The 72,089-nt window shown below is 38.2% G+C and overlaps 2 protein-coding genes across 2 annotated transcripts; one reads left to right on the forward strand and one right to left on the reverse strand.

Annotated features, from left to right (window-relative positions):
* Positions 1–24,808: 24,808 nt before the first annotated feature.
* Positions 24,809–26,323, forward strand: LOC145102368 (putative GPI-anchored protein At4g28100). The gene is made up of 2 exons (XM_079039755.1): positions 24,809–25,545; positions 25,757–26,323. The coding sequence occupies exons 1-2, from the start codon at positions 24,922–24,924 to the stop codon at positions 26,090–26,092; spliced, it is 960 nt and encodes a 319-aa protein (XP_078895881.1). The 5' UTR covers positions 24,809–24,921; the 3' UTR covers positions 26,093–26,323.
* Positions 26,324–43,214: 16,891 nt separating this feature from the next.
* Positions 43,215–50,306, reverse strand: LOC145100313 (equilibrative nucleotide transporter 3-like). The gene is made up of 9 exons (XM_079037631.1): positions 50,251–50,306; positions 50,044–50,148; positions 49,782–49,937; positions 49,562–49,705; positions 49,348–49,453; positions 47,510–47,682; positions 46,932–47,092; positions 44,498–44,756; positions 43,215–43,558 (listed from the first exon to the last, which is right to left on the reverse strand). The coding sequence occupies exons 2-9, from the start codon at positions 50,131–50,133 to the stop codon at positions 43,451–43,453; spliced, it is 1,197 nt and encodes a 398-aa protein (XP_078893757.1). The 5' UTR covers positions 50,134–50,148; positions 50,251–50,306; the 3' UTR covers positions 43,215–43,450.
* Positions 50,307–72,089: the final 21,783 nt, after the last annotated feature.

Genomic DNA, 72,089 nt, shown 5'->3' on the forward strand with positions numbered 1-72,089 from the left:
TCTTAGGCATCATCAGTTTCTCCACCAATTTACACATAACTGTCAGCTGAAGACATAAATTAGTGATCCATTGAGAAGTTACACAAATCCTGCTTTTGTTTCATTGTTATAGATAAACTTAATTGTGTTCTAATGTGCAATCAATCTACTCTCGTATGGAATGGATGTAGTGCATTAAAAAAACGATATAAATAAGAAAACGTAACAGAAATATGTAGCAATTAAAAGCAATACCAAAAGTGACGACAATGAAGGAACCGACTGGCAACACAGAAGAAGCAATCTCCTTCACCGGAAAGGAGGTTGAAGGCACTGCTTCAGATTGCGACTCCGTATAAACTTTCCCAGCTCTTCCCGACCGCCCAGACTACGCCGAAGCGGTTTTTATTCCAAGTGTTTGGAATTTCAAACGTCGCCGCCCTAAACTCACATACTGCAACGACGGAGAAAAAAACAGCCGTTTGTGAAGCAACACATAGCCACCTGTGTTTGCGGTTGGTTTTGGATGAGAGCAGATGGAGAGAGAGAGTTGAAGCACAATCCATGAGAGAGTCGATCCCAAATCTGACTTGCAACCTTCGATTTCGGATGGTTCTAGGGTTTTTATACAAATAGTGGTGTTATTAACCAACGATGTTGGTGTGAAAGAGGGGTGGTGATCTTGCGGTATGTTGTGTGGGTGGTATATTGGGGCTTTATTGGAAACGGTGGTGAACTAGAGAGAAGACGAAGGGTGGTGGCTGGTTGTCGAGCAGTAAGGGGTAGAGAGAGAGTAAATCAGGAGAAGTTAAGCTTAAAATAAAATAAAACCCTAGCACGTCCTAGATAGAAGGAAGATGGCGATGGCTTAGGGTTTGCACAGAGAATAGAGGGAGAGAATAGAAGGAGATCAAGAGGATGGAGAAGCGGGTACTTAAAATTTTTAGATTGTTAGAGATTTTTCATTTTCCCCCCTTAAAAACGCGCGTCTAATTAAAAAATTATAAAGCGACATTTCTAGATGACACACATTTAACATAAGCGCCATCCATGTTTGTAATTTTTTTTGTTGGACATTAATTTTAGGGCACGCACAAATGCGTGCCCTCTATCCTTCAAATTTTGCAAATCTGATATTATTTTTTAGGGCATGCACGAATGCGCGTCCTCTATGAGTGTGTGTCATTGTTTGTGCGTCATTAAAGGATTGTTTTCTAGTCGTGAACATAGTCATTATTATTGTCCAGCAATCTGTTTCTCGATCTCTGATTCGTTTGACATAGATTTAATTGAACACATCAATTTAGTCCTGACCGGGCCCAACATATAAGTCAAACCAAATAATCGAGGGGCCCTGATATCGCTTTTACCCTCTTAGGATAAAAGTAATAGATAAACTTCGACTTATATGCATTTATTATTCACTAACCAAATCATACACAACAATGCGTTTTATAAAATCAAGTTACTGATATGTTTTCTGTGACATCCCCATTTTCACGGCCAGAAAAGACCGATTTTGTTTATGCTTTATAAAAATCATAGTACTTCATTTTATAAAAATGTTGCGGAATTTGTTCCAAGAAAAACATGGTAAATACGTTATTAAAACATTTTCAAAGAAACGTATTTATTTCATTTTAAAACGTTTGGGATGCCATCGTTAATACAGAAACATAAGCATAAACAGAACTTACAATTATTTACACTAGTGATCTACATCTCTTTAAATCTCTCAGTGTAATGTCACTTCATATCAACACCTGTGATATAAATAAACTGAGTGGGTCAGGTTGGGAAACCTGGTGAGCACATAGGGTTTTCAACCCACAATATATAGTTATTATTTTTAAACATCAAGAAATCAACCCAATTACCCATTCCCGTTATCCTCACATTACGTCCCTAAAACATCTAACACAAGGGACTTAGTCAAAGGACTATCATTGGGATGGAGTGTACCTACACAGTTCACACGGTTCGAATGAACACACAGTTCGAATAAACACACAGTTCGAATAAACACCTACAGGTTGCAAGCCTGCTAGTGTTCCACTGGACTGTCTAGAATAGTCCGTGGTCGTCATCTATACTCCGCTAGATGACTAGATCATCAAGAACAGCTATAACGAGGCCTCTCATTATTTTATTTTGTCACACAGCAACTATTACATCTACCCATGTTTTACCCAACACATTTTGTAGATATAAAATACATATATAGTTTAAATCATTGAAAACATATATAAAACGTTCATCCAGCATAGATAGCAAGTATTCAGATAATATGCACACATAACACGTAATTTATATAAAATACTTCATATCTATGTGTAAGCTGAAAGTAACTATGCACTCACCTGAGAAGGTGGTGACTCGGTACTCGGACAACGCTTCGTTTACTTTAAAATAATTTCCTTTGACGAAACCTAGTATTATCACCACTAGATTTTAGTCTAATATTACCGTGACTAATTATTAGTCTTATTATTATTATTATTATTATTATTATTATTATTATTATTATTATTATTATTATTATTATTATTATTATTATTATATAAGCGTTTAAACAATACTTTCCAACTACTATGTACAGACAGGGGCCAGACATAAAACACCAGAGGGCAGGACCATTTTGGCGTATAGCACTTCTGAAATCCAACAACCATATGCGGCCCTTTAAACCAGATTCCCCGTACCGCGAGTAGTTAAAAAGATATTATAACGACACTTATATAAGTCATAATAATAGCTCAAATATTTATTATAAATTAATAATAATAATACTAGTTTTAAATATAAACTATATTTAAAATAGGGTAAGCATAACTTACTTTCAAGGGGATTTTAGCTAGGAGTCGGGCTCTGCAGGGACAGAACTTCGTCGCTGAATCTTTCTAAGAAAGATTCGTGCAGCGCTTCAGCACTCACCTTACTATACTAAAACTACAGAAAGAGAAGTCGAATCACGAGGGACCGAAATGCTCAGGGGATAAGGAGAGAAAGACTCTTGAATCAAGAGAATGGTGCAAGAAATATGAGAGTCCAAGCCTCTTATTTATAGTAATTGAATTTACAAAAACTACCCTCCATAATTACTTAATGACCTTATAGTTATATAAACAACTAAACACCCCTTTATAATACTGTTTTAAATAGATTTAACGATATTTGCACTAAACTAATATCGAAAGAACTCAACATTAGTCTTATAATGACCGCCTCGTCGATACCTTTCTAATGATATATACATATGTATATATATGTGTATGTATATATGATTTATACTTTATTTTAATATGTAAATATGCTATTATAATTTGTAACTCGTTCATACGAACTCCGTTTTTGACGTTATTTATATCCACGCGTAGGTGGAGACGTACTCTACAACTTTCGTTTAGACTCCGTCGACTTATTTTGACTTTATTTTTAAAGTTATATTTTTAACAGGCCGGGACAAGATTGGTCCGTTAAAATCCTCATAACTTCTTCATCCGACATCTGTTTTCGCCCATCTTTTTCTCGTTACGCTACTCTCAACGAGATATTCGATTCTCGTTTAGGTCATGTCGGCTAAAAATCACTCGATCTAATATTCGAATTTCGGGCTGTACAGTGTTAACTCGAAACTTCGAAAAATCATAACTTCTTCATACGAAGTCAGATTTGGGCGTTCTTTTTATCGATGTTCTTAGTTTAACATATTATACGACTTTTGTTTAGATCGCTAAGGCTAAATCTCACTCTATCGTAAATTCACTATTTACGCTTCCCGGTACCGTGCCGGTTCTGACGCGAAACTTCGACGGGTCATAACTTCTTCGTTATAACTCGGATTTCGGCATTCTTTATATGTACGGAAACCTTGTGACATATTCTACAACTTGGTTAAGATTATTTACTCTAAATAATCGTTTTGTTGAAAAGTCGTTTTCGACCCTATTGCCTCTAAATTGACTAGCCCGGATCTGCGGGCGTTACATTTTCACATTATCAATGCATAACTAATTACCAAACAATAAACCATATATCTAGGTTTTAAGACCATATGATATTATCGTGTTGCAATCACTCGAGATAAATTCCATGAAGTGATTCTAGCAAGAGAGGGTTTATTCCAATGCTCAAATCAAACTCATAAGCACTCATGAACGTTGTAGCAAACTTTTTCTATGTCTAATACATTTTAGACAATCTACACACCAATTCATGACAGTCTTTATTCATACCTACTTCCAACATATGAACGACTGTGGACGGTTCGAATAATTCTTATTATTCCAGAAGTCAAAACATGCAAAAATGAAACAATAGGTAAACAATTAACATAGGACAGTAACATTACTAATAAATAATACTCTTTTATTTAATAATCAAATGTTAATTACAGTTTATCTATTACATGTTTCTAAACTATCTAATCTAAACTAATATCATCCTTCAGCCTGATGCTCCTAGCGTACTGCAAATGCTTAACCCTGATCAATCCCTTCGTAAGTGGATCTGCTGAGTTATTCTCTGAAGATACCCTCTTTACTACGAGGAGTACTTCTTCCACCTGATGTCAAATAAAATGGTGTCTTCTGTCGATATGTCGAGATATACCGTGATCCCTCGGTTCCTTGGTCAAGGCAACCACTCCTTCATTATCACTGAAAATTTCCATGGGCTCCTTTATGACTGGCACAACTCCAAGGTCTCCAATGAAGTTCTTCAACAATATTACCTCATTTTACGCTTCGCTCACTGCAATGTACTCTGATTCGCACGTTGAATCAGCTACTGTCTCTTGCTTGGAACTTTTCCAAGTCACTACTCCTCCATTAAGGGTAAAGACCCAGCCCGACTGCGAACGGTAGTTGTCCCTATCGGTTTGAAAAATGGCATTACTGTACCCTCGCACCTTTAAGTCATCACTCCCACCGAGGACTAGAAAACATTCCTTGGTCCTTCGAAGGCACTTAAGAATATTCTTGATTGGGGTCCAATGCGCTTTGCAAGGGTTCCCTTGATATCTGCTAACCATGCTCAAAGCGAAGGCCACATCAGGGCGAGTACAATTCATAGCATACATAATCGAGCCAACTGCGGAAGCGTATGGTACTCGACTCATTTCTGCAATCTCGACTGCGGTACTCGGGCATTGAGTCTTACTTAACTTGGCATTACTTTGGATTGGTAACTCCCCCTTCCTTGAATTCTCCATCCTAAAACGTTTTAGTACCTTATCTAAGTAAGTATTCTGACTAATTCCTATTAGTCTCTTACTTCTGTCTCTCACTATCCTTATTCCCAAAATATAGGAAGCCTCTCCGAGGTCCTTCATAGCGAAGCACTTCTTGAGCCAGGACTTAACCTCCTACAGTGTCGGGATGTCGTTTCCTATGAGTAGTATATCATCGACATACAATACAAGGAAGCTGACTATACTCCCATTGTCTTTGACATATACACATGATTCATCCTTGCTTCGTAGAAACCCAAACTCTTTGACTTTCTCATCGAAGGAAAGATTCCATCTGCGAGACGCTTGCTTAAGTCCATAAATGGACTTCTCAAGCTTGCACACCCTATTGGGATGCTTCGCATTGACAAAACCCTCTAGCTGAGCCATGTAAACATCCTCAGCCAACTTCCCATTAAGGAAAGTGGTTTTGACATCCATTTGCGATATTTCATAATCATGAAATGCAGCAATGCCCAGCATCACCCTAATAGATTTTATCTTGGAAACCGGCGAGAAGGTTTCATCATAGTCAACTCCGAGAGTTTGAGTGAAACCCTTCGTGACCAATCGTGCCTTATATGTGTGCACATTCCCATCCATGTCGGTCTTCTTCATGAAGATCCACTTGCACCCGAACGTCTTATGTCCGGGCATATGGTCAACCAAATTCCAAACTTGGTTATCGTACATGGACTGAATCTCGCTGTCCATCGCCTCTTTCCATTTGGCAGACTCCGGGCCTGCCATGGCTTCCTTATAGCTATTAGATTCGTCCAAATTTATTAGTGTACTATCACTAATATACGTGTCCCCTTCTGTAGTAATATGAAAACCATATAACTGGGGTTGAACTCTAACTCTTTCGGAACGTCTAAGAGGTAATAACTCGTCAATCGGTTTGACCAAGAATGTAATAATTTCGGGAAAGAACTAACTACTAGTGTAAAGTAGCCAAGAATGTAATAATTTCGGGACGAAATTCCCTTAACGGGGAGGTAATGTGACATTCCGGAATTTAGGGCATAGATTTCAAACGACTAAACTACGACAAATCTATTTGTAATTAATTCATTCAGCTTTAACTGCATCTAATGAAATATAAATGAGTTAATTTCAATTATTATATAATATTTGATGATATTTTTATGCCCAAACGTGTAAACTGGTAACCCAATCAAACCGCTCAACTGCAGCGCTGACTAATGCGTCTGAAAATTGAAATTTAACATTAATCATTTTTGAGCAAAATAAACACAAAAATATGATAGTACATGTTCCCCCATTTCCAAAAATATAAAGAACGTCCAAAACGGAGTTTGTATGCAAAAGATACAACCGCTTTAAGAAAAACGGACAGTAAAACACTTTTATTCTTTAATCGCGTAAACAAAAACGTTCCGTTGAGGCACTTACGCTTTGCCGACGGGATTTTTGAGAGCATTTTTGGACTCAGGATATAGTATATTATTTAATTTCACACTCGAAATAATTTTTACGAAAATATTTATGAAAGTCGCGAAAACGGACACCGCCAACCGTTAAGACGCAAAACTTCAAACGCAATTTCCCGGAGATCCGTAACTCCAAAAATTAATCCGTTTGATGTTCTGGAATCCTTGAATTATACTCTATCTAAAAGTCCTTTCGAAAAAAATATTCGATGCACGAATCCCGAGGCACCCGGTTTTCGCATGTTTTGGACATGAAATGGAGGTATAACTCCATGTGGGGCCCCCATGGTGTGAAGGACTCAAAAAAATCTGATCATCTTCCACCTGGTATAAACCCACGTGGGTTTCCTTCTCCCTCTCTCCCTTCTTCTTGAGTGCAAGCTTTGCCAAAGAAGTACATGCATGGGTGGAAGCATGGCCTAACAAGGCTTGTGAGTGAGCTCATTTGACTATAAAAAGAATGCATGAGCCTCCTTCCTTCCACACAAACAATTGCAGATTTCTCTCCTCTCTATCTCTTCTTCTTCTCACGGGTACAACATTACCACCACACAAACCACCTTATTCCACCACTACTAGCCACCTTCCTTGATCAAGATCACCACCAAACACCCCCTTGATCACCCCCAGCAGCTGCCCTCTCTCCCTTCCGTCGACCAGTTGCCAAACCAAGCTAGGAAACGACAACAGGAGGCTGCCGGCCATCACCCACCACCACTGTGACGCTGCTATTGTCACCTCAAGCCACCGCCAGCCACCATCTCCTCCACCCAGTAAGCTATCTTCACCGCCTGTATTATATTTTTTTTTCTTGCATCGAGTATCAAAATAATAATAATAATAATAATAATAATAATAATAAAGAATTGCTACAAACTTTTGTTTCTTTCTTTCTTCATTTAAGTATTGCGACAAGAAGAAGAAGAACTGGAGGGCGTATGCCTCCTGTTATACAAGAATGGTAATTGTTTAAACATCATTTCAAAACAAATACATATAGTCCCTAAACTTTGAAATTATCCAGCTTTAGTCCCTCACTAATTGAAATTATTCCAAAATAAGTTTTAAATAATAAAAGTTTAATTAAAAATGTTTAAAACTTACTTTAAGATGGAAAAATCATTTCAAAACAAATCAAACTTTAAATACAAAAATTAAATGATAAATGTCTATACGTATATTTTAGAAATTTTAAAGTTGATTTCAAATAAATTAATTTTGGTTATTTAAATACTTGCGGAATTATAATAAATTAAATTTTAAAATTTAATTAAAATAATTATAAATTTTAAATTGGCAAGACTTAGAGAATTATTCAAGAAATTGTTATAATACTTAATCACGTCCAAATATTAATATATATCGAATTTCTAGGAAATCGAACTAATCCCGGAGATCACGACCTCACGGCAATACATTCTGGTCTTCAGAACTGCTCGTTTACCACTCGATAAGGTGAGAATTACGGCCCCTTTTCAATATTTTATTTATTCTTGGGGGAGAATACATGTGGTAAATAGTATTTATTATGCAAATACATATGCCTTATATGATATACATGGTACAATTTTAAAAGTTATAAAGACTTCCATATCTGAATACTAGGCATTACACACTTGTACAATACCATTATGTTAAATACGTCAACCATACTCGACTTTTACAAATACTATACTACGAAATTCATTATGCCCGGTACTTATCTATAATTAAGTTAGGGCTGAGAGTTATTCACAAACTTTTCGTTAATGGTTTTTGAGTGAGACGCTACTATTCATTAGCTGAGTTTAATCACTTAGCCTGCCCCATACTGCTATAATCGTTAATCTTCGGAGCGAGATACATATATATAGATCTATATGGGGTCGACAACCCCACCTGCGGTTGCTAGCTACAACCATCGACTGATCAATCGAAGCAGGTGATATGTGTCTACGATCGTTACTACGACGTCCAATGAAGCGTCGTAGGGAGGGGTACTTTTCGTCTATAGCTCGATTATAGAACTCACTAAAAACATTAACACGAATCTCTCTCACTTTTTCACTACAACCATAGGTTTGGTTGCCTTCAGAACTGTTTTTTTTAAGTATAGTGGTTACTTATACAATGAATATATTTAAACTTTCATGAAGTTATATCAAACATGTTTTCTTTAAAAGCATAGATTTATTTATAAAATTACTTATTGGCTTTTAAAGACTCATGACAAGCATTGTTTCAACTATTGTTATACAAGAAAAATATACTTTTGGACTTTTGAAAGTATTATTACTGCGGCTAGCAGAAAACCTGTGACTCTCACCAACCTCGTGTTGACTTTTAAAATACATGTATTCTCAGGAAATCAGTGAAATTACGGGCACACTCAGATGATGGAAAACATGGCTCGCAAGTACTTTAATTTTCTACTTTTGAACTGTTATGCCTAACTGTTAAGGCAAACTCGTATTATTATCTTATTACTATCTGTAAGAACTTTGTATGAAAACATAAATATGTAATGAAATGTTGTTTTGTTTATTGTTGTACTTGTGCTGTATATTCAATTTATCTATGATCCATGAACTTAGTCGCACAGCCCGGCATGTTCCGCCGCCTCGGTCGGGGGTGTGACAGATTGGTATCAGAGCTAAATTGGCTATAGAGAACTCGTATCCTCGAAAGAGGAATACAACTATAGCAACTAGCTTCTTATAAAAGTATTATCATCGAAAGAGGAATACAACTATAGCAACTAGCTTCTTATAAAAGTATTATCAATAATAAAACTACTTCCCGACTACTTACGGTATGGTAGTTGGGAAGTACAAAACAAAGATTAATAATACTACAAACCCCACCAACCTTAATATGTAAGAGTTGATATATATACCCTAACCCACGATGAGAACACTTAATAAAAATTCTAAACATCCCTTCAACTAAAACTACCAACTCAACCCTTTAGGTCAAACGCCTCAATTAAAGGTTAGTATCGTACATAAGCCATACCACAAATAAACCTGGAACGCGCGCCTATGTTATTTATGGTCGGGCCGGTGCACAACCAACCTTGAGCAAGGAGTTTGACAAGCTACAACGGTTGAGAGTTTTAGAAGTTGAAGAATATCCATCAGATTCGTTGCTGAAGCTTAATACCTTAGAATCCTTTTATCAACCTTAAAACTCTTATAAAAAAAAATATATACAAATTTACTAACCCGCTTGAAACCCTTTTATGTAGATGGCTGGACTACCGGATAACCCTGATGACTGGTTTCGACTTGAGGATCCTGATGAGCCATTTGGAGTTCCTTTGCATCCACATCCACTACACTTAGCAGGGGATCCGTACTTTCCCCATGACGGTCTTGAGGAGGAGGATCCCGAAGAGGATCCTGAGGAGGATCCCGATGAGGAGGAGCTCGAGAATGAGGGCATATTTCAGGATGCCCAAGAGACTGATGATGATGGTCCTGCAGAGGATGAGGGAGACCTCTCCGAAGAGGAACCTACTCCCCTTACCCCACCAGACTCACCACCGAGACCCTACTACCAGCCGTACCTTCTGCGCGGCAAGGGCCCTTGTATGATGAGGACCCCAGGAACTACTATATCTCCTATTTACCACTTGGACCCAGCTGCTCAGGTTTCCCGACCCACTAGTGGTCTATTAGGGAAACGTAATCGACCCAGTGAGCCATCTTGGCTCACAGAACTCCTTAGCAGGAGGGATGCTACTGATCTACCACCACGGTTTGAGGTTGGTGAATCTTCACGAGCACCACTCAGGTTTAATCCTGAGGATGATCCGATACCTCGCTTGATGACTCAGATTGATCAGACCGAGGATAGGATTAGATCCTTGGAGCAGTTTGTGAGAGGTCCAGGCTCTACTTCCCTCGACCATCGAGTTGAGACACTCGAGGAAGAGGAGAATGAGAATTCTGATGCGATCCAGATATTATATCATCTCTCGGGTGCTGATCACGATGCAGTGAATGCCTTGAGTGCTCAGGTAAGAGCACAGAACTACCGGATTCAGATCATGGAGAGCGAGCTTGCTGCGCAGCGAAATCAGTTGGTTATCTCTGCGCAGGAACGACGCTACATCTTGGACCAGTTCGAGAACTTTGTCCTCTATGTGATGACTCGATTTGGGAGGTAGATATCTAGGACAGCTTGTGTCCTAGGATAAGGTTAGAACTTTTGAGGAATAGCTTTTGTATTGCAAGTGTTTATCACTGCCTGGTTTGTAATAGCTCTTTTGAAAAGCTTTTCTATTTCTAACCTTATATGGTTAAAACTTTGTAACCAAAACAAGCAGTTCTGATGACAATGTTTCAGTGTTTTATTAAATGGTTGTATTTATTATGTATTGCTTGCAAAACTCTATATATCAGGAAAAGCTTTCATTTTCTGGTTTCGCAAGAAAAACAAATTGAACAAATACAAAATACACACACATTATAACTATATGGTTTCAAAAAAAATTAACTTACTTATCTAACGTATTAGGATAATGCCTCGACGAAAAGAACCGCGAGTTCGTCCACCACCGACTCCCCGAACTAACAGGAGAAGTGCCCCAGAGATAACTCCAACAACAGAAGAAACTCCAGACCCTGAAGAAGCCCCAAGTGCTACAAATAACCACCAAAATTTCCAGATGGATCCCACCATGATGCAGAACATGCTTGCACAAGGGATTGCTACGGCCTTGGCGACTTATGATGCAGCTCGAAACGGGAATACTGGAAATAGCGGAAGTGGTACTCCTGTAGTTGCCCAAAGAAATCCCAAACACTGCTCATACAAAGAATTCATGGGTTGTAAACCCCGATCCTTCTACGGAACTGAAGGAGCTGTTGGCCTATCCCGATGGATAGAAAAGATTGAAGCTGTCTTCCACATCAGCTCTTGCCCGGATGACTGCAGGGTTAAGTACGCTACCTGCACACTGATGGATGCTGCCTTAACTTGGTGGAACAACCATGCCAAGACCGTGGGAATTGAGGAAGCCTATGCCATGGGATGGGAACAGCTGAAACTAATGATGACTAAAGTGTATTGCCCACGGCAGGAGATTCAGGCATTAGAACAAGAACTCTGGAACCTAACCATGCAAGGATCAGAGGTAGCTGCTTATACCTCCCGATTCGAAGACCTTGCAACTCTTTGTCCCGGAATGGTACCTTCAGAAGACAAGAAGACGGAGAGATACATTTGGGGATTAGCATCGCCAGTCCAAGGTCTGGTTACTGCATCCAGACCCTCAACTTTTGATAGTGCCAAGCAACTGGCCTATGAGTTGACTGAACAATGTATCCGACAAGGCACCATGGCCCCCGCAAAAGAAAAGAACCAAACTGGGAATTCTAAGAGAAAGTTCCAGGGAAAGCCAAAAGGGAACTTCAAACACCGTAAGCGAAACCCAGAGCCTGTAACGGTGTATGCTGCAGTCACAACCACTGCCACTCCAGTAAAACCCTACGCTGGAACTCTACCTCGCTGCCCTAAGTGCAATTATCATCATGTTGGAGACTGCAGGATATGTAGCAACTGCAAATTAAGCGGTCATACCACCAAATTTTGCAAAAAGAACCCAAGCAACACAGCCTCAACTACTACCGCAAGAGAAAGTCGAACCTGCTTCGAGTGCAACCAACATGGACATTTCAGGAAAGATTGTCCTAAGCTGAAGAGACAGGGTGGTCAAGGAAGGGCGTTTGTGATAGGTGCGGGAGATGCACGCCAGGAACCAACTGTGGTTACTGGTACGTTTCCTATCAACAATATTTATGCCTCTGTATTATTTGACACTGGTGCTGATAAGAGTTTTATTTCCCACAAATTTAGAAAAATGATTAATCATGAATCATGCAAACTCAATAATGCTTACACGGTAGAAGTAGCCAATGGTCAAATAGAAAGCACCTTAGAAATACTCACCAACTGCCTTCTCACCCTGAATAATCACGTGTTCCCTGTCGACTTAATGCCCATAACCATTGGAAGTTTCGATGTAATCATCGGAATGGATTGGTTATCAGCCCATCGAGCGGAGATTTTATGTTACGAAAAAGCAGTACGATTACCCTTACCAAACGATGAAGTCCTTGTGATTTATGGAGACAAGGCGGGGAGGAACCTACGAGTCATTACTTGCATGAAGGCAAGGAAGTATTTGCAGAAGAGATGCTATGCTTTCTTGGCCCACGTGGTGGATACGCAAGGCAAGGGTAAGGAAATCAAAGACATACCACAAGTGTGTGACTACCCAGACGTATTTCCAGAAGACCTACCTGGAGTACCTCCTATCAGACAGGTTGAATTTCGAATCGACCTTATCCCGGGTGCAGCACCAGTGGCACGGTCTCCTTATCGCCTGGCTCCATCGGAAATGCAAGAATTATCCAGTCAACTTCAAGAACTTCTCGACAAAGGCTTTATCCGGCCAAGATTCTCTCCATGGGGAGCCCCGGTATTGTTTGTCAAAAAGAAGGATGGTTCGTTTAGGATGTGCATCGACTATTGAGAGTTGAACAAGCTCACTATCAAAAACCGGTATCCACTCCCGAGGATCGATGACCTGTTCGACCAACTACAAGGATCCTGTTACTACTCAAAGATCGACCTACGATCCTGTTACTACTCAAAAATGTATTGAAAACTCCTAGATTCTTTTGAGATTCATTGAACCTTTCAATGGAAAGTTTAAATCTCGATATGCCCCTCTAGTTTGTGATTGGGATGCCAAGGATCACAAATCGGGTGTGAATAACCATGCAAATGTACATGGCGCCCTCATTAATACAGTCACCTATTTGATGTGCCGGTTAACCACACTCACTCCATCGAACTATGACAAACAATGAGTCACCCTTTGCCACCTTTGCCACCTTTGCTTAAAAACCAATTAGTGTGCCGGTTAACCACACACGCTCCACTAACTTCTTAGCAAGGGTACAAAGTGTAATTACATTGGATTACATCAATTCACTTTGCCTAAAGTAACTAAGATTGGTAATTTTGTAAAAATGTTTAGTTACTTTAATAATTCATTCTATTTATTAATTAGAAACGATTGCCCTATCCTACCCGTTTGGCTAACGACCCTCCACCAATCAAGGAAGCGGTGGGTGAGAGTGGACACCCATTAAACGACCATTTTATAGGCCATAACCTTATACCCCCCTTATAGATCGACTTTGTGAATAAGACCTATTAACGGTAAGACTAGCATTTTAAGTTATATATATATATATATATATATATATATATATATATATATATATATATATATATATATATATATATATATATATATATATATATAGGGTTAAGTTCAAATGAGAACACTATTTAATCTGAGAACGTGAGAACACTATTTTATGTTACTACTCTACTATGAATTTTGTATATACAACAATATGATATTATTCATCAACAAATATACGAACAATCACACATTAATATTCACATTAAAATTTTGTAAGTACAACTTTATGACATTATTCATCAACGATATATGAACAATCACATATTTAACACTCACATTAGAATTTACTAAATTAATACATATATATAAATTTTATAGTAGAATAGTAATATAAAATTGAATATATTCATATTATAATTACTACAATACTATACATATTAAATTCATAATAGAATAGTAACATAATGTAGTGTTCTCACGTTCTCACATTAAATAGTATTCTCATTTGAACTTAACCCTATATATATATATATATATATATATATATATATATATATATATATATATATATATATATTAATCTTATAATATTATAAAGTATAAGGTCGAATTTTAAACTTGTAAAATTCTAGGGTTTTGAAATTTAAATAGTTCAAATTAAACATTTTAATCACAAAATTTAAATTTCAAAACTTGAGGACAAGTTTTGTACTTTTCAAAACTTGAGGACAAGTTTTGAACTTTTCAAAACTTGAGGACAAGATTTGAACTTTTCAAAACTTGAGGACAAGTTTTGAACTTTTCAAAACACAAGGATCAAAAAACAAATAATTTTAAATTAAACAATTAATTCTATGATTATCTAAATTTGACCTAATCAAGATTAAGATAACTCACCAAATAAATTCAAATAATCAAATATTATCAAATAAGGAATTTGTCATTTAAATAATTGGTAATTATCTTTTGTTTTGTTAAGGATATTGACAAAAAGGTAATAAAATTCAGATTTTATTAAACAAAAATGATTTAGGTAAGTATCCTTAAGCAAAACAGCAAGAAATCCCGAAATTCCCTCTGTCTGACGCTCCGACTCGCCGAGTCCTCTTATGGACTCGTCGAGTTCATCCTACTCGTCGAGCCCACAATGGGACTCGCCGAGTTCATCAGGCAGAGAGCAAAAAAACGAATTTTTCAAGAATGAATCAAACACAAAGCATCAAATTCAAGAGAAGCCAATCAAGGCTCTGATACCACTAATGAGTTTGAGCCATAAGAACATTCCTATATGCACATGCAAACCCTAATGCTTGGATATAGGTTTCTCTAATGAACATGCTTTTCATCCAAGACTTGCAAACCCTAGATCTAGAATAAACAATTCAAAAATTAACATAACAAAATAGATCTAGATGATTACCTCTTCTTGAAAGCTTGAATCTTGTTATCCTTGGAGCTTAGAGTCACAAATGTCACTCATCTAATGGCTTACAAACACCAAGAAGCAAGAGGATGATTTGGAGAGAGGTTATAGGAACAAAATCGGCTCTAGAACTTCTTAGGGTTTCTGGTAGCTAATTTCTGTAACCCATGGGGTCTTTAAATGCTTGAGCTGCTAGGGTTACAACTTGAAACCCTAATTGAATAACTTAGGCCTTAAGCAGTCCAAGGATCCTTCTAGAATAAGGCTTGGACGAATTTAAGGAGACCATACACCTTAATTTCGTCCACCCTATGATCCATAAGGATCCAGAACCTAATAACCAACTATCACACAATTGACAGTTCCAGTCCCCTTTATTTAATTAATCTCTTTTTAGCCACAAAATTAATTCTTAATTAATTCTTGTCTAATATTAATTAAACTATATGATTTCTCCTTTAATATATTAATCATATAATATATTAATAAATCATAATAACCTCTTTATTTATAAATCATCCTATCATGTTGCTTTGGTGAAGGCAACCCAAAAGGACCATGCACAACCGGGTCAAGTACTTACCAAATATAGTTACGGGCTTAGACACTAATCCAACATTAAGAGGTTAGGATCTTTGGTGTTGGGCACTTAATCGCCATGCAAGAGCATAAATTTGAAAACTTTATGGTCAAGGACATCATTTTGGACTTGGTTATGGAAAATCGACTTAAGGGCTTTAGGATTAAGCTCTTAATGAGTTGTGTTGGTAGCCAACTGCATACGATGGGCGTACATGGCGTAGCGTAAGCTGTGCACACGTGGTCAACAGGCCCGTACCTAGTCAACCAATGCGTACGATGGGCATACTCAGTTGGGTTGACTCAGTTAACTTTTTGGGAATTTTGACTTTCACCTAATTTTGACCAAGTTTTACCTAGGGGGATTTTGGATTATGTTTGAGAATTGATCATTTGGATGGATATGTGACGGTTAGAACTGATATTCACAGTCGGTACCTCATCAACTATTGTTTAGATTGAGAGGTGAGTTTCCTCATTGCACTTATGGGTCGAAGGCACCAAGGCCGGCCTAATTGGATAGTTATCATGTGATGTATTGATTGATGATATGCTAAGTTTGGGGTAGATCTATATGATTATAGGATAGTTATTGATATGCATAGACCAATAGATCTGTAGGACTACATGTGATATCTGTCAGCATGATTATCTATCTGTTGAATATGTTTGTTATCTATTATATGTCAACATATTATGTTGGGTTGAGACTTTACTGCTTTGTGCGTGAGTCAACAGACTGGGTGTATTCCAGTCTGATGACCGAGTGGACCTGATGGTATTCTAATTCGATAACTGAGTGGGCCCGCTGCATATTGGTATTCCAGTCCAATGACTAAGTGGACCTGTTGTACATTGGCATTCAAGTATGATGACTAATTAGGCCAGGGGTAATCCAACCCGATGGCTGTGGACCCGAGGGTATTCCAGTCCGATTATTGAGGGGACCCGTGATACATTGGCATTCAAGTCCGATGACTGATTGGGCTGGGGGTAATCCAGACTGATGACTATGGACCCATGGGTATTCCAGTCTGATGACTAATTGGACCCAACATGCTTGTTTGTATACGATATGTGTATCATGTGCTGGTACTTTGAAGGAACTTATTAAGCATTAGCTTATAATTTTAGTTTTTTTTTCAGGTACTTTAGAGGACCGTGGCAAGGCGAAGACGTGACCGTACACATCCTTGGTTTTATGACTGGTTAGATCTTAGGAGACTCCGATTTTGAATAATGTTTTGGAAACAATGGTTTGTAAACACTTCTTTTAGTAAATGGGTTGTTTTGAAAACTTTAAATTTGTAGTGATTTTTGGGATGTTACACACCTAAGTCAGGTGAGTGCATAGTTACTTTCAGCTTACACATATATATCAAGTAATTAATATGCTTAAATGTAATATGTGCTTATTATCTATATTCCTGATAATTGTGCTAAATGAGATCATGATTTTTACTCGCAATAAATTATATATGTATTTTTACTATACTTATATTGTATCGGGTAAAGATAAAATAATGGTGAGAAACCATACGAGAGATAATATAAATGGTGAGAGATCATGCCAGAGATAAAATAATGGTGAGAGACCATACCAGAGATAATATAATGGTGAATGACCATGCCCAACTGAGAGCAGTCATCTAGCAAAGGATTGATGATAGCCATAAACTCTTTTAAACAGTCTAGTGGAACACTAACAGACTCACAATTTGTAGGTGTTAATGAATCATACTATCTGGGAGTATGGATTGTGTGTTCATTCGAGTACTCTATTCCTCCTTATGGTTGCCTTACAGACATGCATTGCTAAGGAATCTCCGAAGCAGTGTCGTCTACTCCTTGTTACATAGATCCTTTAGGATACGACCCTTGAGATTATATTTTTAGGATCAAAGAGTGTGAACAACGAGAATGTGTAATTGGGATTAAATCTATTTGGTGTGTTAAAATATACTTAAAACAATATAATAATAATATTATGGGTTGAAAATCTGATATGGGCATATTTAGTCATATAATTCATGCATTATCTTAATACTTTATGTTGATTTTATCTCATTTAATGAAAAAAGGTGCTTAATTAGTTTATAATTTCATTTTTCAGCAACAATTACATGCTCGGATGGAAAAGGAAGCGAAACTAGCGATTGGAAGCTTGGATCTTGGATTTTGAAGAAAGAAGGATGTTGCTGGACAGCTTGACCCCTCGTTAGTGTTTTGGCCATATCTCATGAACCGTAACTCCGATTGACGAGATTCAAAATGTTCTGAAAAGTAGACACAATTTCGGATGACTTTCGTGTTTTGAGAAAATGCGGATTCGAAACGTACTCGGCGAGTAGGGTCGATTACTCGGCGAGTTGTATCGAACTTTCGCGATTCTAGACGCGCTGACTTGCCGCGCACGGGTTTTAAGTGACGGACTCGTCGATTAGGTCATTGTACTCGCCGAGTAGCCTCTGTTTTGTGAAAATCTATATAAAGGGACTTTCAGATCGATACCCTAGCATGGAGAGAAACCCTTGGAGGCCAATTGTCGACTAAAGGTGTTGTTGGAGCGTGGGAAGCAAGGGAATCAACCCTACATTAAATTTTAAGGAGAATCAAGTCAAAATCAAGTTTACTCTTACCTAATCTCTTGTTTGAACTATGTTTTACCAATTGATTTCGTTTTTGTGCTTGTTTCTGCTGTAATCATGAGCTAAAAACTTATAACTTCTGTTTAGGTAGATGAATTTGTGAACATGGATTGATTATTTGATTAGGATTAATTTTAATTGGTGATTATGTTTTATTAAGCTTGTTAAAGAACCTTATATGTTAACAATAACTATTCTTCTGTTAATAAATCAGTAATTAAGTTGTATGAACATCTCTTAGTTGCTAATTTCATATGATTTACGTGACCACATAGTTGTATGTCTAGGAATAACGAATGTGAAACTAGAATTAACTTGAAGATATGTAAGTTAATGTGTGAGCTTGTGTGATACACCATCAACAAGAGGTTAATTGAATCACCAATTTGATTAGCTAATTACAAGTCTTTCTAAACCCGAATCAACAAACTAGAAAATTCATTAATTTAGACAACTGACCATTGCTTGAATTAATATGTTTTCTAAGGATTAGCTATAGCGAATGTGAATCTAATCACTTTAGTCGGTAACCAATGAAGAATTAATCTGATATATTTACCATAAAATCATCCATGGGAACAAATGATTCGAACCTAAACAGAAGGTATTTTTAATCATTGAATTTAGTTGATCTTTGTTTTCTTAGCTATTAGTTGCTTAGTTTGCGTGTTAGTAAAGTATTTAAGTTTCTAGTCTTGCAAAACTAGAGAAAACTCTTTTTTTTTACTTGTTTTGTTTAGATAATATTAGCATTTATTTTAATTGTTTACCGTTCCCTGTGTTCGATACCCTACTTGCTTGAACTATATTACTAATCGATAGGTACACTGCCTTTCGTATGTTTATTTTGTGTTTAAGTTAGTAGGATTAAAACTAGTTTGTTTTACACACATCAAAATCCTATGTGCTCACCAGGCTCCCAAGCCTGACCCACTCAATTTCTTTGTATTACAAGTAGCGGTACGAAGGTACAATCCACTGAGCGATTCAAGGAGTTTAGACCATTAGTACAATAAGTTAATGTAAGACATGTAATGATTACATTTATGCTTATCTTTTGTATCAGTTATGACATCTCAAATTTTAATAATCAACAAAAAAACATTTTCTTCGAACATACTTTGTATGGGACAAATTCCGCATTTATAAACAAACTCTATTCTTAAAATGAGCATAAATAAAACCGTCTTTTCTGGCCGAGAAAAATGGGGATGTCATAATTTTCAGGACCGAAGGTTTTTGCGTTGTAACAATGTTATGTATTGATTATGACATCTTTAAAGTTTTTGTAATTTCAAACATCTTACTAAAAGATATTTTTAATAAAACGAAACAGTTTCCATAAATTGTTTTATTATACTGGGATTTTCCGCAAACAAAAGTACTATGATTTCGAAGCATAAAGAATTTTTTTTTTCTTGAGAAATAGGGATGTCACAGTTTATTAAACTTTACAACTAAAAGTTTCCGAACAAACATAATTGTAGAATTGGAAACAAACCCGGGATCTCTATGTGAGTTTCATATTCATCAAAATAAGAACACAAACTTAGTAAAACCTCTAGAATAACCGTTAATCTTTGAGATCAGAGAACGTTGTGTATAGATCTATACTGGTTGCCATCCCCGCATGTGGTTGCTAGCTACGATCTTCTTCTGAAGAGACAAAACGAGCGATAACTTTTTATTCTTTTTCCTATTTACGGCGTTGATAATGTGTCGATGAGACTACATCACAAAACTTTTTGAAGTGCTTTTCAATGGTGGATTCAAGTTATATAGCTCGGTTATAAACTCGACATAGCCCGAAAAAGGCGATTGTATAAGATTGAAATAATATTTATATAATATAAAATACTAATACATGTTGAAATAAGACTGTATGTAGTATTAGGTTACACTTTGAACTATGGTTAAATGTTAGTGTTTTATTTAAGAAAAATAAACACTTAGCAATATAATATGAATTTATGTTGATTTTCAACTTATGAATCATAAGTAAATCAACATCCTTATTTGTAATGTGATTACAAGTACAATCACACTTAAGTCAGGTTGACATTTTCGTTGTATACTCTGAGTTATAAAAATAATATTTTTATATAATCTGATAGTTGTTCACTTTTAACTAAATACACAAAGTCAAAACCTGTGAAACTTACAAACAATTTTTGTTGATGTATTTTAAACATGTGTATTCTCAGGAAATTAGAAGCTTAAGATATGACATCTAGTTTTTTGGAAATATCTAATATTTCCTCGTATTTGTGTTGATCTTTATATTCAGACCTTTTGTTTATTTGAATTTTGTTTAACGGAACCTGATCTGACAATATCGTAATTTCGCAATCCCGAATGATGTAATCTTTTGCACTAAGAATTATGGAAGATTGTAATATATTATTTTAAATCTTGTAATGTTCAATATATGTTTGCTGACTGTGATCCAATATTGTCGTCGCAGCCCCGACGTTTCTGCCGTCGGTCGGGATGTGACAGTTATGTACAGAAATCAACATATGTTTAATATACAATTTAGACAACTTAAAACGATCAATAAACTATCAAAAGTTGTTGTATATATATTTTATAATGTTATTTCTTATTCATTAAAGATAGGGATGAGCAAAAGGACCGAACTGGCCGGAACCGGGAACCGGCTTCGGCCAAAATCAAGAACCGAACCAGCCCGGCGGTTCTACCGGTTCCCGGTTCCTACCGGTTATTGTCATGTCTTCAGATGTTGGAACCGATCCTCGAAAAATAGCATCATACGGTTCCGGTTTTTGCTGGTTCTACCGGTTACGGTTCCAAAAATCCACAAAAATAACGTCCCGGTCCCGGCCCGACCGATTCTGGCCGGTTCCCCGGTCCATATGCTCATCCTTAATTAAATATAAGAATCAACATACGTTTTATATACAATTTATACAACTTAAAACATCTATTAGATCATCAATTAATGGTCAACATAACTAATTATTTAAAATTATTACAGTTAATAAAAATATAGGTTAAGTATATGTGACATCCCCAAAATCACGGCCAGAAAAGACCGGTTTGTTTATGCTTTGTTTAAAAATCAGAGTTACATTTTAAATGAAAGTGTTGCGGAATTTGTCCCAAAACAAATATATGATAAAGATTTATCAAAAGCATTTCCATAGAAATGTATTTCATTAAAAGACTTGGGATGTCATGTTCGTACAGATCAAAAGCATAAACAGTACAATATAAGCCTTACTACATTATTTCATATCTACAGGCCTATATCCGTAATCCCTCGTCCAAAACATCACACCTATGCTCATGCGCCACTACCTGTAATACATAAAACTGAGTGGGTCAGGCTTGGGAGCCTGGTGAGCACATAGGGTTTTCAACCCACAATAAATAAGTTTATTAATTTCATCAATCAACAATAACCCAATTACCTGTTCCCGTTATCCTCACTTTACGTCCCTAAACACCTATCATAAGGGACCTAGCCTAAGGATCATCATCGAGACGGACACTACTGCTAAGGGGATTCCTCAGCAATAAATGTCCTAAAGGCAACCATGTGGGGGATGGAGTACACCGGTGAACACGTCGTTCACAAACACCTACAGGTTGCGAGCCTGCTAGTGTTCCACTGGACTGTCTAGAAGAGTCCGTGGTCGTCATCCATACTCCGCTAGATGACAGAAACAACAACATCAACATCGAGGCCTCTCATCATTTTATCACACATCACCTATTACATCTACCCATGTTTTACCCCAACATTTTCGTAGATATAAAATACATATACAGTTTAAATCATTGAAAACATGTATAACAACGTTCATCCAGCATAGATAGCAAGTAATCAGATAATATGCACACATAGCACGTAATTTATAAAATACTTCATATCTATGTGTAAGCTGAAAGTAACTATGCACTCACCTGAAAGGTGGTGACTCAGCACTCGGACAGCGCTTCGATACTCTCAAAACGATATTCCTTCGATAAAACCTAGTACCAACACCACTAGGGTTTAGTCTAACGATAACCGCGATTAATTAATAGTCTAGCTATTATTATTATTATATAAGCGTTAAACGATACTTATATAACCCATAATAATAGCCCAAGTACTTATTATAAGGTCCTAATAACATTACTATATTAAAACGTAAGTTAAACTAAAGATAGGTTAGGCGTAGCTCACTTACAGCGAGTTTTCTCGAAAACCGGGCTTCGCTGGAGCAGCGTTCCCGGCTCTTTTCTCGGGACTCCGGGAGCCTCGGGGCTTCCTTCGGGTGCTAGGGGGTTTACCTAGGCTTTAGGGGGCTTAAGGAGGCTTAGAGAGAGAGTGTAGAGAGAGAAAGAAGTGGGGAAAGGTGTGAGAAATGAGAGAACCCGGCACTTCTATTTATAGGGTGAAATCCTGACGGACTCGCCGAGTCGGTTCACTGACTCGCCGAGTCAGTGCCACGTGTCATCATCTGATGGCTTTCCTTGGGGAGAAAGCCTTGGCCCATATTCAGCCACGTCACCCCTTTTGCAGCAGCACTCTGCCAACTTCTAAACCCCGTAACTTTCGCATACGAGCTCCGTTTTCGACGTTCTTTTTTTCCACGCGTAGGTAAAAACAAGATCTACAACTTTCATTTAGACTCCGTCGGCTAATTCTCGACCGATCTCAAATTTAACAGTAAGAGGCGTTTAGACTGTTAAATGACCGCGAAGAATTCATAACTCCTTCATACGAACTCCGTTTTCGTCCATCTTTTTACCGTTGAGTTCCTATTAATGAGATCTTCAACTCTCATTTAGGTCGCGTAAGCCAAAAACCGCTCGAACAAAAATTCGAGTTTCGGGCCGTGCACTGCTAAGCCGAATCTTAGAAAAATCATAACTTCCTCATACGAAGTCAGATTTGGGCGTTCTTTTTATCGACGTTCTTAGTTTAACATATTCTACAACTTTCGTTTAGATTGATAAGGCTAAATCTCACTCTATCGTAAATTCACTATTTACGCTTCCCGGTGTCGTGCCGGTTTTGCCGTAAAACTTCGACGGGCCATAACTTCTTCGTTATAACTCGGATTTCGGCGTTCTTTATATGTACAGAAACCTTGAGACATATTCTAAAACTTTATGTAGAGACATCGGGCTTATCTCATACTTTAATTTTGACGCTTATTTTTATTCTTTATTAATTATACACTTATAATTAAATAATAAACACATAAACACACATAATTCACATAATACTCAAATATTTCATCTTTATTTCTTCAAAAAGAGTTACAAGAGTTGACCTAGACTATTACATTGACAAAAATGCTTAGCCCTGAAACCCGGGCGTTACAGTATATGTTTGCATTGTTACTAACATTGGTTTTCCATATATAAATATTAACTCATAAGTTGTTAAAAATTATTATTTTAACTATATAATTATATTCTCGTCTGAGGATTTGCCTAGTATGATATGTTTAAGGATTAACAATTATTAAAAAACGAAAGAATTGTTTTAATTTGCCAACAAATATAATTTATTATATAGAAATATAATAAACTTTTAGTTTTTGATTTTTATAATTATATTAAATATAACTGTTTATTTTTTTATTTAACACTTTTAGGTCAACTTTTAATTTTTTTTTACGAATTTGATTCATACATCTTTATAGTTCGTTACAGATATGGTCTGAACTTTAAGTTTTTGTTACGAATTTGATCTATAATTTCTTTATACATATTTGTCCGGATTGTTTTTTATAATTTTTCTAAACTTTTAAAGCTATTTAAAAAAAAAAACTTTTTTATATACTTTTTTTAATAACTTTCATCTTTTAAACTTATATTATAACTTTATTAAGCCTTTTTTTACAGCTTTTATACAAATCTTTTTATATTTTTTTAAAACTAGTATTTGTATATTTTAGAACTTATAGTATATTTTTTTCTATATATTTTGAAATAAAAAGCATATTAAACGTAAAATATCATAAATAAAAATATAAAAAATTATAAAAGAAAGTTGTATAAAAATGTAAAATAAAATCAACTTTAAAACAATTACAAAAGAAATATTAAAATAATCTCACAACGATTGGTATCTATTATATTAGGTAAAATTAAAAAAAAATTATTATATTATTTCTGTTAAATAAACTGAGAGTTCGTTTAGTATTTGAAGACAATAACAATAGTTGGTTTCTTTTAAAAATGATAGTAAGCCTATGTTTAATATTTATTTATAATTTTGTTATTGGGAAGAATGATATGATATACTATATAAATAACACCTCCACCCACAAACATCCAAACTCTTTTCAGTTCCCTTTACCTTTTGTTTCTTCAAACTCATTCATATCATCACACCTTTCCCATGAATCTCTACTGAATCTTCTTCCTCAAACCCTACCATGCAACCCCTCAAACTCTCCTTTCCATTCATTCTAATCGTCTTCTTCACGTGTTGTCACTTTCATCCATGCCGATCAGGCCTACTCTCTGAGCCTGCTCAACCGCTAAAACCACCGGATTTGTCCACTCCAAATACCATCCCTTCGTTTCCGGTTCAAACCGCTGCACGGACTTGTCAGCTCGATCTATCCGCTGAGCTCTTCGGCGGAGTAAACGCCGCGTGTGGCCATAACCTCGACCGGAGTCGTTGCTGTCCCGTTCTCGCAGCGTGGCTCTTTGCAGCTCACGCTCGGTCGGCGCTCCAAGTGAATTCTTCCACGTCGTCTCCGGCGTCCTCCGCAGGGATGCCGATAATGCCTGATGATTCTCAGAAATGCGTCAACTCGTTGCAAAGCTCGTTGCAGAAACAGAACATTCACATTCCTCAACCAAACGCGTCGTGCGACGCCGTATTATGCTTCTGCGGCATCCGCCTCCACCAAATCACTTCCCTTACCTGTAACACCGCCTTCAATCTCACTGCTCGGAATGCGACGCCTAAGGCCGTCGTCAGAAACTTAGAAAAGAATTGCCGGAACTCCACCTACGCCGGATGCACAAAATGCCTCGGAGCTCTGCAAAAGGTGTGGTGACCCCTTATTCAAAATGACGATAATACCCTTCATATATATATATATATATATATATATATATATATATATATATTTTTTTTTTCACTTTTGGTTTTACTACTTACGAAAAGGAAATCGCCGTAGGAAAGGACATTTGTCGATAAAATCGACAGATAATGACTAAAATGCCATTGATAACTGATGAATGAAACTGTTGTTGCAGCTAAACGGTGAGGGCAAAAATGGAACAACAAAAGGTGACCGGACGAGTAAGATGCTGAATCGAGATTGTCAGCTGATGGGACTGACATGGCTGCTAGCGAAGAACAAGACGGCGTACATACCGACGGTTTCTGCTGTATTGCGCGCCATCATGTACACTGCGCACCCACCCCATGACTCTATGTGTAGCCCCGATCAGGAGAACATGCCGTTGGCCGTTGATTCGTTGCAGTTCGATAAATCGGAGTCCTCTTCTTCCTCTTCGTCGTCATCATTATCTTGGCCAAGTGCTGTTTTTCTTGTAATGACGATATTGCCCCTACTGATTTTTGTGTAGTTTGTCTTGTCTTTTGGGTTCATGCGGATTTTGCTGATGCTATCTGTGCATGTTACTTGCTACGGAGTCACGTGATAGCAGTTGACGCTTGACAGGGTGGCTAGTGGGGAGGGGGTGTTTTTGTCTTTTGATTTCCACTTTTCCACTGTGTATATTATTTAGGAGTCGTTATCTTCTTTTGGATTTGGATTCTATTTAGATTTTTGGAAGTAAAAAAATTAGTTTTATTTACCTAGCTTTTTAAATTTATTAAACATGTTATCTTAATGAAGCTTATAATCATGTTTGACGAAAAAAAAAATCATGTTTCGGGTTATAGAAAAAGTATAGTAACAAAATAAAACGTTTTAACATCAATAAATATTAAACAAGTTACATGTTTATATTGGTATATATTTTGGTTATCGATTAATAATTTGTTCTAAAAGAAAAAAAAATCATTGTTACATAAATTAGTTATAATGTTGGATACTTAGGTTCTAGATTGAAACATTGTTATCTACTTCATTTAAAAAACTTTAGCTACATAAATTTGGAAAAATGTTAAAAGCCGTTGTATAAAAAAAGTACTTAATTCCTTAATTAGATTGAAATTAGTCGGGTCACATGAGAATATCATATACGTGGGTAATTTGTATGGATCAAAAAACGAGGAAGATCGACAGATTTGTAGTAATATAGGGTGAGTATGTTGGTCTCGGTTGTTATTTTTTATGTATACAATTTTAAATTGATTCTTTCCATAACATTATTATAAGTCAATAATTTCATAATAATATCATATAAAATAAGATTAAATTAATAAAAAAATTGTGGTTTGTAGAGGGCACATGTTTAAAGGAGAGAATCGCGGTTGAATGCTTGTCGTTTTGCTCATCCCCATACTCTCCCTAAAAACATGATAAAGTTTATTTTCTCAATCAAAAAATATAATATAGATTCATATTTTGATAAAATTGTGAGATTATTAATAAGATAACGAAACCTAATCTTAATCACGACAATGTATGACAATTGCGTTGACTCAATGCTGAACGAATATTGTATAATTGAAGTATGGAACACATGTAAACATTTACGAATGTATTTTGTATTGTGGGAATTAATCATCAAATTAGAACGTATGTAACTATATGAAATTATTTATATAAAGATAATAGTGAGATCAATATCAAACGTTGGTGTTAAATGCTTTGGAGAAATACCGAGTTTTACTAGAGTAATCATGGTGTGGTCCGGTGCAGTTTTTGGTTGAAACTGAACTGAAAACCACAACTTCGATTTTTGAAGTTTAGAAACTGTGAGGTTCGTTCTTTTTGTAGTTCGAATTTTTTGCATTTTTTATTTGGCTTTAGTACGAAATTAGTCACTTGGAAACAACTTTACTTATACACATAAATAGTCCCCGTACAATTTTTTTGATCTATTTACATAAATGGTTCATGTATAACATCTTTTCCTTATTTATATAAATGGTCCCCGTAGCTACATATATACATATAAACGGTGCGGTGTGGTTTTTCATTGAAAACCGCATCGCATCGAAAAGTTGCGGTTTTGAAAATTTTAAACTGCACTATCGATTTTATGTTTAGTTTTGATTTTTTGGTTTTCAAGTTGCAGTTTAGTTTTTGTTCACCCTTAAGTTTTACATAGAATATTTAAGGTATAAATATTACAAAATCAAATGTGATATTTTGCAATATTCTAGCATTTTAATAAAGGGTTATATTTTGTTGTGTAAGTCACTAATCCTTTAATTGTACATGATAAAACATTTATTTTTTATTACAAAAATATCCCAACTTGTAAATTTATTAGGTCTTTGAGTAAAATACAAGAATAATGCTTCAAAAAAATTACAAAATTTGATCATTTTTTGAAATTTCCTGAAGGTTTCTTTAATTTTAACAACGTTTTTTAGGATCAAACTTTATGATCTGATGAATGTCAAAGTTTCATTAGCCACATTTTTTTCTTATGACAAGTTAACCCAATGTAGGTCAAAGCTTATTAAGTCAACACGTGAGTATCTTTTTATAATAGACAACTTGTTGTAAAGACCCGTCTAAATGTAACAATCTCCAAAAGACTTGAAGATAAGGAAGAATGGGAGTGTTCGAAGTTCAAATTGAAGACAAGCATAAGTTTTACAAAGTACAGAAGACTCATGATATAATAATGGGATTAAACTGACGGTTGGATTAGTATATATATTATGATAGCAATTATGTTATTTTTTACTTCTATTACTCGACTAATAGATTCTTATGTAAAAGCTATTTTTATTAGATCTAAGAGTTCATTGATTAACTTCAGGCACGTCTCGGATTAATATCTTGTTTGGTGATTTGTACCGTTGATATTATTTAAATGTAACTGATTAATTTATTGATCAATACAATCTTGATAAACATTGAACAAGTAAGGATAGTGTGGAGTGGATAATTGTTTGAGTTTATTAAAGATTACATGTACACTGTCACTTAGGGGCAAAACCCCTAAACTAACAGGGGTCTAGGGTCAGCGTCCCTGGTAGCCGGGTCCAAGGGTCGACAACCCCTGGTGGGGTCCAAGGGGTAGAGCCCCTAGCCGGGGTCGAGCTAGTTCTAGACCCAGTTTTAAGGTAGTTTAGTGACAATTTTATGTCGGGTTTCAGACAGGTCGTTATTTCCTATAACTACTGATTTGACAATTTTCAAACATGAGGTTATTTCCTTATTAATTGGTAAATCTCATGTTTACATTGGTACTCACAAGATCATGATTTCATCTTCATTCTCTATTCTTGAAACACATACTGAGTATTTGTAGCATCTGGTTCTTGGTATGTATTCTGTTATTAAATCTTTATTTATTTTTGCATTTTATCCTTTGTCTCGGTGAGTCGAAGGACTGACTCGCCGAGTAAAAGCGGGATGAGGCGCGGGGTTTGAGCTGCGGACTCAGCGAGTCGGGTCCCGAACTCGGCGAGTAGCCGCTGTTTGGACAAAAACCCTAATCTAGAGGTTTGCACCCTATTTAAACGACCTTATGCAACCTCCTTTCCCCCTTTATGCTCCCAAACACTCCTCATAGCAAACCCTAGCCGTTTTTGAGTAGATCTAAGGCTTTTTGAGTGATTCTTGTGAGTTTTGATCTCAAGGAAGAAGGAAGAGCATAGAAGGATCAAGAGGGGACTGAAGGATTCGAGTTTGGTTCATCATTTGCAGTCTTTGGAAGGTATAAAGTCTGAACCTTGCTCATTCATTTGTTAGATCCCTCTTTGAGGTGATTTAGGGATTTTATAAGCCATTTTTGGTGGCCAACCATGTTTGCAAACATGGTTGGGGGTTTGGGCTACTATATCATGTCATTTTATGAGCCACAAGTCAGATCTAGGTTGCTTTTTGCACCAAGGAAGGCCACATGCAACAAAAGAACCATTTTAGAGCCTTTTAAGCTCTTATGTCCCATGCATGCACGTAAAGTTTGTAACTTTACGTGCTAGATCGAGTTTAGGGGTCTGGATCTAAAATTTGGTTCGAGCTGCGGACTCGGCGAGTTGGGTCTCGGACTCGGCGAGTAGCCGCTGTTTGGGCAAAAACCCTAATCCAGGGGTTTGCACCCTATTTAAACGACCTTATGCAGTCTCTTTTCCCCCTTTATGCTCCCAAACACTCCTCATAGCAAACCCTAGCCGTTTTTGAGTAAATCTAAGGCTTTTTAAGTGATTCTTGTGAGTTTTGATCTCAAGGAAGAAGGAAGAGCATAGAAGGATCAAGAGGGGACTGAAGGATTCGAGTTTGGTTCATCATTTGCAGTCTTTGGAAGGTATAAAGTCTAAACCTTGCTCATTCATTTGTTAGATCCCTCTTTGAGGTGATTTAGGGCTTTTATAAGCCATTTTTGGTGGCCAACCATGTTTGCAAACATGGTTGGGGGTTTGGGCTACTGTATCATGTCATTTTATGAGCCACAAGTCAGATCTAGGTTGTTTTTTGCACCAAGGAAGGCCCCATGCAACAAAAGAACCATTTTAGAGCCTTTTAAGCTCTTATGTCCCATGCATGCACGTAAAGTTTGTAACTTTACGTGCTAGATCGAGTTTAGGGGCCTGGATCTATCATTTGGTTAAGTGTTATACAGCAGAAATCGAAGTTCTTAGTAAGGAATGTGATAGAATCGGCGAGTCCAGGGGTTTTGGTCCCATATCAGTGAGGGTTATAAGGACCAGTTGAGTGTGGAAGGGTTTTTTAGGAGTCCCGAGGAGTGACCCAACGTTCTGGACTAAGCAAAGTGTTCTGGGAGTTCTTGGTACTCGACGAGTGCATGAACGGACTCGGCGAGTCCAAGACAATCTTCATGGTACTCGGCGAGTTGTTTATACAACTCGGCGAGTCAAGGACAGAACGTGTTCATAGGATGAAGAATAAATCAACGAGTTGTTCATACAACTCGGCGAGTCAGGGCATGACATGAGTATCGGTTGATGATGAACTCGACGAGTTGTTCATACAACTCGGCGAGTTGGATGTGGATTCAGTCGGTGTTCTTTTAGAAGGAAAACTCGTCGAGTCTTCGCCTAACTCGACGAGTAGAGACGGGTATGAGGTCTGATGGAAGGATAGGAACTCAGCGAGTTGGCGAGCCAACTCGGCGAGTCAGGTCAACTGGAAGTTGACTTTGACTTTGACTTGGTCAAGAAGTAAAATGGTCATTTTACCCTAAGGGTAGATGTCAGTGTCTGACTAAGTGTTTTGTGGGAATTATAGCCGGAGGATTTCCGGAGCAGCAACAACATCAATCAGAGGATTCCCGCATAGTTCGGCAGCTACTACGAAGTGAGTTACCTTCCAGTAGCGGTGGGTCTACGACCACAATGTCGGCCCACCAGTAGGAGTTGTATGTTAGATGATTGTCTATGTGATATCATCTAGGTTTTCTACTACCTGACATGTTATATGCTAGCATGATATGTTGTATGTGATAGTAGTAGAGTTCGGTTGTTAGGACCGAAGGGTAGTCAGACACCCTAGATACGTCTGACGGTATGTGATGATATGTTTGCATGCTGGCTTGTATGTTATATGCGATAGAGGTAGTAGGAGGGGACCAGTCCCCGAGGTTCGGTTGTTAGGACCGATGGGTAGTCAGCACCCCATAATGGCTCGACACGGGTAGGTCAGCGCCCTAGAATGGCTTGACACGGGTAGGAAGGCACCCCAGAATGGCAATATGGGTAGGTCGGCACCCCAGAATGGCCGTACGGGTAGGTCGGCACCCCGGAATGGCCGTACCGGGTAGGTCGGCACCCCAGAAATGCCTGGCAGTATGTATGTGATATGATTGTATGGTATGTGGTACGATGGGGGAACTCCCTAAGCTTCGTGCTTACAGTTTTCAGTTTTGTTTTCAGGTACCTCTTCAGCGAAGGGGAAGGAGCTGGCGCGGTAGCGGCACATCATACACACACTTTGGTTTTCCGCATTATGAGATGTTCTGGGATTGTACTCTGACATTATTATTATTTTCATGTTTTGGGTTTTCAGACACGAGATATGTTTTATGAAATGATATGATCGGATGATGTTTTTCTACAAATGTTTTACAAACTACTTAATTTAAATGAAATTTTTGGGCGTGAAAATTGCGTCGTTACAAGTTGGTATCAGAGCCCTGATTTGAGCGATTCGGACACACCTTCGGGGGCGTCTGGACTCAAACCGAGGGATTAAAAGATTTTATAAGAAAATAGTTTTCTAAAGAATAAAATAGAAGAGATTTTGTTTCAGAAAGAACAAGTGTGTGATGTGCGCAACTGGCCGAGCTCAAGTAAGTACTCCTCAAAGTACCCATACAAGTTTATGTTACGTTATCAGTTTCAGTAGAACAGCATGCTAGAATAGGACTAAGGATCTAGGAGTGATGCCTTATGTGTCTGCTTTATATGCTTCAGCTTATGAGAGTTGCATGCTAGATTTGAGTAGACAGCAGTAGGATAGCATGTTTAGGTTATGTCTAATAGTATGAGCTTAGCATTGTATGCTAGTGCAGTTCCTATTATGAGGATAGAGTTGCTTGAGATTGTTTCCTTTTGTCCGCATGCTGTTTGCTTTGTGCTTTGTGGGCCTAAAGTGATGGGAGTTAGCTGTTAGGTGAATACGTTAAAGTCACATGTGATCAGGGTTGAATAATCTCATAGTGTTAGATTTGACCCTATGGCGTAGCTCTTGTTTGAGTCCTAACCGTTGTGGGGATGAGTCCCTTACTCGAAGGATTATCCGAGCCCCATTGCATGTGATTGTATGTAGGTAATGGCTAATTGGCATTACAAAGAGAGCTTCAGCAGCTGAGGATCGGTTTGGGTGGAGTCAGAGGTTTCCTAGGGTAAGCCTAGGATAAGAGTAGCAGAGATCAGCAGTGGTAAAAGGGATCTGGTGGAGTCAAGGCAATCCTTGAGGAAGGTACGAATAGATGTGGAAGGTAGTATGGGCCCGTACTACTGAAAGTAGAGGATCCGTACCCGACTTGAGGAAGGCTAAGGCAAGACCGGGGAACTTGTAATCGACGTGATCCCTTTAAAGATATCAGTATCGCTAATAGTTGCATGTATGTATTGCAGAATGGTGGTACTACGTCAGAGGCCAACAGTTAGCAGTTCTGGAGAGGGATCGGGTTCGGGATCAGGTTCCGAGCCAGCAGATGAGAGGCTACGCGAGCTCATCGCATCAGAGATCACCAGAGGAATCCTTGAGTCGACCCCCATCATTTTCGGGTCAATCAAGGAAGGGATAGTTGAGCTGATGGAGGACCGCCTCAGGGCGTTCAGGAGTGACATGGCATCTGGCCAGTCAGGATCTCGCACACTGTCCTTTAAGGACTTCAGGGGAAGTGGTGCGTCGGATTTCCATGGGGTGAAGGACCCCATAGCTGCCAGGCGATGGATTACAGACATCGAGTCTGCACAGTTGACTAGCTTCTGCCCCGAGGGGTCGAAGGTGAGATATGCAGCAGGATGTTTACGAGACCGAGCTAAAGATTGGTAGGAGTCCGTCAGTGACTCATTGGGAGCCTCGGCTGTTGAGGCTATGACCTGGTCGGACTTTATGACCAGGTTTAGGGCAGAGTTTGCGCCGGCTGTCGAGCTTCAGCAGCTGGCCAGGGAGTTTTTGGATATGAGGCAGACGACGGAGACTATGGCGGAGATCACCGCCAAGTTCCGGGAGAGGGCATTGCTGGTGCCCCAGTATGCGGGAGACGAGGATATGAGGAGGACCCGCTATCATGACATGCTGCGAGCCGACATACGGGAGCATGTTAGTTTTTTTTGGCTTGCCCTACCCTGGAGTCTATGATTGCCAGGGCGAGGGAGAGGGAGATTGATCTGGAGCATGTCCGGAAGAGGAAAGTAGAGGAGGGGCAGTCGATAGGGACTTCGGGGAAGAAGCCCAAGGGACCGGATGGTAGGCCGAAAGGCTAGTCAGGACCGGGCTGCTGCAGGAAATGCGACAAGCCACATGAGGGGGCATATAGACTGGGATCGTCAGGCTGATACAAGTGCGGCAAGACGGGGCATTTCAGTAGGGATTGTACTGCCCCTGCATCGGTATTTAAACGTATGAGTTGTTGTGTTTCCATTGCAACTAGAGGGGCCACAAGAAGGCCAATTGACCCCAGTTGACAGCAACATCAGCGCCGGTGAAGGCGCCAGCTCCAGCGACCCTGCGGATCACTGATGGCCGGCAGGGCAAGGCAGAGGCTCCAGTGGTGAGGAGTCGGGCATTCCAGTTGACTACCGAGGAGGCACGCGCTGCACCCGATGTGGTGACGGGTATGACTTCTTATTTATGATATTATGATATGCTGTTGTGATTTTGATATATATATATATATATATATATATATATATATATGTGTGTGTGTGTGTGTGTGTGTGCTTTGCTTAGGATCGTTCCATGTGAACGGTATTCTAGTTCAGGTATTGTTTGATTCGGGCGCTACCCGATCGTTTGTTTCTCTTGCGCTCAACAAGAGATTTTCCGAGTCTTCAGGCATGCTGGATTGCCCTCTAGACGTAGAGATTGCGGATGACCGTTCGGTGCGAGCATCGACAGTGTTCCGGGATTGTGTGCTGAGGTTATTTGAGGAGCGCTATCTAGTGGATCTGGTTCCCATACCTTTGCGGGGGAACAATGTTATTATCGGTATGGATTGGTTGAGCCCCAATGGGGCAGTGATCGACTGCACGCAACAGTTGGTGTGGATCAGGACCCCAAGTGGGTGAGAGCTGGTGGTTCAGGGCGAGAAGCCATAGCGAGGACCAGCCCTATGTTCAGCAGCGAGAGCTAGGCGTTACCTCCAGCAGGGTTGCGGCAGGTTATGTCACGTATGTTATGGATACCCGGGAGGCGGGTAGAGCGACAGTGGGCGAGGTGCCCGTAGTACGAGAGTTTGCGGACGTATTCCCCGAGGAGTTGCCTGGGATACCTCCGAAGCGCCAGGTGGAGTTCAGGATCGAACTAGTTCGTGGTGCGGCTCCGATAGCCAAGGCACCCTATCGGTTGGCTCCTCCCGAGATGCAGGAGTTGTCTACGCAGTTGCAGGAGCTACTAGACAAGGGATTTATCAGGCCTAGTAGTTCGCCTTGGGGAGCCCCGATTCTGTTTGTGAAGAAGAAGGACGGGTCGCATCGTATGTGTATAGACTATAGGGATCTGAATAAGGTAACGGTGAAGAACCGCTACCCACTCCCAAGGATTGATGACCTCTTTGACCAGCTACAGGGAGCATCTTGGTTCTCCAAGATTGACCTGCGTTCAGGATATCATCAGATGAGGGTCAAGGAGGAGGATGTGCAGAAGACTGCGTTTTGGACGCGTTATGACCACTACGAGTTTGTGGTGATGCCCTTCGGGCTCACCAATGCTCCTCCCGCGCTCATGGACCTCATGAACCGCGTGTGTAGACCGGTTAGTGATAGTGTTTATCGATAATATCTTGGTCTATTCCAAGACGCAAGAGGAGCACGAGGAGCACCTGCGGGAGGTGCTGGAGACTTTGAGGAGGGAGGGCTTATATACCAAGTTCTCCAAATGTGAGTTTTGGTTGCGTGAGGTGCAGTTTCTTGGGCACCTTGTCAACCAGAACGAGATTTCAGTAGACCCGACCAAGGTGGAGGCCGTGATGAGATGGGAGGTTCCGAAGTCTCCATCTGAGATTCGGAGTTTCCTGGGATTAGCGAGCTATTATCGGAGATTCATTCAGGATTTCTCCAAGATAGCCGTACCGTTGACCAGGCTAACGAGGAAGGTCGTGGTATTTCGTTGGGGGCCTGAGCAGCTGGCAGTGTTCGAGACACTGAGACAGAGATTGTGCGAGGCGCAAACTTAGCCCTGCCAGAGGGCATGGAGGATTTTGTTGTGTACTGCGATGTGTCCATCTCAGGTTTGGGCGCGATGTTGATGCAGAGAGAGCATGTCATCGCCTACACGTCGAGGCAGCTGAAGCCTCATGAGGCGAATTACCCGACGGATGACTTGGAGCTGGGGGCTGTTGTGTTTGCCCTCAAGATTTGGCATCATTACCTCTATGGGGTTCGTTGTACCATTTACACGAATCATAATAGTTTGAGGTACCTCATGGATCAGCCGAATCTAAACATGAGGCAGCGTCGGTGGATGGATGTGGTATAGGATTACGATTGCGAGATCCTTATCACCCGGGTAAGGCCAATGCGGTGGCCGATGCGCTTAGCCGCAAGGCGGCGCCGATCAGGGGTATCTGCATGAGGATGACAGTAGTGACTCCGTTGTTGGAGCGGGTTCGGGAGGCTCAGAAGGAGGCTATGAAGAAGGAACATCAGAAGAGTGAGCGGATTGTGGGGCAGGTTTCCTCCTTCGACTATGATAGCCGAGGGTTATTGACTCTTCACCATAGGGTATGGGTCCCTTATCATGGAGGTGTGCGTCAGGTCCTGATGGAGGAGGCGCACAAATCCCGATTCTCCATTCATCCCGGGGCGACGAAGATGTATATGGATCTTCGTCTGGACAATTGGTGACCCTGCATGAAGTGGGATGTGGCATGGTACGTGGAGCGGTGCTTGACCTGCAGGAAGGTCAAGGCCAAGCATCAGAGACCACACGACAAGATGCAGCCGTTGGATATCCCGCTGTGGAAATGGGAGGATATTACGATGGATTTTATCACGAAGCTTCCCAGGACCGCGCGGGGGATGGATTCGATATGGGTCATCGTGGATCGATTGACCAAGAGCGCCCACTTTATTCCGATTCAGGTGAGCATCTTGGCCGAGAAATTGGCCGATATCTATATCAGGGAGGTGGTGGAGCGGCACGGAGTGCCAATTTCCGTGATTTCAGACAAAGACGTGCGGTTCACTTCTAGGTTTTGGAAGAGGTTTCATGACGAGCTGGGTACTCCTCTACATTTTAGCACCGCTTTTCACCCGCAGACGGATGGCCAGAGCGAGCAAACCATCAAGACTCCGGAGGATATGCTGCGGGCATGCGTTTTAGATTTCGGAGGTAGTTGGGATACCTACCTCCCGTTGGCGGAGTTCTCGTATAATAATAGCTATCATGCGAGTATCGACCGTCCTCCCTTCGAGATGTTGTATGGGAGGAGGTGAAGGACCCCGATATGCTGGGGCGAGGTTGGCCAGAGAGTCATGGGGAGCACCGAAGTAGTGCTCAGGACGATAGAGAAGATTCAGCAGGTCCGGAGCAGGCTTCAGACTGCTCAGAGTCGGCAGAAAAGTTACGCCGATAAGCGTCGATCAGACCTGGAATTCTAGGTCGGGGATATGGTTCTCCTGAAGGTGTCGCCATGGAAGGGCGTCATCCGATTCAAGAAGCGGGGCAAGTTGGGCCTAAGGTATATCAGACTGTTCAGGGTTGTAGCCCGGGTGGGCAAGGTGGCGTATCGGTTGGATCTGCCAGCTGAACTCAGTCAGATCCACAACACCTTCCACGTCTCTCAGCTGTGGAAGTGCCCAGTGGACGATATGGCGGTGGTACCCTTGGAGGACATTCAGGTTGATGGTAGCCTGGATTACATCGAGCGGCCTGTAGCGATCCTTGACCGGAAGTCGAAGGATCTGAGGAACAAAAGTGTAGAACTTGTGAAGGTGCAATGGCAACATCGGAAGCGGTCGGAGTGGACTTGGGAGCTGGTGAGTGAGATGATGGAGCACTACCCCGAGCTGTTTCAAGATCGTGCGGCAAACTTCGAGGACGAAGTCTAAAATAAGTGGGGGAGATTTGTGGCACTTGGTTCTTGGTATGTATTCTGTTATTAAATCTTCATTTATTTTTGCATTTTAGCCTTGGACTTGGTGAGTCGAAGGACTGACTCGCCGAGTAGAAGCAGGATGAGGCGCGGGGTTTGAGCTGCGGACTCGGCGAGTTAGGTCCCAGACTCAGCGAGTAGCCGCTGTTTGGGCAAAAACCCTAATCCAGGGTTTGCACCCTATTTAAACGACCTTATGAAGCCTCTTTTCCCCCTTTATGCTCCCAAACACTCCTCATAGAAAACCCTAGCCGTTTTTGAGTATATCTAAGGCTTTTTTGAGTGATTCTTGTGAGTTTTGATCTCAAGGAAGAAGGAAGAGCATAAAAGGATCAAGAGGGGACTGAAGGATTCGAGTTTGTTTCATCATTTTCAGTCTTTGGAAGGTATAAAGTCGGAACCTTGCTCATTCATTTGTTAGATCCCTCTTTGAGGTGATTTAGGGCTTTTATAAGCCATTTTTGGCAGCCAACCATGTTTGCAAACATGGTTGGGGGTTTGGGCTTCTGTATCATGTCATTTTATGAGCCACAAGTCAGATCTAGGTTGCTTTTTGCACCAAGGAAGGCCCCATGCAACAAAAGAACCATTTTAGAGCCTTTTAAGCTCTTATGTCCCATGCATGCACGTAAAGTTTGTAACTTTACGTGCTAGATTGAGTTTAGGGGCCTGGATCTATCATTTGGTTAAGTGTTGTACAGCAGAAATCGAAGTTCTTAGTAAGGAATGTGATAGACTCGGCGAGTCCATTCCTGGACTCGGCGAGTCCATTCCTGGACTCGGCGAGTCCAGGGGTTTTGGTCCCATATCAGTGAGGTTCATAAGGACCAGTTGAGTGTGGAAGGGTTTTTTAGGAGTCCCGGGGAGTGACCCAACGTTCTGGACTAAGCAAAGTGTTCTGGGAGTTCTTGGTACTCGGCGAGTCCAAGACAATCTTCATGGTTCTCGGCGATTTGTTCATACAACTCGGCGAATCAAGGACAGAACGTGTTCATTGGATGAAGAATAACTCGACGAGTTACAACTTGGCGAGTCGGATGTGGATTCAATCGGTGTTCTTTTAGAAGGAAAACTCGTCGAGTCTTCGCCTAACTCGATGAGTAGAGACAGGTATGAGGTCTGATGGAAGGATAGGGACTCGGCGAGTTGGCGAGCCAACTCGACGAGTCAGGTCAATTGGAAGTTTACTTTGACTTTGACTTGGTCAAGAAGTAAAATGGTCATTTTACCCTAAGGGTATATGTCAGTTTCTGACTAAGTGTTTTGTGGGAATTATAGTCGAAGGATTTCTGGAGCAGCAGCGGCATCAGTTAGAGGATTCTTGCACAGTTCGACAGCTACTACGAGGTGAGTTACCTTCCAATAGCGGTGGGTCTACGGCCATAATGTCGACCCACCAGTAGGAGTTGTATGTTAGATGATTGTCTATGTGATATCATCTAGGTTTGCTACTACCTGATATGTTATATGCTAGCATGATATGTTGTATGTGATAGTAGTAGAGTTCGGTTGTTAGGACCGAAGGGTAGTCAGACACCCCAGATACGTCTGACGGTATGTGATGATATGTTTGCATGCTGGCTTGTATGTTATATGTGATAGAGGTAGTAGGAGGGGACCAGTCCCCGAGGTTCGGTTGTTTGGACCGATGGGTAGTCAGCACCCCAGAATGGATCGACACGGGTAGGTCAGCGCCCCAGAATGGATTGACACGGGTAGGACGGCACCCCAGAATGGCCGCATGGGTAGGTCGGCACCCCAGAATGGCTGTACCGGGTAGGTCGGCACCCCAGAAATGCCTGGCAGTATGTATGTGATATGATTGTATAGTATGTGGTATGATGGGGGAACTCACTAAGCTTCGTGCTTACAGTTTTCAGTTTTGGTTTCAGGTACATCTTCAGCAAAGGGGAAGGAGCTGGCGCGGTAGCGGCACATCATACATACACACACTTTGGTTTTCCGCATTATGAGATGTTCTGGGATTGCACTCTGACATTATTATTATTTTCATGTTTTGGGTTTTCAGATACGAGATATGTTTTATGAAATGATATGATTGGATGATGTTTTTCTACAAATGTTTTACAAACTACTTAATTTAAATGAAACTTTTGGGCGTGAAAATTTGGTCGTTCCAGTATTATCTTATCGAAAGATTCCAAGAGTACCATTAAAATACTTTGATCTGAAGGTGTTCTCATGACTCTTAGTTTTTCCATTAAATTGAACCCTAATTTTCTAACATCTCTTGGATCTAGAAACCATATTCATCAATACAATTTATTATCAAAGTAATTATGGTATTCTATTTCATTGTGATTGCATACTATGAGACTAACAAGTGGTATCAAAGCACGTTTATATTGATCTAAACTTATATACAAATCTTGTAATCATTATGTCTTCCTCGAATTCCTTTCAAAATCATATACAACAATGTCTTCCGTTTTATGAAAACAACTTCATAATGTGGCTTAGTAAGATATTCATGTTGTTGGAATCAATAGACTACAACTTATTGGAGATCATCATTAATAGACCTTGACTTCCCATGATTCAAATCACTGAAGAATGAGTACCTGTTAGAAGTGTAAGAACTCCAACGACACGACGGACGTGCGTCGCATTCGAACGCGTCCCGACCAAGTAATAAGTTTGACGTTTGTTCCCTTATTTTTGGGTTGCTATCGAATCCGGATTATATATATATATATATATATATATATATATATATATATATATATATATATATATATATATATATATATATAAAAGGTTTTTTCCGGATTAAATCTCAATTTCTTTTATTGAAAAGCTCTTATAGTTTTTTCCTTATTTGTCCCACTTTAGTCCTTACAATTTTTATTTTTTCTATTTACCCCATACATTTTTTTTATTTAGCCCCTATATATATATATTTCATTTTTTCAGATTAAATCTCAATTTTATTTATTTATTTATTCTAAAAAATCATTACAACTTTATTATCTTGAAAGTTTTCTTGCATTTGGTTCCATAATTTAGTAAAAGATTATACTCTAAATTATCATGAAGCTCGTAGCTTCTGATATGGAGTTATAGAACCACATGTAAAAAAATATTCTAGGATAACAAAGATGTAAGGTTTTTCTAAAAAAAAATATATAGTTGACGTTTAATCCAATATATATATATATATATATATATATATATATATATATATATATATATATATATATATATATATATATATATATATATATATATATAAGAGCTAAATCGGATGTGTCGTCAATGCATGTCTTTTTACAAAAAATATATAGTTGACGTTTAATCCAAAAAATATATAGTTGATGTTAGGGCCGTTCCAAACATATTTTGGGCTCAGGATGAAAGAAAAAAAATGGGCCTTTAAAATACATAAATGTTATCAAGTTTTCTATAATAACTTAATTATTGAAAGAAAATTATTTGTTTATCTTCTAAATATAACAATTTCCATAAAAAAAATTGGGTCATTTTGAAAGATGGGTCCTGGACGGTCGCCTCTATCGCCCACCCTCTGGGACGGCCCTGATTGACGTTTAATACAAAAAATATTATATATATATATATATATATATATATATATATATATATATATATATATATATATATATATATATATATATATATATATATATATATATAAGTTGACGTTTAATCCAAAAAATATATAGTTGACGTTTAATACAAAAAAATATATATAAGGGGTAAATTGAAAAAATAAAAATTGCATGGGATAAATCAGAGAAAATAGAAAAAATATAAAGAATTTTTTTCATAAAAAAAAGTAAAGTTGATATTTAATCCAAAACACACAATTTATTTATTTATTTTCGTGATTAAAAGTTAAACACATAGTGTTTTTTTTATCTTAGTTCAGATGTGTTGTCAATGCATGTCTTTTTACAAGATTGCTTATTTTGAGTATATTGATATATGCATGAACTTGCATCGTTGTTGTATGATACATGGAATTCTTTAAAAGAATATGTTATGTTTCCAAACACATGTTTTGAGTAAGATACTTGACTTTTGCGTACCTTCACACGATTCAAAAATGAGTTTACTTTCTCACATGGAATTTTTAACTTTTAAAGTGCACACTTGAAAATTTTATAGCACCTGTTATTTTTGGGGTTACAAGTTTTATCTTTTCAGTGAAAATTTTGTAAATATATTTATTTTCAATTAAAATAAATAAAATAATGGATTAAAAAGTTTCAAAGTTAATTAATATAAATTTAACTAATTAAAGTTTAGTTAAAATGGTTTATGTGAAAGTTAAAGTTAAAACAATCTTTAAGATTTAGAATTACAGAATTATATTTGAATAAACTCATTTAATTAGATATTGCACTTAAAAGTGTAAGATTTTTAATCATCTAGGACGGAATTACTTAAAATGAGAATATAAATGTAAACTGAGATGTCACATTTAGGGACCATCTTGTCAAATATGGAAACTTAGGTTTAATTTGGCCAATTAAAATTTAGAGTATTTTGTAAGAAGTTGCAGTTGAAATAGTAAACTCTAAGTTCGTTATGTGTTTTACATATTATAGCTAGTTGATAAATTAAATTATTTTTTGAATTTTTTAAAATTATCATGAGAAATAAAAAAATAACTTATAAGTCAGATTTTTAAAAAATTATTTAGACTAATTTTTCAAGAGTTTTTTTTTCTAAATATTCTAAATATATCCTTAATTAACTACAGCAAACCAATTATCCTAAATTTTCTTTTATGTCATTCTATATATTTCAGTTAGTTTATCAACTATTTTTAACAAACGTTTTTTTTACCATCTAATTTATAAGTTCATAATTTGCTTTTTACTTCTCAGTTAACAACTAATTTTTCAGATATTATGTGAAACATAATCATAATGTTGAAATAGGCTTGAAAGGGAAATTAAGAAATAAAGGACCCACTCTTATAAATAGGCAAATATTTGAACTCAAATCCTCAATTCCCTCTCCATCTCTTTATTATATTGATGTAGGGCTTAGGAAGAGGCCTTGAGTGAAGATTTTAGTAGATGAAAATTAAATGGGAGATTATTGGAAGACATCTCAAGAGTTTGGAGGAGGAGTCATCAAAAAAGAGACTTATGAATGTAACATTCTCATTCATGTTCTCGATTCCACTGTTATGAGGTTTTCATTTCTCCCAAATCCAAAATGTGATGATATTTAATTAGATGACAGGATGAAGTTCTATTTAGTATCTCATAATTATTTTATTAATCAATCAACAATATCGTTTGATGTTGATTGAATTTGAGCTTGTGAGGTGATTTGGAAACTTATAAACCTTATATTAATATTTGAATTATTAGTCTTCCATAGTTCCAATAAAATTACATAATTTACAGCCGTCTAACATAACTTCAATAGAGATACTTATTGCCATCCAGTTGAGTATTAATGGACCGAAGAACATCATCTTTTTAGTTATATTGCCAATAAACAATCAAACAAATAATCCAAAACCAACAATAGATACAAAAGTCGAAACTAAAAAGAGAATATAATAACAACAATCAAAACCCTTGCAACAGAACTAACCAAACCATAAGAATATATTAACAAACCAAAAAAATCATACTTAACAATATAAAGTACGATCGTTTTGAAAAAAAAAATCAAAGAATGGTACCTAGCGAGTGAACAGTACCGAGTCCATGAATAGTGGTTACTTTTTTTTTTTTTCTAAAATTTCAACAAAAATAACAAATTGATCTACAAAATTAATTTTAATCGGATAAAGCTCTCATATAATATAAACGAATAATAATTTAAAGAGAAGACAGTTAGGGTTTCATTATTGAAAGAAAGTTATATTTACAAAGAAGAGAAAATACAACTATAAATAGAAAAGTTACCTAAGATTATCTAGCTACATGGCTAAATAAAGACTCAAAATAAAACAAACCCAATAAATTTATTAGGCTACCATAACTTATTTCTTCACTTGATAACAAAAAAGACTAGTAAACTGCATACGCAATACGTCTAATTAACATGCGCCTACATCTCTCACCAACCTTTGCCGATTAGCCATAACCAGTCACATGTGACCCCAACGAAAATACCTCCCATAAGATACAAGACAAGTATATTCCCTAATGCGTTTTGTTCCGGTCCCTACAAACAATAATCATAAAAACACTTACATTATTAATACGTACGAAGAAAATATATAATATTGAAAATATATATATTTCTGACGAAATTGGAACTAATTCCATATGTTATGGTGTTTATATTTTCCACAACCGCCTTTCTTTATAAAAAATGGTCATTGAAAAAAGCATGTTGGGCCCTTCATAACTATTCTAACATCGAAGTGTTCGTTTAGTTTATTTCAAATTAATATTTATAAAACTTAGGGGTGTTTGGATTAGCTTATTTGTGGTGAGAATAAGCAATAAACAATAAGCAGAGAGGGGGATGCTTATTAAAATTAACTTATTTAGTTTGTTCTTAACACAATAAGCTGATTTTTAAGGATTTTATCAAAACACTTAAACTTAATTTATTATGGTGGGAATAAGCAATAAACAATAAACACCATCTTTTTTCATATCCAAACACCCCTTATTAGGCCACATGTATATAGAACAAAAATTAGCAATAGTAATTACTTCGTCTTGAAAATGCAAGAATATATGATTCTGGTGTATAAGTCTTTCTAGTTTAATTCTATATATGGATAGAACCGATGACATGGGCTGGAGATAAGAGTAATATATCTGGTTTGGTACTTGGTATCATCATGTAAAAAGTTTTTCACGTTATATATATTTCAAAAAAATAAAACAACGATCGTAGACAAGAAAAAACATTATACTTCCATGAATCCTTTTATTAAAACTATATTTTAATTTTTTTTATTATTACAATAATATATTTTGATAAATCTATCTAATTATAAAAGAAGCATGATCCACAAACAAAATTTTTCACCGTCATATTTGGTTAGATTTCTCAAAAATCAAAATACAATATGTAATAATAAAAATCAAAAGTACATAGTTATAATAGAAATAAATGAAACTAAATTAGTATAATACACGAACGAACCTTGTAGCCTTTCGGAGCAGAAGTGAGGACGCAAACGGTAAGGTAACCATTAGTTAATCCCAAAAACGATGTCAAAAATATCATCCAACCCTGATCAGCATATTTAGCCGTGAAATAAAACGCCGGAATGAGCAAATATCTTGCTAGAACTGCTATCATGAGTCCTTTTCGTGACTCCAACTTCATACATTTAATTAGTGGGATATATCGTCCCACGAGGTCCCACATGTTGTACATTGCAATAAGAACAAGCACGTACCTAACAATGAAATGATGTTAAACAAGGAGTTGTGGATAATAATAATAATTTCCAAATAATAATAATAATAATTAGATGAAAAAAGTTTCAAGAATAATTAATCTTAAAGTTCTTATTAAAAGTGGTTGTAGATAATTTTCAATAATAAGAATAATTGGTAGTTTTCAAGTCGGAAAAACAAAATTAGACAACTTGTACTTTACACCATCCCGTTTAATTTCTATCTAAAATTTATAATTGGTAATTACAAAATACTTAGGGTTAAAAATATAGATTTGGGACTTGCTGTAAATATAGGTCCACGTAGGGTGAGTTTAGACTTTAGAGTGAGACTTGAGGAATAATTTGTGAACTTTTGGAAGTTAAGTATTTTTAAACCTCTGAGGCTTCTCCCAATTCTTCATTCGAACGATTTCTAGAGAGTACAAGGTGAGAACTTCTTAATCTTGACTAAAAATTCTATGTCCAAGTAATGGAGATTGAATTTTGTTGGAATTATTCATCAATTTATTAAATAGAACCTTCTAAGGAGTTGTCGATATTTCTGAAGCTTCTATGATAACATGCTCATCATATATGACTTTTGATGAGAGCTTTAACTGTTTATTATAGATAATATCGATTGAAAGACTTATGGTTTAATATGATGATATGATGAAACAATAATTATTTATCTTATGTTAAGCACCGGTGTTTATCTAATGCATCCTTTAATGTCTAGTGCATAGGTAGTAATATATACTCCGTAATACAGTTATGCCAACCCTTATCTTTGATTACAAATGATACACTTCGATCTTATAAATTTCTTTTCATAATATTAGTTATTTTTACAAGTTCAACTATTTGTTGAATTCTATTTTTCAACAAGGTAGCCACATAGATACAACCGTGAACCTTGACCCACCCATACAAATTTGAAGTTTTATATATATATATATATATATATAATAAAAGGGGTAAGGGACGCGAATTGTGATATGATCCCTCCATTAAAAACTTCAAATTCTATATGAAGAGAATAATCTGTTGCGACATGTTGATTAAAGAATTATGGTTGCAAGTTTTTGAGTAGATCACATCATTATTGTTCATTAGCTTTGTTATTTTTTTTCTTATTTTCTTAATTAATCAATTATTTGATTTAATTTTCATCTTAGTCAATTTTTAAAAAATACTGCTTGCAAGTTTTTGAATTATTTTATTATTTATTTATATTTTATGAATTATTTGGTCTATCGTAAAACAAAATTTTAACAATCCCATTAAAAAATATGTTTACCTATTAGAAAGAGTTTTAAAATGGCTATTGCAAGTTGCAACTAGCTTACACGAGATATGTTTTATCCGGTTGGAAGGTATATGCAGTTTTTTGTTTTTATGCAAAAAGACACCAAGTAAATTTAAGAGATTTTGGTATGATTTGGTTTAGGATTTTTATATTAGATGTTGATTTTAGTAATTTTCTTTGACAAAGATGAAAGAGCGTTTTACCTATGTTTAACATATGTGTTTATTTTGGTTTTAATTTTTTTATTGGTCTCTTCACTTCGGTTTTGGTCCATCTTATTCCAATAGGAAAAAAATAGTAATTTTGTTTTTGGAACAGAACCAATGAAAATCATTGATTAAATGGATCATTATTTGTTGTATGCTATAATAATAATATTGTATTGATCTAGGAGCGTGTTTGATACAGAGCGTTTAAGAGTTTATAACTTTTAACTTTTGACAAAACACTATAGTTTAAACAAAAAACTTCATTTGGTAGTACGGATGTTTAACTTTTAGTTTAAAGTAGCGTTTAACAAAACGTTATTACGCTTTTTAAATTATTTTCAAGAATTTCTTTAAAAATATGTTTATGTATTTAAAGGATTTTTCTTTTTTGTAATTTTGTATATTTCAAAAACTTCCAACTATTTTTCTCAAACAATCCTATAACAAATAAAAACTATAGTTTCTAGCTGTCAGCTTTCCACTACCCGTTACCAGTTAGTAACCATTTTCTTCACACACTCCCTATATTATTATTATTATTACTACTACTACTACTACTACTATTATTATTATTATTATTATCTTTGTTAAAATTTTCCTACTTCTAAGGTTGTACCCTACGTATAAATTGTGGTATAATGGATGAACGATATGTGTTGAGAGTGTTGATGTTACCAAGAACCCAAGCTATGCGATCCCGTGTCTTCGGATAAGAACCCAGGAAAAATAGAAAGTGTTAATAGATATATCAAAAGCATATCGATTGCATAATCAGTATTTTCCCGTAACAATTCTTTGCTGCTCAATCGTTCCAGTTTTTTAGAATTTGATTTTATCTGCAAAGAAACCAACCAGGGTTAAAGATTAGCAATCATACATACTATTTTAAAAGAGAACCATTTGAAAAAAGGTCATGTGTTAGTTATAATAATATACTTTAATTGACTTTTTATTGTGGCATCTTAATTTCATTTCCTTATGTTAAACATTGCAGGTTGAAAAGTCTATTTAGTTATAGCAATCTCATTAAGTACATATCATGTCTTTGTTGTAGTACCAAAGTATTAATAAAAGTTCTTTTTTACTGTAATGACTTCAAAAATATTATATATATATATATATATATATATATATATATATATATATATATATATATATATATATATATATATAACGATTTTAATATAACATAAATAAATTAAAATGAAGTGTTATAATACCCAAACATATATAGAACACATTAACATTAGTACCTCTCCTGAATGCGAGTAAATTCCACCGGCAACAAGATCAGCTGAAACTGTTTTAGATCCTTCTGAAGCTGCTTTTGATCGGTAGTATTTTACAATTGGAAGCTTTGGGAACACGAATGCATATAGAAGTACACAAAGCAACTCGAAGATTGTGCATAGCGTGAAGAATAAAACTGCAAAACAAAGATTTCTCTATGTTCAGCCTTGTTTGTTTTACGAGTAAGTATTATCCAGATAAAATAATGTTTGAATACATTATATAAATTTTTTTTGAAAAAATAACTGCAAATTTGAGAAAATTTGAGGAAAAAACAAAATAGAGCAATTTTGTAAAAAGTTGGACTTAGTATTTGGTTTATCTTTTGAGGGGCCAAAAGTTCTTTTTGAAAAAAATAGAATGCAAAAGATGTTTGGGAAAAACATTTTAAAAGCTACTTTTGGATTTTAGATATAAAGAAAATTGACTTTTTGGAAAAATCAGAAATCCTGACTCTTTGTAACTTTTTGTCTTTCAAAAAGATAAGCCAAACACCCCCTTACCAGGGAACCTTTTTATAGTCGGGTTTTTTTTAAGGATAAATAATTAATCTAAGTAGTTATATATTGTATCCTCCGAACTCCGCTCACATTGTATCTAAAGTTTCATATCCTTACAAATTTCAAAACAAGAAATTAATATCCTTCTAATTTCCGTTTCTACTAATCTTTATACTCATTTAAATGATAACACATGTCATATTAATATAATAAAATATTATTAAATTTTATTAAATGAGCACTAAATGTTACGCATGTAACTATTTCATTGGATCGATAAAAGGATTTTTAAGAAAAAAAAAGTAAAAGAATATTTAAGTTCTCTTCCAAAACCATTCTACTAAAATTAAATACAATTTTAAAAGTAATTTCTTTTTGGAAAATCACAAGATGGTCAATATCGAGAGGTTTTAACAAAACGACAATTTTTTTTAGTACAAATGACAACAACATATTTATCTATGGGCCTATTGATAAAACAATTTGTATGGCCTCTTAAAAAAAATTTATTTTTTCAAAATACGGTAGAAATCGTTTTTTGTTTTTTTTTTATATTCATACTTTCTAAAATCTATTTCGCAAATTTTTATTTTATTTTATAATTTTTTTTAATTTTTTTTTACAGTGGGAGATTGATTGTTGGATTGAGAAAGAATTTAACATTATTTTGGGTAAGAAAATGAGGAAATATCTTAAAATAAGTTTTTATTTTCACAAGCCACGAAATTTATGGTCGATTTAAAAAAAATAATAAAATAAAATAAAAACCGAAAATGATGATGTTGTACTGAATTTATCTCATTTTTCGACAAAAATATTTAACACAATAAGTGACTTTTACCACTAAATAAAATATTTAATCGCATTTTCAAGGTTAATAGACTAAAGTCATAATACACAAAATAAAAATATTGATGTCATATCTAGCTGTTCAAAAAAAACAAGAACCGGAACTGAAATGAGGCGGTTCCAAAACTTTATGAATCGGAACCGACGGTTCCGAGACGGACTCAGGGGCGGACGCAAGATTTTACATTAGGGGTTACACGGGAGAGTTAGGGATTGTACGGTAGTAGAAAAAATAAAAATTTTGAAAATTTTCGAAAAATTTTCCACTGCGACCGGAAAAGTTAGGGGTTGCCGGTGCCACCGTGGACCACCCCTAGGTCCGCCCCTGGAGACGGTCCCGCTTACGAAAGCAAATACCCAGTTCCGCTGCTTACCCTATTGATTATTGATGGGGTCCAAGAAAAACCACATAGAAAACCAAACGTAAAAGCATATAAATGTGAAGGACTTACGTGCTCCCTTTCGTAAACCGTTTTGTGAATTATCAAAAACACCTTTGGTAAACAATCTCAAAGTGGAGGTAAGAGCTCCTGATGCAGAAAGCCCCGCTAGAAACGACTATAAATAGTACCCCAACCACAAGACAAATCATTATATCACATAGTCAAAAACAAGTCCACACACACAAATTACAAATATATAATAATTCGATTTATAGGTACTAACTTGAATGAACTCGGGGAGCATGAACGACAAGTCTCCAACCATTCCACCTTGCACATAAGCATCGGCTAACCCAAAGGCACCACTTATCAGACACACGCAGATGAAACTTCCCATTCCTCCTTTACCAGATGTTGCTAAATCCAACTACAATACATGACACAAACGGAATCACTTCGTTGTTAATTTTCCAAAAAATTTTGAGACGTTTTTGGGGACTTACAAGCAGAACAGCGAGAGTACTGAAGAAGAAGAGAATGTATCCAAATAGATTTCGTTTCCTGGTGTTTATATTGGCTTCATGGTATGTGAGAATCGCGAGTGTTCCGAGGGCGAATGGTTGGTATACGAGCGTCAGGACTCTCATGGAGTGATACTTCTGCAGCAAATCGTCCAAAATCATGGTTAGTTTCGATTGAAAAAATGGTACGTATGATAACACGAAGGTGATGCCACATGAGTGGTAGGTTTAATTAGGAGATTACTGGAAACAAATGAACGTAGTAATCTTCAATCGTCAGCATGCTATTCCAAGAAAACGCACACCCAATTCCAAGAAGCCAACACACCACCATTACAGTAAACTTCCCCTGCAAATTTCACAGTTTCGTTTATGAATTATGATCATCCAAAACTTATTCAACGATTCACAGTTTCTCAAGATCACTAAACGAAGCAAACAAAAGTGTTACCTCCAGTTTTTTGGGTGCACTCCCTTTCTCAGTTGTCGTTGGAATTGCTGATTCCATTTTAGCAGTATGTTTACAACCTGTTTGTCGAGATTCCCCGGATGAGCTTTTTAAAATTGAAAATCAATATGCATTATACATAAACATAAAGCAACTGAAATTCATAGTGGAAAGGGTAGAATTTATACAGTACCAAAGAGAGATTCAAGAAACTGGGAGTGAAAATTATCGATCTTAGTGTGATTTCCGAGATGGGTTGTGAATTGTGAAGGTCCTTTTAAGGACACGCTATGCAGGGACTTTTTATGCTGGAATCTTGCATGATAAGAATGATTAATTAAAGTTCCGCGGATTACTGATTCTAGTCTTTTTTAACAAGAGGTTTTTGCATACGATTTTCCATTAATGGAATCCACAACGCACGGAGAACAAATTTAGTGACCAAGTCAACTGCTATTCGGTGCCATGAGTGTTAGTGTAAAATTTATTGTTTCTCTAAAAGTTAGTGATGTTGAATTCCATAATAATTTTGTTTAAAAAAAACTAGGTTTATATTAATAAATTTATTAATTTTGTATTTTATATATGACTGTTACACAAAAAAAAGTAACTTTGTTGTATTAAATAAAAGAAAAAAGTATATCACATTAATTAGTGAAATAATGAAAGGGTTTATTAAAATAAAGTATATCACATTAAATGGTAAAACTTTTTGTTTAATGAAGTGTCTGGGAAATGTGGCCTTTAACCACAAATAACATAGAATATATATATATATATATATATATATATATATATATATATATATATATATATATATATATATATATATATATATATATATATATATATATATATAGATATAGGGTTAGGTTCATTTGAGACCACCTATATTTTGTGAGACCGTGAGACGCATTTTATTTATTTATTTTTATTTTAAATTTTTTTTAGTTAATTCAAGTTCCGAAAATAATATTTAAAAAAAGAATTGTTGGATTTTTCCATTTATTTTGCATTTTAAAATTATTTTTTAGAATATGTCAGTGTAATATTCTATTAGAATATTTCACGTATTTTTCAAAAAAAATGGAATTTATTTTTATTTATTTTTATTTTTTTAGTTAATTCAAGTTCCGAAAATAATATTTAAAAAAAGAATTTTTAGATTTTTCCATTTATTCTGCATTTTAAAATTATTTTTTAGAATATGTCAGTGTAATATTCTATTAGAATATTTCACGTATTTTTTAAAAAAAATGGAATTTATTTTTATTATTTTTATTTATTTCTATTTATTTTTAGTTAATTCAAGTTCCGAAAATAATATTTAAAAAAAGAATTTTTAGATTTTTCCATTTATTCTGCATTTTAAAATTATTTTTTAGAATATGTCAGTGTAATATTCTATTAGAATATTTCACGTATTTTTCAAAAAAAAAAGGAATTTTTTTTTTATTTTATTTTTATTTTTTTTAGTTAATTCAAGTTCCGAAAATAATATTTAAAAAAATAATTTTTGGATTTTTCCATTTATTTTGCATTTTAAAATTATTTTTAGATTTGGTCTCACGGTCTCACAAAATTAGAATGGTCTCAAATGAACCTGAACATATATATATATATATATATATATATATATATATATATATATATATATATATATATATATATATATATCAGACGAATTCACCTGCGTTGCGCAGCGAAGATTAAAATTATACTGTTAAACTATTGAAAATATATGTTTAAAATAGTTATGTTATTGACATTAACTTTGAGATAATATTTTTACACATACAAACACACACACACACACACACACATATATATATATATATATATATATATATATATATATATATATATATAGAGAGAGAGAGAGAGAGAGATAGAGAGAGAGTAAATTACTGAAATTGTCCCTATGGTTTGGTTAAAATTGCACGTTTGGTCTCTAACTTTTTTTGCACTTGGATAATCTTGTGGTTTGATTTTGTTGCGTTTTTCGTTCCCTTACATACATAAAGTTAGAGACCAAATATGCAACTTTTACCAAACCATAGAGACGAAAAACGCAACAAAATCAAACCAAAGGGACGATCCGAGTGCAAAAAAAGTGAGGGACCTAACGTGCAATTTTGACCAAACCACATGGACGATTTTAGTAATTTACTCATATATATATATATATATATATATATATATATATATATATATATATATATATATATATATATATATATATATATAATCTCAATTATTTTGAACAATAATATTCATTGACATCAACCCATATTCCTCATTAACAGAATTAATTATAATTATCTATTTAGTATTATTTTTAACAATTATTATTATTGATTAATTATATTTTTACTTATGTGATCATTTTCTAATTTCAATAATGATGTTCATTTAAAATACAATTTATTTATAGCTAAATGTAATTTATAATTTGATGTTATTGTCATTTAAAATTGTTATTCATTAATTTTAAACCACTTATTATTAATAATAAGTTAAAAAAACTTTTAAGAAACACTTAATATTATTATTAAAATCTGACACATACACTAAATAATAAAGTCATAAGATAGACAATTTTGCATTTTAAAAGAGATTTGTATGGATAAAATGACATATCCATGTAATTTGATTTTATTATTTACAATTATTGCTTATTAATTTTAAAACCACTTGTTATTATTAATAAGTGAAAGAAACTTTTAAAAAGCACTTATTAGTATAATTAAAATGTTAAACATATTCAAAAATATAAAGTGATAAGATAGACAATTTGCATTTTAAAAAATGCTTACATGGATAATATGGATAATATGAGATATCCATGATTTTTAATTAATTATTGTTTTGAAGCAACACGAACACATAAGACGTGACTTGGTGACAATGTCAAACACCAAGCTTTTTTGAGTTGTGGCGAGTCATGTCGTTTGTAAAGCTTAATATATATATATATATATATATATATATATATATATATATATATATATATATTCAACTATTATTCATTTATATATATATATATATATATATATATATATATATATATATATATATATATATGTGTGTGTGTGACTTAAGACGACATTTTGTCAAACCTTGGCAGCAAGTATAAGTCTTGGAGTCATGGGGGAACCATGACGAGCTTTTTAGAACATTGATTATAACATTATAATAGAATTAACAACTTACTTTATTGATTAAGAAACGATACTCTTATACTTGAAGAAAGATCTAACATCATTTAATATAGATTAATGTTAACTACTAGTTACTCCAAGATCTTTCATGTCTACAATCTAATACAACAAAGCAATCATTGTATCTAATTACAACATATGTAACATAAAAATATCATAAAAAGCTAAAATATAAAATTAAAAAATATAGAAAAACTTTGAGGTAATGGGTATATTATTCCCTTGACTTTGAATCTTTTATATCTTTCCATTAAACCAATAAAATTGATTGATCATTTAAATCTCTGATATATCTAAAGAATATCATAGAACCCATGACATATTTCACCATAGAACATTTTCATATGATAACTACAACATTCTACCAAAGAGCCTTTGGCATAGCGGTAAGGAGTGACTCTCTCAAATGAGAGGTCATAGGTTCAAGTCTCACTAGGAGACTTACGTGGTATTTATGATGATTAGGAGTAAGATAGTTTTCCGTTTCAAAAAAAACTACAACATTCTTCTCCATTTGTATGTATTTCATATAAAATACTTAGAAACGAGAAGAGAAACAAATATGAGTAATCAAACATGTGAAATAATGTTCTTATATATATATATATATATATATATATATATATATATATATATATATATATATATATATATATATATATATATATATATATATATAGACAATTAATTAGATTAAGTTGAAAAGGTTAGGGTTTTAAATGAATATGGTACACGAATAAGACATATATATATATATATATATATATATGTGTGTGTGTGTGTGTGTGTGTGTGTGTAAGAATATGTAGTATAAGTAGTGTGTGAGTTGATGGGTTAATAATTAATGGGAGATGGACCTCAAAAATGAAGGATATAAAAGATGGAGCTTTTAGGTTCTTTTAGAGAAAATTCAAGTAGGAGTGGGTTTCTCTCCGTAAGCTGGCCAATCCTTATATTCACTCTATCTCCATGATGGATGTTATATGTGTAGAGGCCTCTTTCTAAATAAACGAAGTCAAAGTAGCAGTTTGGGCCTCTCTGTGTGTGGGGAGGGGGTAAGACCCCGAGGCTCAACGAATTCACATTCAAGCTCATAAAAACATAGTGGAACACGTTATCTGTCGTTGTCATGTGTCACACCCCCAACCTAGAACGGCGAAAACGTACGGGGGCGGAGGACGTCATATTCAGTATCATAACAGTTCATAGTAAGGAAAGTACACACGGCCATATATATAAAAAGGTTTCAAAATGTTTACATAATTGTATTTGTTACATGTTCAAAAGAGAAATACATAAACATCTTTCAAAAGAAGTAATTAACGTCAGAGCGTTAATCCCCAAAAGTTGGTTTCCAAACCTGCTTAGCGGTTCCCTGAGAATACAAGTTATTTCAAAGAAAAAGTGTCAACAATTAAGTTGGTGAGTTCATAAGCGGTTTTGAGAAAATTTATGCCATTCCAAAGTTCGTGCGTTTTCCAAGAAAATCCTTTATTTTCTTATAAAAGTAGGAAATGCATATGAATGTTCGTGGTGTGAATTGTAAATAGTTGCACCAGGAAAATCCCTTATTTTCCTATTAGTTGATTGTTTTAGTAAAGGAAAATTCCTTATTTTCCTAAAGTAACAGGTAGTCTCTAATGTCCATGACCGAAAATCGCAAGCAACTGACATGCTTAAAGGTTGAGGCATAGTTTTATATAATAAAGGTATAAGAAGATCGCACTTGTTAGATGAAGGATAGTTTTAATAGCTACTCATTCATAAAATCAGAATACCATAATAATTGTCTATCCGGTGGGTTTTATAACCATACTAAACATAATATGTCAGATTGGGGCGTTCTTTTTATGTATGCTCGTGGTTTAAAGATATTTACAACTTTCCTTTAGATGCCTAAGGCTAAAAAGTATTTTATTGAAATTTCTAGTTTTATGCTTAACAACGCTTTACCGGTAGCGTTACGAATCTTTGATTGGTCATAACTCCTTCGTTATAACTCGGATTTTAGCGTTCTTTATATTTTTGGAAACCTTATCACGATATCTACCACATACTGTACCCAAACAGAGCTTTTTGAACATTTCATTTTCGATGATATTCTTATTACTTTACAAAGAGGTTACAAGACTCAACTTTTAGTCATTACATTGACCTGAAATAACGGGTTGTTACATCATCCCCCCGTTAGAGGGAATTTCGTCCCGAAATTAATTACAAAATAAAAGTTTAGGGACTTGGGAAGAGATGCAGATACTTCTGTTGCATCTGATCTTTTCGCTCCCATGTGAATTCAGGTCCCCGCTTAGCATTCTAGCGGACCTTCACTATTGGTATGCGACTCTGTTTAGTTCGTTTGATTTCCCTATCCATGACCTTGACAGGTTCTTCCACAAATTTAAGATTTTCGTTAAGTTTGATTTCGTCTAGTAGAATCACAAGAGTTTCGTCGTACAAACGCTTTTTCAGGTTAGATACGTGAAACACTGGATGTACTTTGTTAAGCTCAACCGGAAGTTGAAGTCTATAAGCCACTGAACCAATCCTTGAAGTAATTTCGAAGGGTCCAATGTACCTTGGATTTATTTTTCCACGCTTCCCAAAGCGTATCATTCCCTTCCAGGGTGAGACCTTCAGTAGAACGCGGTCACCAACCTGAAATTCCAAGGGTTTTCATCTTTTGTCGGCATAGGTCTTTTGCCTATCCCTCGAGGATTTCAGACGTTCTCGAATTTGAACGATCTTTTCAGTTGTTTCTCTAATGATCTCCGGACCAGTGAGAGTGCTTTCAGGGAATAGACCTTTTGCGAACTGCGTGTCGCCTACTTCCACCCAGCACAGAGGTGATCTGCACTTACGGCCGTAAAGGGCTTCAAATGGAGCAGTCTTGATACTAGTATGATAACTGTTGTTATAAGAGAACTCGACTAATGGTAAGTGAACATCCCATACTTTACCAAAGTCGATTATACATGCTCGCAACATGTCTTCTAGGGTTTGGATCGTTCTCTCACTCTGTCCGTCAGTTTGTGGGTGATAGGCTGTACTCATATCCAACCTTGTTCCCATGGATTTTTGCAACGATTGCTAGAATCTGGAAGTGAATCTAATGTCTCTGTCCGAGATGATAGACATCGGCACTCCATGAAGTCGCATGATCTCTCAGATGTAGGTTTTCGTTAGCTTTTCCATCTTATTAGTTTCCTTGATCGGTAAGAAATGAGCAGACTTGGTTAGTCTGTCGACGATTACCCAAATGGTGTCGTGACCACCCTGAGTCTTGGGTAGTTTTGTTATGAAGTCCATGGAAATATGCTCCCATTTCCACTCAGGTATTTCGGGTTGATGGAGTAGATCTGAGGGCTTCTGGTGTTCTACTTTTATCTTGGCGCAAGTCAAGCACTTGCTCACATAGATACCAATTTCTACTTTCATGTTTGGCCACCAGTAGAGTTGTATGAGATCCAAATACATCTTATCTGAACATGGGTGTATGGAGTATGGAGTCTTGTGTGCTTCGTTCATAACTATCTCTCTAAACCCATCAAACTTTGGTGTCCAGATTCGGTTCATGAGGTAGCGCACTCCGTCACTCTTGATCTCTAGATTCTTGTCCATCCCTCTAAGGGTTTCACCTGTCACGTTTTCGGGTTTCAAGGCTTCTATTTGAGCTTCCTTGATTTGTGTCGACAGATGCGAATGGATCGACATGGTTAATGACTTCACTTTTCGACCAGAGTACTCCTTACGACTAAGGGCATCAACCACTACATTTGCCTTTCCTGGATGGTAACGAATCTCACATTCATAGTCGTTGAGCAATTCGACCCAACTTCGTTGTCTCATGTTCAACTCCTTCTGGTTGATTATGTGTTGAAGGCTCTTGTGGTCTGTAAAGATGGTGCACTTGGTACCGTAAAGGTAGTGCCTCCAATTTTTTAGAGCGAAGACCACAACTCCAAGTTCTAAGTCATGCGTGGTGTAGTTGAATTCATGTGTTTTCAGTTTTCGTGAGGCATACGCAATAACCTTTCCTCGCTGCATTAGCACACATCCCAACCCTTGGTTCGAAGCATCGCAATACACCACAAAATCTTCGATCCCCTCTGGAAGAGAAAGAATGGGTGCACTGCATAGGGCCTGTTTCAGGGTTTGAAATGCAGCATCTTGCTTTTCTCCCCAGTTGTAGGTCACACCTTTATGAGTTAGGGAGGTAAGAGGCTTTGCGATGCTGGAGAAGTTCTGAATGAACCTTCGATAATAACCATCAAGGCCTAGAAATTGGCGAATCTCCGTTGGTGTTGTTGGTGCAGACCAATTTTCGATAGCCCTGATCTTAGATGGGTCCACGTGGATTCCTTCTTCGCTGATCACGTGACCTAGGAAGTCCATCTTCCTAATCCAAAACTCGCATTTTGAGAACTTCGCATAAAGTCTCTCAGCTCGTAATGTCTCTAAGACTTGTCTCAGATGTTGGATATGTTCTTCTTTACTCTTTGAATAAATGAGTATGCCATCTATGAATACTATCAAATCCAAGAATGGATGACACACCCGATTCATTAAGTCCATGAATACGGCAGGGGAATTGGTTAGTCCGAACGGAATCACTACAAACTCATAATGCCCGTATCTTGTTCGGAAGTCCGTCTTGGGAATATCACTCTCCAGGACTCGCAGCTGGTGATATCCCAATCTCAGATTGATCTTGGAGAAGTAGTTGGCTCCTTGGAGTTGGTCGAATAAGTCGTCGATTCGTGGTAGGGGATATCGGTTCTTGATGGTAAGTTTGTTGAGCTCTCAGTAGTCGATGCACATCCTAAATGATCCATCCTTCTTTTTCACAAACAACACTGGTGCTCCCCAAGGCGAGAAGCTCGGCCTGATGAATCCTTTGCTGAGTAGCTCATTCAGTTGGCTGGATAGCTCTTGTATCTCCGTTGGGGCTAATGAATAGGGTACTTTGGCTACTGGGGTAGCTCCGGGAATCAGATCGATTCTGAATTCAACTTGTCTCGCGAGTGGTATTCCTGGAAGATCTTCGGGAAAAACATCTGGAAATTCGCATATGTCAGGCACGCTCTTGATGTCCTGGACTTCGCGTTTCACATCCACGACATTTGCTAAAAACGCATGACATTCCTTGCGTAGGAACTTCTGAGCTTGGATACACAAGATAATACGAAGAATGGTACTGGGTTTGTTGCCATAGATTATGAGGGTTTCGCCGGTTGGCAGATTAAGGCGAACAACCTTATGGTAACATAAAATGTCTGCATGATGAGAACTTAGCCAGTCCATGCCTATGATGACATCGAAACTCTTAATCGACACTGGCATGAGACTGATTGGAAATGGATTATCGTTTAGAGTTAGGGTACAGTTTAAGTACATCTCCTTAGTGCCTGTTTTACCGTTGTCCATTTCTACTATAAAGGGTTCACTTCATGATTGGGCAGCAGGCCTTTAAAATTATGACTTACAAAACTCCTCTCCGCTCCACTATCAAACAAAATGCATGCATACGAGTTATTGAGAAGAAACATACCCGTAACAAAGTGGGGTCTGCAACGGCTTCTTCCTGTCCCATTGCGAACACTCGGCCCCTTCCGCTGGTATTCCTGTCGTTTTCCTTCGGGCAGTCCCTGCGGTAGTGTCCCGTGGCTCCACACTCAAAGCAGGCGCACCTTACTCCAGCATTAGCAGTGGGGGAGGCTTGTTGGGCTGGCTCCTTGCAGAAGCGGACTGTATGCCCCTTCTTATTGCACCTGGTGCATTTGAAGTCACTGCAAGGACCGTGGTGGTGGAAGCTGCATTGGTTGCACTTCGGAAATCTCCCACTGTATGAACTTGTGGGTGCAGTGGTGGCAGGAGCAGTAACAGTGTGAGCCGCTACCACTTGTTGTTTCTTGGGGTTCCCCTGTAGTGTTTTCCCCCTTCTCTTGTTCCAAGGCCTTCCCTGGCCCTATACCTCCTTTGATGGGTCGGGAGTAGCTACAACAATACAGTGTTTGACCTCGTGGTCGATGAGTCGCTGAGCCAGGCGCTTAGCGCTGTTGAAAGTGATAAGGCTGGAGGCCAAGACATGACCTTGAATCTGGGGTGACAACCCCCAAATGTACCTCTCAACCTTTTTTGGTTCTGGGTTGACCATGGCAGGGCACAAGGTGGCAAGGTCGCTGAACCTGGCCGTGTAGGCTACTAGGTCAGACCCAATCATCTTCAGATTCCAGAGCTCCTGCTCTAGCTTTTGTATCTCGCCCCTTGGGCAGTATTCCTCCAGTAGTAGGACCTTTAAGTCCTCCCAACTTAAGGCGTTGGCGATGGTGAGAGTCACGGACTTCACATGGCTTTTCCACCAGGTGAGGGCTCGATCAGTGAGGGTGCAAGCGGCGAACTTGAATTTGCTCGCTTCTGTTGGATTAGGTGTCTAAGCCCATAACTATAATTGGTATGTACTTAAATTGATAGCAGCACAGTCCTTTTGGGTTGCCCTTAAACCTAGCAACCGGACAAGGAAATTATGAAAGGAGAGATATTAATTTATTATAAGATTAATATAAATGAATTTATTAATATGTTAAAAGATTAATATATTAATTAGAAATCATTATGTTTAGTTAATAGTTAGCCAGAAATTAATCATAATTAATTTTGGGGTTAAAAGTATTAATTATAAAGTGCAGGGACTAGTTTGTAATTATCAGATAGTTGAGTGGAAGGCTCTAGAACCTCCTTGGAAGGAGGTGGACGAAATCTATAGGGGAAACCCTAAGGATTTTGTCCAAGGGGGCTTGGAAAAGGCCCTTAGGTTTGCTTAGGCCCTAAGCAAAGGAGCATTAGGGTTTTCCCTAAACCCTAGATCCCTCAGCTATATAAGGAGCCTCCCAACTCCTAAAATCAACCACTCCTTCTTTTGAAGAAACCCTAGGGCCGAAATTGCGTACTCCCTCCCTCTTTCTCCTTCTAGTTTCCTTCTTTCTAGTTTGAGTGTGATTCCATTAGAGGCATTACACTTGTGGTGCTAAGCTTCCAAGAAGATCAAGATCAAGATCAAGGAAATTATCAATTGTTTACTATAACAATTGAAAGGTATGTAATTACTAAACCCTAGTTTGTAAATTTCGAAAATAGCCTCTCTCCTCTAGGGTTCTTGTTTTGCAATTCAAAGTTATATGCTCAATAGTTAAAACATAGATCCAAAGTAGGTTGCATGTGAACTTAGGAATTGTTTTCTAGTTTATTTGTTTTACCTAAAACCCATCAGTGGTATTAGATCCATTGTTGTTTTAAATTGAATTGCTATAATAGTTGAATTGCAAATTAGGGTTTATAGCTATTAAACCCTAAAAGGCCAAAATTTTGATTTCTAGGGTTTTTGGTTCAAAGGGTTTTTGAAAAACCCTAGCCTCCATGAACCCTAATCGAAATTAGGGTTAGGGTTTTGAAAACCCTAGCCTCCTCCCCTTGAAATTTTGAAATATGCTATAAAGATTAGGGTTTCTTTGTTTTGGATAATAGTTGCCTTATTGGATAAATGAGAAAAATAAGGAAATTATCCTATCCCCATATTTTCGAAATCTAGAAGGGATATGGATTAGGATTAAGTTAATTGTTTAATTTAATTAGATAATCCGTACTAGATTTAATTAATTAATTAAAATTTAATTAATAGATAAATATTAAATCTAGTTATTTGGTTGAGAAAAATAAGGAAATTATCCTATCCCCATATTTTTGAAATCTAGAAGGGATATGGATTAGGATTAAGTTAATTGGTTAATTTAATTAGATAATCCTTACAAGATTTAATAAATTAATTAAAAGTTAATTAATAGTTAAATATTAAATCTAATTAATTGGCTTATTTAAATTTTGTTAGGTCCAGCTTAGTGTTGCGTCTATTGGGCTCGTTAGCTAGTCCAAGTTTTGTCTCCGGTATGGGCCTGTCCATCCGTGAGTTTTATGTAGGGTTTTTTATAAATAGATGCTTGCATGCATCCTAGAACGTAACGATTAGATAAGTATTTTCAAGCGTATTCATCGTTCTTGTTTTGTAACCCTAGAATCCTCTACAGTGGATGTTCTTAATCAAGCTCTGCTGAGGATTGAGTTAATTTAATCATTCGACTCATTCAGATCCATACTTGTGTTTTATCTCATTGTTTTTTACGTTCTTTATTTACCTGTTACAAAAATCTAATCGATCAAAGAGTTTTTATAACTCATCAATTGGTATCAGAGTAGGAGGCTGTGTAATTCATACACATCTCTTCTGTGAAAGAAGCGATTAGGGTTATTCCGCATTAACTGATATTTATTGAGCCGTCATTCCATAATTGACGTAACTCAGCATTTATTTGTTTTGCCCTAATATTACATATTACAAGTCTGATCTTTCAAACAGGTTAAATGATCAAGCATGGACGAGTCTCAATCTAATCCTATCAACATCTCAAACAACATTGGATCAACGACAAAGATTCCTATTCTTTACACCCAGGATTACAAAGTTTGGGCACATCATTTTGAAGACTATGTCATCGGATTTGAAGATAATGGGTATCTTATTTGGGAAGCAATTGTGTCTGGACCATTTGCTCACTTAGGAACATCAAAGATCATTAAAACTCAGAAAGAATATAATGATCTGTTAAAAGATGTAAAAGACGTTGCTCAAGACGAAAAGGAGAAGTTTCAGTGCAATATCAAAGCATAGAGACTGATCCGATTCGCTCTTCAATCTGATACATTTAGGTTGGTGAGTTCCTGCAGTACCGCCAAAGAAATCTGGGATAGGTTGCGAGAGCTATATTCCACAGATGAAGATTTGGAGCATTCCATTCAGACGTTACTTTTGTCTGAGTTTGGTGAATTTAAGCAGAATTCTGATGAAACTGTCACTCAGACGTTCGATCGCTTCAATCATCTTCTTAGAAAGATGATCAAACATGATATAGAAAGGAAGCTAATTGAACAGAAAGTCACCTTTTTGAATGACCTAAGATCTGAATGGAGAGCTGTTGTGTCTACAGTCAAAGCTCATGAGCAGTTCAAGTCTTATTCGCTGGCAAAGCTGGTGGGAATTTTGAAATCTCAAGAAAAGATTTTCATGCAAAAGAAGAATGTGGTCTCAAGTTTGGGGTCCTTGGCCCTCCTGTCTAAAAGTAAAAATGTGGTAGAAGATGAAGATCTGAACCTAGAAGACTATGATCTTACTTCTGAAGATTATGCAATGATGGTGTCTAATCCAAAAAGGTTTATCAAGAAAAGGTTCCCTACCAATAAGAACCGAAATTGGCAGGGAAGCTATAGTTCTGAAAAGGTTAGGGAGGAGCCGAAGACTGAGGAACCAAAGAAAGAGGCGAAGGTTGATGGAGATTCTGGTGTGAACTGCTACTACTGTGGAGGAAAGAACCATTATGCCAAAGATTGTGTTCTGAAAAAAATGGCAGAGAAGGATGAGGAGAAAGATGAAGAGGCTGTCTTGATGAAAAAGTTGGAAGAGATCAAGAGGAAGAAAGTTGCTACTAACCCTTCTATGAACGCTCTTATAGTACAGGGTTCGGCAGAGGATGACGAGTTCGGTGGCGTGCAGGTATGGTCAACCGACTCAGAGGATGATGAAGTGAGAAATCCTTCACATGGAAATGCACATGTTGCAAGAGGTGACGAAAGCAGCGGGAAGTGTTTGATGGTAACTGATGTATCTCACATGAGGGGATACAATATTGATGGTGGAAAAGAGGACACCAAGGAGCGAGAGGACTTATGCTTCACAACAAAACCTCTCAGTGTGCAGATCAATGAGCTTGACGAATTGATCAAGAAGGTACAATCTCTTTTTATTTCATTCAAAGTCCCACAGAAATCATATGAAAAAGAATTAAATAGCTTAAATTCAAGAATCTCAAATCTGGATAGTTGTTTAACTCAAACACGGGTCACCAATTCTAACCTAACTGACCAAATAAGCAGGGTGTCATCCAAGAGTGAGGAGCGAAGGATGTGGATAGAGAAAAAAGAGTCGGAGCTGATAAAATCTAAGGATGAAAACATTTATTTACAAAGAGACAATTTAAAACTTTTAAAACAGAAAAATTTTCAAACAAATTTTTCATTTTAAAAATAGAATATTTTTATTCAAAACAAGGCATAAACAATTTAAGTGTCATGTCAAATACAAACTGTCTAAATCCCAAGATCATAAAACATCCTTCAGTGTGTACAGATCACGCCGGCGCCTTCCCACGGTCCTCGCTAGTACCTGAAACACATACATAACAACTGTAAGCATAAATGCTTAGTGAGTTCCCCAATATACAACTTACGCACATACGCCTTTCCAGGCCCTGACCTTCCGGTCCTCGACACAACGCCTTCCGGCCCATAACATATTTGCCTTCCGGCCCATAACATATTTGCCTTCCGGCCCATAACATATTGCCTTCCGGCCCACATAACATACATAGCGCATCTAACAAATAACTTACCACATATAGCATACATATCACATATCATATCTGACCTTCCGGTCACACAGTCAAACCCTTCCGGGTACAGTATAGTGAGAAGACTCACTTCGTGAATGCTGAAAGCTAGCAAATCCTGAAATCACTCGTGCACAATCCGACGAGCTACAACCTCCCTATAACATCACATATCTCTCATTAACACTAATATCTTCTAAGTGTGACTATCCCTAAGAAGTCAGACTTAGGTCAACTCTGGTCAACGGTCAACGGTCAACTCGACCGGACTCGGCGAGTGCCATGGCGACTCGGCGAGTCTAGACGTCCTCCAACTCTCTGAGATTCCCTATCTACTCGTCGAGTGTCCTCCCTGACCCGACGAGTTACTCCTGGAAGAATCGCGGGGCCACCCCGACTCAACTCGCCGAGTCTGAAGAACAACTCGACGAGTCCCAGTTAATCTTCAAGCTACTCGCCGAGTCTGTTCATCGAACTCGGCGAGTCCATGCCATGCAACCGCTCAAACTGCATCCTGGGATCCGTATGGTTCCGAAATACACCAGCATGGGACCTTCTGGACCTCTAAAGGTCCTACTATGGGGTTATATTCGTTTGGGTAACAAGGCAATAATCCATCTAATCACCAAATGGGTTCCATAAACCCTAGATCCATACACACATCAATATAACAGAAATGATCCGAAATATTACCTGAATAACGCACTCTCTGTGTCCCCAAACCTCAGAACTCGAATCCCTTGCAGTTCCTTTAGCCAAGACTCTCCTTCTCCTTGCACCACAATTTCTTCAAATCACCAATGGCCTTCAATCTTGCTCTAGATGCCCACAGCCGCTTAGGGTTCTTCTCAGTCGACTAAAAGACGGACAATGACGGCATATAGTGCGTTATATATGAACCAAACTTGAACGGTTAGGGTTTTCGCTAAACAGCGTAGACTCGCCGAGTCCATATTGAACTCGTCGAGTCCAGTCGCGAACCCGCGACCAAGTCTGCGATCCTACTCGGCGAGTCTAGGCTCCAACTCGCCGAGTCCCCTCTTAACTCACCCCAAAAACATAATTTAACAATACCTAAGATTTCGGGCTGTTACAACTCTCCCCCACTTGGATTAGACTTCGCCATCGACGTCTCACTCTGAAAATAGTTCCGGATGCTGCTCCCGCATCTCACGTTCCGGCTCCCAAGTCATTTCCGACCCCTTACGATGTTGCCACTGGACCAACACCAGAGGTACTTCCTTGTTCCTCAGAACCTTGATCTTCCGATCCCTGATGGCCACTGGTCTCTCGGCATAATTCAGGCTCGCATCCACCTGAATGTCCTCTAATGGAACCACTGCCGACTCATCGGCTATGCACTTCCTCAATTGCGATACATGGAAGGTGTCGTGGATCTGGCCCAACTCTGTTGGCAACTCCAACCGATAGGCTACCCGGCCTATCCTGGCAATCACACGAAATGGCCCAATATATCGGGGCCCCAACTTGCCCCTCTTCCTGAATCGAATCACTCCTTTCCAAGGAGAGACCTTCAGGAGAACGAATTCGTTTACTTGAAACTCAAGCTCGGATCGGCGCCTGTCTGCATAACTCTTCTGTCGGCTCTGGGCGGTCAATAACCTCTGTCTAACTTACTGAATCTGCTCTGTCGTCTGAAGCACGATCTCTGTGCTGCCCATCACTCTCTGTCCCACCTCTCCCCAGCAAATGGGGGTCCGACACCTCCTACCATACAACAGCTCAAAAGGTGGCATACCAATGCTCGAATGATGGCTGTTGTTGTAGGAAAACTCTGCTAAGGGCAAGTATGTATCCCAGCTACCCCCGAAGTCTAACACACACGCTCGAAGCATGTCCTCCAGCGTCTGAATCGTCCGCTCGCTCTAACCGTCTGTCTGGGGATGGTATGCGGTACTAAAATGCAATTTAGTACCCAGCTCCTCATGAAATTTCTTCCAGAACCTGGAAGTGAAACGCACATCACGGTCTGAAACAATCGAGATCGGTACCCCATGCCGAGATACCACCTCTCTCACATATATCTCCGCCAACTTCTCCGCTGAAGAACTCTCACTGATGGCGAGGAAGTGTGCACTCTTCGTCAACCTATCCACGATCACCCAAATTGCGTCAACTCCCCTAGCAGTCCTCGGCAATTTGGTGATGAAATCCATAGTGATCTGTTCCCACTTCCACTCGGGAATCTTCAATGGCTGTAGCTTGCCATGCGGTCTCTGGTGCTCGGCCTTAACCCTACGGCAGGTCAAGCACCTCTCAACGAACCATGCCACGTCCCTCTTCATACAGGGCCACCAATACTCTTTCCTCAAATCCAAATACATCTTCGTAGCACCGGGATGGATCGAAAATTTCGATCTATGAGCCTCTTCCATCAAAGTAATACGCGTACCGCCCACGAACGGTACCCAGATCCGACCCTGAAACGTCATAAGCCCTCGTCCATCCTTAACGAACTCTGAAATTAACCCCACAACCCGCTCTTTCTTCTGCATTTCTGGCCGCACAGCCTCGACGAATAGCATCCAATACTGGAGTCATCACAGTCAGTCTCAAGCATACATCTCGCAATGGAGTGCTCTCCGCCCTGCGGCTCAATGCATCGGCTACCACATTAGGCTTGCCCGGGTGGTATAGGATCTCACAATCATAATCCTTGACTACATCCAACCACCTCCTCTGACGCATATTTAGGTTGGGCTGATCCATCAAATATTTCAAGCTTTTATGGTCCGTGTATATCGTACATCGAACCCCATACAGGTAGTGACGCCAAATCTTGAGAGCGAACACTACTGCCCCCAACTCTAAATCATGCGTGGGATACCTCGCCTCATGAGGATTCAGCTGCCTCGACGCATAAGCTATCACATGACCCCTCTGCATCAACACTACACCCAGTCCCGAAATCGATGCGTCACAATATACTACAAAATCTTCCATTCCTTCCGGGAGAGCTAATACCGGGGCTTCGCACAACCTCTGGCGAAGTGTCTCAAAGGAGGTCTGCTGCTCGGGCCCCCATGAGAATGCAACACCCTTCCGGGTCAATCTGGTGAGCGGCACTGCGATCTTGGAGAAATCCTTAATGAATCTCCGATAATACCCTGCCAACCCAAGGAAGCTCCTGATCTCAGAGGGTGACTTCGGCACCTCCCAACTCATCACCGCCTCAACCTTGGCCGGATCGACCAATATCCCTTTCTGATTAACAACATGTCCTAGAAATTGGACCTCCCGCAACCAGAAGTCACATTTGGAGAACTTTGCATAAAGCTTCTCCGACCTCAATACCTCAAGGACCTCCCTCAAATGCTCCTCATGCTGCTCTCTAGATCTCGAATACACCAGAATATCGTCGATGAATACAATCACTGACCGATCCAACATCGGCCTGCATACCCTGTTCATAAGATCCATGAACACAGCCGGGGCATTGGTGAGCCCGAAAGGCATCACCACAAATTCATAATGCCCATATCGCGTCCTAAACGCTGTCTTCTGGACGTCCTCATCCCGTACTCTCACCTGATGGTACCCTGACCTCAGATCGATCTTGGAAAACCAAGATGCTCCCTGCAACTGATCGAATAAGTCATCGATCCTCGGCAACGAATAACGGTTCTTGACCGTCAACTTGTTCAACTCCCGGTAATCAATGCACATCCGGTGTGAACCATCCTTCTTCTTGACGAACAGAATAGGTGCTCCCCACGGCGAACTGCTCGGCCGAATGAATCCCTTCCCCAACAACTCCTGGAGCTGCGAGGACAACTCTTGCATCTCTGGAGGTGCAAGACGATAAGGCACCTTAACAATAGGCGCGGCCCCCGGAACCAGGTCAATACCAAACTCTACTTGTCTCACAGGAGGCACTCCCGGCAGCTCCTCGGGGAAAACATCTGGAAACTTACGCACCACTGGGACCTCCTCCACTGACCTCGATCTCTCGGAAGCCTCCCACGTATCCATCACATACGCCACAAAACCCTTACAGCCCTACTGTAGACACTGCCTCGCCCTAGCGGCCGAACAAAAAGCAGACCCCGAACGGGTACCCTCGCCGTACACCGAAAGAACTCCCCCACTATGGTCTCGTATAGTCACTAGCTGACGCTCACAGTCGATGACAGCGCCGAATCGGCTCAACCAGTCCATGCCCACGATGACACAGACGTCACCCATCGCAATAGGAATCAGGTCAATCGGGAATTCAACCCCGAAAATCTCTAGCACGCATCCCCGAAGAACCTCCGTGGCATAAATCACTTTCTCGTCAGCTATAGAAACCCTCAAAGGTCGACTCAACGACTCACGACTAACGCTGATATGCTGACTAAAGGCTAAAGATACAAAGGACCTACTCGCACCCAAGTCAAATAACACTAAGGCAGGCACAGAGTTCACAAGGAAAGTACCTACGCATATAATAACATAAGTATAACATCCCGACATAGAAAAATAAATACATGAATTACAGCATACCTGCCACAACATCGGCCGCAGCGCGGACCTCCTTGCAGTCAGCTGAAAGGCTCTCCCACGAGCCCTCGGGGCCTCGACCTTCACCGGTCGAGTCTCAGTAGTCCTGGCAGTAGGTGCAGATCCTTGACGAAGCTGAGGGCACTCGGCCTTCCGATGTCCGGTCTGGTTGCAATGAAAGCAAACCATAAACCCCTTGGGGCACTCCCTAGCAATGTGCCCCTCCTTGCCGCACTTGTAGCAAGCACCAGCTCGACACGCCCCATCGTGACCCTTGCCGCACTTTCCGCAAGTGTGGCCCTTCGGGCCTCCCGTCCTCGAATTGGCGGACTTGGTCCGCTTGGCTGCCGGCTGAGACTGAGCCGGCCGCCGGTCCACCTGCTGAGACTCGGCCTCCTCCCTGGCCTGGGTCTCCAACTCGATCTCACGCTTCCTGGCATTCGCCTGAAGCTCGGTAAAAGTATGATAGGTGGAGTTCGACACAAACTCCCGGATATCCCTCCTCAGAACACCCAAGTACCGGCTCATCCGAGCCTGCTCTGTGGACACCAGCTCGGGGCAGAACATCGCCCTCTCATGAAACTTCTGCGTGATCACCGCAACAGAATCAGTACCCTGCTTGAGGGTTAAGAACTCCTGAACCAATCGTTCCCTCTCCACCGGGGGAACGTACTCGTCCCTGAACATAGCAGTGAACCCCTCCCATGTCACCGCTGTAATCTCTGCCAAAGTGAAGTTCGCCGTCACGAACTTCCACCAGTCCTTCGCTCCCAGACGGAGCTGGTTCAAAGCGAACCGTGCCCTCAGGTGCTCCGGGCATGAACAAGTGTAGAAGCACCCCTCTATATCCGCGATCCACCTCATCGCAGCAATCGGATCCTGCGGCCCATCGAACTCAGGTGGCTTCGTGTTGCTGAACTCCCGGAACAGCAACGAGTCACCCCCCTGTGGCCTGGCAGCGGCCACAGCTGCGGTAGCTGCAGCTTCAGTCAATGCGGCGTACCGCTCATCGAACTTCTCCATCAGGGTGGTCTTAATAGACCCAAACATCTCCGGGATCTCAGCCCGGATCGCCGCCGCTACCTCCTCGTGAATCATCTGACGAATCTCCTCGTCACTCACACCGCTCGTACTCGCTCCGTGGCGTGGTCTAACCATGATGTCTCTGAAATACAACATAAAACTATCAGAGACTCCATCGAGTGTAATCGCACTCAATAACGCAACCCTACTCAGTCTCCGATATCCAGGGATTCTTACTTGGGTCTCCCACTGACCCGGTGTCTTCGGTAGTACGGGCCCAATACTACCGACCACACCGCATCAGCATTCATCCCAAGTCTTCCTCCCCAAACCCCAGATAGTGAGTACTCTACTTCTGTTATGCACTATCTACTCGCACACTAACACAGCATCTCGTATCGGCAAACTTCCCTAGACTAAGGCATCACAAATCAGGCCACTCTAGTCCTATCATGAATACCTAGTCTTCTAGCATGCATAACAATTCATATCATATAATATTGTAAGGTATTTTGGGGATCTTTACCGTTCGGGCGCTGACTGATCGTACACACTGCTTCTTTCTTGCTTACCACAAAACCATTTACAAAAGTTTATGCCTTTATTAAAAAAAAGTTTCCTCAAATCCTCGGTTTGAGTTCAGTTACCCCCGAAGGTGCACCCGAATCCCTCAAACCAAGGCTCTGATACCAATTGTAACAACGCAAATTTTCAAACAAATTTTTCATTTTAAAAATAGAATATTTTTATTCAAAACAAGGCATAAACAATTTAAGTGTCATGTCAAATACAAACTGTCTAAATCCCAAGATCATAAAACATCCTTCAGTGTGTACAGATCACGCCGGCGCCTTCCCACGGTCCTCGCTAGTACCTGAAACACATACATAACAACTGTAAGCATAAATGCTTAGTGAGTTCCCCAATATACAACTTACGCACATACGCCTTTCCAGGCCCTGACCTTCCGGTCCTCGAAACAACGCCTTCCGGCCCATAACATATTTGCCTTCCGGCCCATAACATATTGCCTTCCGGCCCACATAACATACATAGCGCATCTAACAAATAACTTACCACATATAGCATACATATCACATATCATATCTGACCTTCCGGTCACACAGTCAAACCCTTCCGGGTACAGTATAGTGAGAAGACTCACTTCGTGAATGCTGAAAGCTAGCAAATCCTGAAATCACTCGTGCACAATCCGACGAGCTACAACCTCCCTATAACATCACATATCTCTCATTAACACTAATATCTTCTAAGTGTGACTATCCCTAAGAAGTCAGACTTAGGTCAACTCTGGTCAACGGTCAACGGTCAACTCGACCGGACTCGGCGAGTGCCATGGCGACTCGGCGAGTCTAGACGTCCTCCAACTCTCTGAGATTCCCTATCTACTCGTCGAGTGTCCTCCCTGACCCGACGAGTTACTCCTGGAAGAATCGCGGGGCCACCCCGACTCAACTCGCCGAGTCTGAAGAACAACTCGACGAGTCCCAGTTAATCTTCAAGCTACTCGCCGAGTCTGTTCATCGAACTCGGCGAGTCCATGCCATGCAACCGCTCAAACTGCATCCTGGGATCCGTATGGTTCCGAAATACACCAGCATGGGACCTTCTGGACCTCTAAAGGTCCTACTACGGGGTTATATTCGTTTGGGTAACAAGGCAATAATCCATCTAATCACCAAATGGGTTCCATAAACCCTAGATCCATACACACATCAATATAACAGAAATGATCCGAAATATTACCTGAATAACGCACTCTCTGTGTCCCCAAACCTCAGAACTCGAATCCCTTGCAGTTCCTTTAGCCAAGACTCTCCTTCTCCTTGCACCACAATTTCTTCAAATCACCAATGGCCTTCAATCTTGCTCTAGATGCCCACAGCCGCTTAGGGTTCTTCTCAGTCGACTAAAAGACGGACAATGACGGCATATAGTGCGTTATATACGACCCAAACTTGAACGGTTAGGGTTTTCGCTAAACAGCGTAGACTCGCCGAGTCCAGTCGCGAACCCGCGACCAAGTCTGCGATCCTACTCGGCGAGTCTAGGCTCCAACTCGCCGAGTCCCCTCTTAACTCACCCCAAAAACATAATTTAACAATACCTGAGATTCCGGGCTGTTACAGTCTTTATGCTAACATCACTCAACTGCATCTAAATTGTGAAATAGGACATAAAATTCATCGCATGATTTTACCCTTCCTTGAGTTTAAGGAGGATGAAATCGATGCTGAAGCATATAACTGCGAAAGTGTTGTTTCGTCTGATGATGTGAATCCCACTTACATGTATGGTCTGGACAAAATAGAATCTTTCATAAAGTCCAAAGACCATAAGGACATGCTGAAAAACCTTTTGGATGAAAACGATAAGCTGAAACTAAGGACCCAAACCATACAAAAATTTGACTCATTGAATGCCAATTTAAGTTCAGAAAATAAAATTGATGTTGAAAACGCGTCTGAACTAAATGAGGACGATGATATGAGTGTAATTTATGTAGAGGATGAAGTCGACTGTTCTGAGTTTGTCAAGAGCGAACCCGAAAACCACAAAAATCTTATTTCTGAAAATTCTGTGG

The sequence above is a fragment of the Lactuca serriola genome, chromosome 4 (assembly GCF_051521515.1).
Source record: "Lactuca serriola cultivar US96UC23 chromosome 4, Lser_US96UC23_V15, whole genome shotgun sequence".
Lineage (NCBI taxonomy): Eukaryota > Viridiplantae > Streptophyta > Magnoliopsida > Asterales > Asteraceae > Lactuca > Lactuca serriola.

Coding starts and splice junctions, on each gene's coding strand:
- LOC145102368 (XM_079039755.1), top strand. CDS start 24,922: ATGCAACCCCTCAAACTCTCCTTTCCATTCATTCTAATCGTCTTCTTC. Junction 25,546..25,756: donor GCCTCGGAGCTCTGCAAAAG/GTGTGGTGACCC, acceptor CTGTTGTTGCAG/CTAAACGGTGAGGGCAAAAA.
- LOC145100313 (XM_079037631.1), bottom strand. CDS start 50,133: ATGGTGGTGTGTTGGCTTCTTGGAATTGGGTGTGCGTTTTCTTGGAAT. Junction 49,454..49,561: donor TGCTCCCCGAGTTCATTCAA/GTTAGTACCTAT, acceptor TACTATTTATAG/TCGTTTCTAGCGGGGCTTTC. Junction 44,757..46,931: donor TCGCATAGCTTGGGTTCTTG/GTAACATCAACA, acceptor TTTCATTGTTAG/GTACGTGCTTGTTCTTATTG.